This window comes from Melozone crissalis, unplaced genomic scaffold, assembly GCF_028551555.1.
Source record: "Melozone crissalis strain CALT ecotype California unplaced genomic scaffold, PUWL_Pcris_2 ptg000090l_1, whole genome shotgun sequence".
NCBI classification, from domain to species: domain Eukaryota; kingdom Metazoa; phylum Chordata; class Aves; order Passeriformes; family Passerellidae; genus Melozone; species Melozone crissalis.
In genome coordinates this window covers 654,343-725,635 of record NW_026535867.1, presented here as the reverse complement: position 1 = coordinate 725,635, position 71,293 = coordinate 654,343, and the positions used below count along the sequence as shown (strand labels likewise).

The 71,293-nt window shown below is 42.4% G+C and overlaps 2 protein-coding genes across 3 annotated transcripts; one reads left to right on the top strand and one right to left on the bottom strand.

The window, feature by feature from the left end:
• Nucleotides 1-12,052: 12,052 nt before the first annotated feature.
• Nucleotides 12,053-33,036, bottom strand: RRP1B (ribosomal RNA processing 1B). Its single transcript, XM_054291325.1, has 16 exons — nucleotides 32,883-33,036; nucleotides 28,587-28,669; nucleotides 27,649-27,706; nucleotides 26,851-26,936; nucleotides 25,737-25,798; nucleotides 24,299-24,428; nucleotides 22,865-22,929; nucleotides 22,203-22,366; nucleotides 21,877-21,971; nucleotides 20,957-21,054; nucleotides 20,513-20,532; nucleotides 19,978-20,106; nucleotides 18,561-19,300; nucleotides 15,626-15,772; nucleotides 14,839-14,905; nucleotides 12,053-12,949 (listed from the first exon to the last, which is right to left on the bottom strand). The coding sequence occupies exons 1-16, from the start codon at nucleotides 33,013-33,015 to the stop codon at nucleotides 12,759-12,761; spliced, it is 2,268 nt and encodes a 755-aa protein (XP_054147300.1). The 5' UTR covers nucleotides 33,016-33,036; the 3' UTR covers nucleotides 12,053-12,758.
• A 1,249-nt stretch (nucleotides 33,037-34,285) lies between these two features.
• HSF2BP (heat shock transcription factor 2 binding protein) lies at nucleotides 34,286-67,055 on the top strand. Of its 2 annotated transcripts, none has more exons than XM_054291323.1 (8): nucleotides 34,286-34,337; nucleotides 36,455-36,602; nucleotides 41,041-41,144; nucleotides 44,880-45,029; nucleotides 48,896-49,034; nucleotides 50,353-50,470; nucleotides 54,886-54,989; nucleotides 65,926-67,055. In XM_054291323.1, exons 1-8 carry the CDS (start codon nucleotides 34,302-34,304, stop codon nucleotides 66,132-66,134), a joined length of 1,008 nt encoding a protein of 335 aa, XP_054147298.1. In that variant the 5' UTR covers nucleotides 34,286-34,301; the 3' UTR covers nucleotides 66,135-67,055. The 2 variants fall into 2 exon arrangements, with proteins under 2 accessions (XP_054147298.1, XP_054147297.1); XM_054291322.1 differs by having other exon boundaries at nucleotides 36,452-36,602.
• The last annotated feature ends 4,238 nt before the right edge of the window (nucleotides 67,056-71,293 follow it).

Below are 71,293 nucleotides of genomic sequence, written 5' to 3'. Positions count from 1 at the left end.
GACGTGACAGAAAATAAAATAATCATGGTTATGTGAAAACAGTATCAATATCCACTTCTTTCCTCAATAACTCTTGAAGGTGGCAGAATTGAACCATCAGAGATTAATAATTAGAATCATATAATCTTTTAGATTGGAAAAGACCATTAAGATCATATAGGCCACCACTAAATCATGTCCCTAAGCACCACATCATATCTCTTAAATACCTCCAGGAATGGCAACTCAGCCACAAGCAGCCAGTTTCAGTGCTTAACAACCCTATTAGGGAAGAAATTTTCCCTAATATCAGTCTAAACCTCCCCTGTTGCAACTTGATGCCTTTTCTGGTTGTCCTGTTGCTTGTTATTTGGGAGAAGAGACCAATCTCCCCAACAATTTCCTTTTAGGCAGTTGTAGAGAGTGATAAGGTCACCCCTGAGCTTCATTTTCTTCAGGCTGACCACCCTCAGTTTCCCCAGCTGCTCCTCACAGGGCTTGTGTTCCAGACCCTTTCCCAGCTCCAGTGAACAGTGTACCAGTCCAAGCCAGGTTTTTTCCAGAAGAATTCTGTGGGAAGTGGTGTCAAAGGCTTTGCTCACGTCTAGACAACATCTAATTGTGCATTCCTGAGTCAGTTGGATTTAACATACTAATGTTTGCTTTTCAGTTGAATATTTACTAAGACAGATTGTAAAGTACCAATTTGTGATTGTGATAATTGCCATAAAATATTAGCAACATTTGATGTAGGAGGGCACTGTTATGCTTGTTTCATGCCAAATTTTCCCTTGGCCTCATTAAAGTGGTTAACTTTGTCAGGAATTGTCAGTATTAAGGAAAACACGATCAGAAGATCAAGTGGGCTGCGTATTCACTTACATTTTGACTCAAACCTGTTCTCTGTCCCTGACTTGCCAAAGGTCCATGTGTTCTGAGCATTCTTGCCTCCAAATGTCAGGCCCAGTCTTGCAATCCTCACATCCATTGTTTCACTGAGGTAAATGGAACTTGGTGGGATAACACCCAAGGGGTTGGGTGTCCAGGTGTCACTGTCATATTTTCTGAGAAATCCCTTCCCTAGGATTTCTTCTCCTGGGAAGCTGAGAAGCCTCAGAAAAGAATGTAAATAATAATTATCTGATTTGCTTCTCCTGTGTTTGCTGCTTTGGAATGTGGTCTGGACATTTTTTACCAACAGGTGCATGTTTGAGTGGTTTCATGTGAATTGTTTTTAGTTAATGACCAATCACCATCAGCCATGTCAGACTCTGAGGAGTCTGTCACGAGTTTTTGTTATCATTCTTGTTAAGCCTGTCTGTATCCTTCTCTTTCTTTAGTATGGTTTTGGTATAGCATTCTTTAATATAATATGATATGATAAAATAATATATCAGTCTTCTGAGAACATGGAGTCAAATTCTCAACTCTCACCTTGTCCTGACAAGTCGCCACAGCTGAAGAACACTGTCTAGCATGGCATTCTTGATCCTTATCTCCTTCAGAAACTGAAAATATAGCTTTTTTATTAAAACATGCAGCACCACTATGCTGGGCAATTCTAAGCTAAAGCACTCCTTACTCTGGTACAACTCCCCATAACTATACACAAAATATTTTGGCTGGTGCTGATGTCTGCACATATTGGTTCCAGTGGCCATGAAATAAAATAGTCAAAGTTAATGAAAACCAGGAAGCCTCCTTTGCTTGGCTAAGGGAGCTAAGGTTTTTTGTATTAGCTTGCAGTTTTGTCCTGGATGCTCATGCTTGCACCCTCAGGAGCCAGTTCTATTGCACTCAGTATCCACTACCTAATACTGGGGAAAGGAACTCACTGTCAGGAATTTTATTCCGGTTGTCTCTTTTTGTCCTTGAATTATAATAACTATAATTCATATCATTTAAGGGGTAGCCAGGTAAGTGGAAATACCTCTTTGTCAACAAGTGTATTTCCGGCAGCAGAGCAGAACCCTGCTCTGGGAAGCAAAGAAGTAGGAGATGCAAGCAGTTATGGGGTGACACAGTACAACATGTGTCAGGACACCTGCTTTAGAGAAATGCCTACAAATGTTTTTGTTCTGCTTCATTTCTAAGGCAGTTTCGGGGAAAACATGAGGAAATTTATGATATTTCATTGCCTTTAATTCTTTGATTTCACAGACACTTCTATAACTGGTTTTTCCTATTTAACCTTGAAAATTGTTTGACTTAGGGTCAGAAATTCTGCACACACTGCATATTTGTTTTATGAAACCTGATAACAGCTGGAAAAGACCAAGGCCTTCCCTGGCAATGGGAATAAACCTCTCAGTCATGAACTGCATCTCTCAGCAGTTTGTCCTGTGTGTGTCTTGCATCACATGCTGTCGTCTTGCAGTCATGAGTCACTTGCTTCAGCTCCCACTGCTCAGGATATCAGCTTGGCAAAGCTGCACAGATTATTCCCTGGGGAAATGTGCACACAAAGCAGTGGGGAGCCAGGCCACTGCAGTGCTGGAAACAGAACAGATTTGCATTTGAGTTTTCAAGCTGCAGGGTGTACATGCTAAGTTGACTAATACCACATCTATTTCTAGTCCTGTTACCTGGGTAATGGTGATTTCATTTTGTTCTTTTCCTTCAGTGGTTACAAAGAGATTTTCTACTTTAAATTAACCTTTAAAAATCTGAATGAAATACAGTAAGTTGAGACACGAGCTACATAATTTTTACAGCTGTTGTAATTTTTCACTAATTAGCAAAATAGTAGTAATAGAGGACAGATTTGAGGAGTCTGAGAGATGCTGGTTCTGTCCCAGGCTGGAAATTCCTTCTAATTTGCTCTTGTTTTTGTCTGTGTTATTAGGGAACAACCCTCCCTACTCTTGTCACTTTGACCATTGTAATTAGTAGCAAAGTCTAACCTATGTAGTTCTGAAAGTTTCCTGGGTTCTTCTCCTTAGAATAAAAATAAAATGGTAGAATTAAATCAGCAGACATTGTTAGGATTTAATACCAAACTTTGAAACTTGCATTCTCAATTATTTTTTTCTCCAGGACAACTATCAACCTCTACAATTAAATAAGCTAAACTGATAAAAAAGATACAAAAATTGCCGGAGATAAATGGGTAAAAATGAAGAGTTGTCATCTGGTTCTGGCAGATATTTGAGCTATCTAACATTATCAGCAGCAGTGGCAGGTTCCTTGGGCAGATAACATCATTGTCCACAGACAGTTAGAGATAATCAGCAAAAATGTGTGTGCAAGCCCTGAACATGCCAGTGGCCAACTGCAAATTCCTGTGCCTGGCATTACAATGCAATACAATACTTCCTACTCTTGGCAAGCAACTCTGTACAGCTCAGGCCCTCAGTGGCCAATTTTGCAGCTTAGGAACAGCAAACCAATTCTTACCCTCTTGCAAGAACAGGTTCCCAAGTAGCTTTCTAGGGGAGAAAGAGTTGGCTGGAAGGCAGTGCAGACCTTGTGAGTGATTCCTATCAAAGGGGCTAATTAAAGAGTTGAAGGCTTTATTTTCAGAAATAAAATTATTCCATGACAATATTCTGCAAAGGCAAGTACACATTATTGGATTAGACAAGTGTTTACAGTTCAAGCCTTAATTTTATAGTAGATGTCTCCCAGACGTTTATCATAGTGGCAAATCCTATAAAACATGGGGCAGCACTGGAAGGAGATCTGCTCCCTAAACTGAGACTGGAATTAATTTCCTAACTCTTGGCACTTCCAAGTTTTTTCACAGACTTGTCCCAATGAGGTAGGATTGAGTCAGGGACTCTCTCCCCATCCCCATTCCTTACTAAAGAGCAAAATCTCCTCGTAGAGAGCTATTTTAGTATTGTATCCTCCTTTGAGTATGATCACTGAGAGAGTCCAGGCTGGAACCTCCCCAAACGTTCACTGACTGAAAGCATTCAACAGCAGAAGGGAACTCTAACGAATTACACAATCACAAATCTTACTGGACTAAGAGAAGTCTGGCTTTCTTGTCATTAAGATCTTGAACAATTATTTCAACCTTTTCCTGTTCAGTTTAATTCTTTATTTCACTGACCTAGTATGCATGTTTTTGTGCTGCTCTGCCCACAGGAGAGCTGTGAGTTTGGAGGGTGAACTATTCTGGGGATGCGGAATTGGCTGGATGGACACAGGAGTCGTGGGCAGTGGCTCCATGTCCAGCTGCAGGCTGGGATGAGGGGTGTCCCTCAGGGCTCTTGCATGACTTCCCCAATGACACAGAGAGTGGATCCAGCTCACTCTCAGCACATTCACAGGGGATGGGGAGCTGAGAGGGGCAGGTGACACTATGGAAGCGTGGGACCATGCAGAGGGACCTGAGCAAGCTTGGGAACTGAAAGCACAAGAACCTCACAAGGTTCAACAAGGCCAAGGGCAAGGTGCTGCACCTGGGGCAGTCCCTGAGTCACAGAATTGTCAAGATTGGAAAAGACCAACAAGACCATCCAGTTCCATCATGATCCCAACAGCACCATCACCACCCCTAAAGCACATCCCCAAGTGCCACATCCATCCAGATGGCCAGGCACAGGGGTTGGTGCTGCAGGGATGTGTGTGTGGGATGGGTGTGCTGGGCACAAGTGTGAGAGTGCAGAGGGTGTGTGCAGAGCAGGAGTGTGAGCACAAGTGGGATGTGCAAGCAGGGCACCATGGTGGGTACAAACAGGCAAGGCCCCATTGCAGACAGCTGAAGAAGCACTGCAGTGGGAGCATGCAGGGCACCACTGGGAGCGTGCAGGGCACTGCCCTGAGCTTTGGAGGTACTGGAATGTCCAGAGCTGCAGTTGGCAAGGCCACCTGAAAGCCTCTGGAGAAGGACTGAGGGACAAACCAAGGGAGAGGGTGTTACCGTGGGAGGCTGCTCTTGGCCACCCAGCCAGGAGGTCAACACCAGCAAATGATTGTTTAAGGAACCAAGGGACACCTCCAAACCAGCTGCCCTTGTCCCTGTGGGGGAACTCAGCTTGCCAGGTGCTCACTGGAACACCACACAGCTGGGCCCAGCAGCCCCAGGAGGTTCCTCAAACACCTGGACCACAACTCCTCGGTGCAGGGGCTCGGGGGCAGCTGGCAGAGGTGCCCTCTGGGATCTGGTGCTCGTTCCCAGAGGGGCTCTCGTGGCTGCTGGGCGATTGTCTGGGCACAGCGACCGCGCAGCCGCCGAGTTTCAGATCTCTGCTGCTCTGCCTGCGCCCGGCTGGCTCCGAGATGGGCCGGGCACAGCTGAGCCTGCCTGGAAAAGCAGCAGCTTTTATCCATGTGGCCATGGCAAAGCTGCTGTGCCAAAAGGGATCCTTTCACCCCGTGTGCAAGAAGCCAATCCCCGCACAGAGTTCAGCTATTTCCTTTATTGACAGTTCTGCACAGGAGGAGCTGCTGGGTGGCAAATCCACAGAGCCAGCACAGCGACTATCAAAACTTTTCACTATTTATACATTTTAGTGAACAAAGGCATTCATGTTCATTGTCTACCAGTTATATGGTTCTCTCACTGATTTCACATATTATTTCCTTTTAAGATTATTTCACTATTTTTATAGTATCATATCTAAATACTTAGATATTAAATTCATATATATGCAATATATAATGTTCTATATTATATATACATGATATATATTATGATATTCAAAATATATTTCATTATAAAAAATCTATGTAGAGATACTGTAAATATTAAATAATATGGAATACTTATTATTATTAATATTTAATAAACAGCAAAAACTATTATGTTTTTGCTATTTATTAAATATTAATAATAGTTTCTGGTATTCTATTAGCTAATATTCTGTTAGCTAATATTATTAACTATATTTTATAATTAGTTAATATGAATATCTTAATATTTTCATATATTGAATATAAGATTCCTTTGCTTCTTAATTCTAACCAATCTTTTACTATGCTCAGTCTTTCTTTTCTTTTGAAGAGGGCCCCTTATGTGGTATTCACATTCTGTGAACAGAGAAAGACATAATTCTCTGTCCCAGGATTTTTCCTGGAGAAGGCAGTGAGAGTCTCAGAGAAGAAGAGAAAACAATTCTTATCTCTATTCATTGCTCCTGTTGTTTTGCACATGTGGAATGTGTTATGGAGATTGTTTACCCAAAGTAATTTGTTAACTGGATACCAGTGAAGGTTGTTTTGATTCCCTGGCCTATTGGGTCAAAGCTGTGTCGACTGTCTGAGACAGTCACGGGTTTTTCTTTAGTATCTCTTTAGGGTAATATTCTGTAGTATAGTATAGTATCTTTTTAGTATGTAATTTAGTATAGTATTAGTGTAATATAGTATAGCTTAATAAAGCAATTGTTCAGCCTTCTGAATCATGGAGTCAGAACACATAATTCCTTGGCTGGGGGATCGCCTGTTTCTACAATACTTTTTTCTCACTGGGTTTCTGGTGTCACTGGGCCAGGAGTTGATGGTTGCTGTCTCCCTGTGCCAGAAGTACCTTTTCCCCAGCTGGAGCTGATTTCAGCACAGTTGCTGAGTTGGCTTTATGAGTTTTGTCCTTATCTGAGAAGTTGTGCCAAATGTCCTTGCGGCTGTCACTGCATCCTTGGTGTCCCCTCTGAGCAGGAGCTCCTCCCGGGTTTTGTGCACCTGCCCTTGGCTCTGACATGGCTGGTGCCTCTCAAGCCCTAAGTCTCAGCTAGGCCATTCTCCCGACAAGGAGCTGATGTCCCTGAGCCCTGGACATCACAGGCAGCCCGTGTGGCACTGGGCAGGCTCTGGGCCTGCGGGGCCGGGCCTGGCGCTGGCAGCGGGCACTGATTGTCCGGCTGTGCCCTCAGGCAGGGCCCGCGGAGCAGTGCCCGCAGCGCCCGCCTGAGGCGGGACGGGCGTTTCTTGGGGGGAGCCGGCTGCTCCCTGAGGGCCTGGGCTCCCTCCTGGGGCTGGGGAGCTGAGGGGCCTGGGGGGCTGCTGGGGCTATGCAGGGCAGGGCCCCAGCTCTGTGCCCCTGCTGCCTTCACCTGCTCTGCCAAGGGAGCTGAGGGGTCTGTGGGGCTGCTGGGGCTGTGCAGGGCAGGGCCCTGGCTCTGTGCCTCTGCCGCCTTCACCTGCTCTGCCAAGGCAGGAGAAGCTGCTGCCTCTGCCCAGTCCTGGGGAGCAGTGTCAAGGTCCTGTAGGAGCTGTGGGTACTTGGGGTTGATCCAAATAGTGTGGATGGTGATGCATTCCAAGTCCTCCTGTGACTCCTTTTTGTCACTGTCATCTCTCTCTCGGGACAACTTTGGGTATCGTCTGACTTCTCCTTCGGACAGCTCTTGGTCAATGGAGTGTTCCCATTGGGGAAACATTTTGTTGCTGTTGTTTTCTTCTTGCAGCAGCTCTTGGATTCTCATGTCCAGCCATTTGGATAGCTCTTGGTGTCTCTCAAATTCCTGGTGGCACAGGTCTGGGTGTATCTCACCCTCTGACAGCTCCTGGTCTCTTTTGTCATCCTGCTTGTACAGCTCTTGGACATTCACATCTTGCTTTTGGGAGGGCTGCTGGCATGTCACAACTTCCCCATTGGACAACTCTTGGTCTCTCTCAAATTCCAGTTGAGACAGATCTTGATATTTATCTTCCCTTTGGGACAGCTCTGGGACACTCTTCTTTCCCCACTGGGCCAGTTCCCAGCCCACATAGGGTTCCCTCTCTCTCTCCTTCCTGTCCAAGTCCCACTCCACAGTCTGTGGCCCTGGCAGCTCTGAACCCCCTACTGCCCCCTGCCCCTGCTCACTGAGGGCTTCCAGCCACCCAGGGCGGGGGCTGAGGGGGCACCCGGGGTTGGAGGGGCAGCAGGGGCTGGGGGAGAACCTGGGGCTGTGTGGGGCAGGGCTTTGGCTCTGTACCATGGCTGTAGGGGAAGCAGGCGACCGCCTTGCCCCCTGCCCCTGCTCACTGAGGGCTTCCAACCACCCAGGGCGGGGGCTGAGGGGGCACCCGGGGCTGGGGGGGCACCCAGGGCTGGGGGAGCAGCAGGGGCTGGGGGAGAACCTGGGGCTGTGTGGAGCAGGGCTTTGGCTCTGTGCCGTGGCTGTGGGGGAAGGAAGCGACTGCCTTGGCACATCAGGGGCTACAGGGCCCTGTCCTTCAGGCAGCTGCTCTCCAGCCTCATGCCAGCTCCCTCCATCCCCTCTCCCTCCATGGCTGGCCATCACCTGGGGTTTCATGCGCCGGCCCAGCTGCTCCGTAGCAGGGGGGGAGTTGGGGTTCACCTCCTCTGTGAGCAGCGCTGTCGTGCTCTGCCACAGAGGCACTCAGGGGAGCTGCTGCCTCCTGGCAGAGCAGCTCTGCTGGGACTGGGCACCCCGGGGCTCTGCGCCCCTCAGACACCCTTCAGACACCCCTCAGACACCCTCAGACACCCCTCTGGCAGGGCAGGGCTCTGCCATGTTACAAGGGCCTCTGGGTGCCACCATGTCCTGCATCACCACAGGCCCTGGCACCACACACCTGTGTCACAAAGGGCCACACCCCACATCCCTTCAACTGCTGACCCCTCTGGAACTGGCATGGAGCAGTAGCCCCTGACATACCCAGGCCCCTGTGAGGCTTTGGACAGGTGCCACACAACAGCCCCAGCTTGACCCTGCAGAGCCCTGGCTCTGGAGGCTCCTCAGGGATGGAGGAGCTCCAGATGGACCCAGCCAGGGAGCTGTGGGCAGTGGCTCCATGTCCAGCTGCAGGCTGGGATGAGGGGCATCCCTCAGGTCTTGCCTTGGCTCCAGGGCCCTTGCATGGCTTCCCCAATGGCACAGACTTGGCCACAGACTGCAGCTGTTTATTTCAGAATTTCAGAGCTCTGCTGCTTTCCCTGGCCCCTCTGGTTCCCATGGTTAACCAGGCCCAGAAGAGCACCTTTGGAAAAGCAGCATCTTTTGATCATGTGTCCATATTGAAGCCACCCTGTGTCACTCCCTAGGGATGGTGCACAGGCTCTGGGCCAGCCTCTTTTACACAAGAAGGAACTCTGTTCCTGTTTTACCTGAGGACTCATGGTTTAACTTTACTAGTGACACTGGTAGGGATAGATCAGTTTTCTTTGTCTGAATAATTACTTCAGCATTCCTGAGAATTATGAGCCTGCAAAACACTGTGATTAATTTTAATTGATCCTGAGCAGGTGCAGGGCCTGCCACTACCTGAGGTGGGGTTGCAGCACCCTGTGCAGGATTTGACTGTACACAAATTCTTTCAGATGTGCTGCTGGTAACAAGCAGGCCAAAAGCTTTCCAAGTGTCCATCTCCCACCTATCCTGGCACTCTGCAGTGCACATATTGCCACATTACCACTCCAGTTTTCAATTTTCATCAAGCAGTGACAGGGTGTGATCTACTAATTTCTCTTGAGCAATCTTTTAGCTGCTGCTATCTCTTACCCAAAGTTCATACACCTTGAACTTCATACCTTTGGAATTCAAAGTTATGAAGTTCAAGGTGTATGAACAGCTGTGTCCTGTCTCCAGCCTACTCCAAAAGTGTCTGAGTTTTTTTCAGTTTGGGCTCTTTATACTATCAAATAAAAGGAAAAGACAGATAGCAGGTACACACCAGCAAGAACAACTTTGTGCTTTCTAGTGGCCCCCCAGATGTTATCCTCTCCAACTTCCCAAATTCACAGATTTACCCAAAATACAACATCCACAAAAAATATGGTTTATTGGACTAGATTAAATGATGTAATGCTTAGACATTGTATTTGTATTAACAATGCTCTTGCAGAGGAACATAAAATGATATTTTTTTTCCTGTCTCTAATGAAATCTCAGAGCAGGTAATTCATGACAAAGGGCACTGGATACTTTCCAAGTCACACAGCTTTGACAGACTGACTATAAGAGATCTTGCATATCCAATAATTGAAATAGAATTTCAACTTTTTGTCTTGCTGAATTAATTCTGTGCTTTTGAGTTCTCTTGAAGCTATGAAGAATTATAAACTATTAGAGCTTGACAAAGTTGATCAGATTTGCAACAAAAATACAGAGACAATCATTAAACAATCAGTCCTTTGAAAGTTAGGCCACATTATTTTTGACTCAGAGCATGGCTGGCAGCTGGAAGAACACTGGAAAAAATCCATGAAGTGATATCAAACAGGTCAGATGAGTTTTCCTTTTTCTTTTCTTACCACTACATCTCTCCTCAGAGAACCATTGTGTCTATGCAGTGGATATTGCAAATTATATTTCTTTTTTCTTTTTTTTTTTTGTCTTCAATGCTTATTGGCATTGTCACTATCCAAATAATTTGGGTAATATATTCAAATGTACCTCAACAATGCTGAATAAACTGCATTGACAGTGGTAGGGTTTTGTTTGTAAAGTTGTCCTGAATGAAATTCCAGATACCTCTGAAGATAATACCCATCTCACAGGCATATTTACAGAACACTGCACCAGTTTCATGGTACAGATGGATTATGGATGCATTGCAACAAGCAACCACATCACTAAAATTTTAGATAAAATCCTGACTGCCATTTCTGCCCTCTCCATTTAACACTGTGGGCAACAAAATCGTTGGACAAACAACAGGTTCAGTGGATCTACAATCAACAGAGATAGAGCCAGACAATCAATACATTTCCATAATAAGTTATATGTATTAAAACCAAACCAAACCCCCAATGTGTCTGGATCCTGGATTTTTCTGTGCACACCAGATCCACCAAGTGATTGCATCTCTATCCTTGGAGAAATGTGGCATCTCTAACCTGAGGCATTCACAACCATGCACATACAAATGGTTTTATGCATATTCCACAAGAGACTTTTTCACTCACAGGACAAAGTAACAGTACAACATATTGAACAGGCTGTTACACCCTACTTACCATCATCTTGTCAATAAAATCCATTATGCTAATTCACAATGAGTTTTTTAAAACATAAATGAACAATACTTGCATAAATGAATATCATTCATTTATCAATGTATTCTCCAGAGTTCTTTATTGATCACAGAAAGAGCTACAGCCTAGAACAATATCAAAACCAAATGAAATCCAGTCCTTCACTGTAAATGAGAAAATACAAGAGAAAAATTCATTTCTGGCAGTACCACAAACCATGGACTGTCACAAACTTAGTGAGAGAACTGGGACGGATCAGAATTGGGCAGCTGAGACCAAGCAGCCATCTGGGAGTACCCCAGTATTTGGAAGCAAGTGTAGCTGAGGTACAAAAGAACAGTTTCAATACCGTTGCTTATGAGGAGTAATCTGGCAGAGGACTGGTAAAACCCAGCACTGAAGGATGCAAATATGTCACAAAATGTACTTCTGCTGGCTGAAGTAGCTAAATAAACATTTATCAGTTTATTTAATTGATAATCCAGTTATCCTAAGACAAGGTAATGAAGCAGGTTCACCCTCTCTCTTACAGGATCACAGCAATAACTGGTGTGAAGCTTCATGAACTTCAGAGCTTTGCTCTGGCACCAGGCTGTGCTTCCAAGCTGAGCTCTAATGTAGAGATCTGCTGCAAAGCCTTTGCCTCATTCACATAAGGAAAATTTCCAAAGAAAGGTTTCAAATCTTCCAATTGTATCAAAAAAGGTTTTATTTTAATTTACTCTTCCCCTCCTCACTGTTCCCATTCAGATAACAAATGATCTCTTGCAGCAATGCACCTCAATCTTTAGCAAAGAAGCAAATTAAAAACAAAACACACAGAGTAGTAATAAAACATCCAAATAAAAACTGAACTCTGAGAAATGCCAAGTGGACATCTGATTCTACATCAAAACCAAAACCAAGCTGCATGGGCTGTAAAGTTTCACCCTGCACTGAGAGGCACAAAGCTTTCACAGAGATGTGTCCTACCCAAAGATGCACTGCACCCACCTAGCTCATGTCAGTCCAGCAGAGTTCATGCACTGAATGAGGGCTGAGTTCTGGCTCAGTGTGGTGGCACCAGCTGCTAAAGCAGAAACCCAGGAGTCCTGTCAGACCTTCAGGAAAGGCAGCAGAGGGGGCTGGGGGAAGACCTGGAAATATCAAAGATTTCTCCTGCATGAATTTCAGTTCAGTGAAGAGAAGGAGCCAGCTCAAGCCAGCTTTGGCACTTGCATGACTGAAAACAATGGGGTGACTTGTCCCCAACTCAGCAGGCAGCCAGCTGTGAAGGTTTATTTGCACCAGTGACCACTTGAGCAACAGCTAAGGGTTTCTTATCCCAGGGAAAGCTCTCTTGCCAGCTGCAAAGCTACCCAAGTCCAGCTGTTATTAAACAGACACACAAGGTAATCATTATTTCCAGAAGAATTAACAGGATGCTAGGGGTGACACATGATAAATGACAGAGTAGAATTTTAAAATATAGAAATACATGACCAAGTAGGCTTAAAATTTGCATTGCCTTTTTCCAATTTAAACTCTGTCTAATGAAAGACAGTTTAACAGCATGAAGTGCAAGTTGTCTTACACTGGCTCAAAAAAAAATCACTGAAACAATCAAACCCTGAACATTTCTTAATTAAATGGACAAGTCTCTTGGGAATGACATGGGCAGAGACCATACTTTTTGTAGACCAAACCTGAGCAGAGATTGTGTTTTGTTTCTTTTCTGTAAAAAGACAAAACAAGTATTTCAAGGTAGAGCTGAAGTGGTTTCAAAATAGCAATGATCCAGGTCATAATCAGAATTTTGTATATACAATTTGTATTAACTTAAAAAAATAAAGAAGTTCAAGATACCTCCAGAGAACATTCTAGGTTAGCAAAATGTCCTGTACAAAAGTAGGCCACATTTGTTGGTTTAAAAGAAGTCCACAGCAGTTGGTCTCTTCTTAGCTGACAGAGTAAATGGTCTCTTCATTTGGGGCTCTTTTGCTGGGGTCACTGTGGGTGACTTCAGCACCCCATGACGAGGTTTCTGTTCAGGATTGAAAGCCACACGGGAGGGTCCTTCTGGGCTCACCAATATACTTTTGTCAGTCTTTTTGAATTCTGTTGAAAAACAAGCCAACAAATTAAAATGAAATGCAACCCCTGGAATAACTGGGCCTCTCAATCAACTGTGGGATTTCCCAGCCCTAGAAAACTGAGTTAGATCCTCAAGCTCAGCAGGGCTCAGAAGCCTTGGCAGAGAAAAAGAGATGGTGGTGAAGCACATCTCTCAGCAGAGCCCCTCTGTGCTACTTTTGGGATCTCCAGGACAAAGCAGGAATTGATGAATCTGACTCTATGTTCTTAGAAGGCTAATTTATTATTTTATGGTATTTTATTATATTAAAGAATGCTATACTAAAACTATACTAAAGAACTGAGAAAGGCTACAGACAGGAGGCTACAAAGAATGATAATGAAAACTCCTGACTGCCTCCTCATAGTCCAACACAGCTGGAGGTGATTGGTCATTAACTCAAAACAATTCACATGAAACCAATCAAACAATGACCAGTTGGTAAACAATGTCCAAACCACATTCCAAAGCAGCAAAACACAGGAGAAGCAAATCAGGAAATTGTTTTCATTTTTCTCTGACGCTTCTCAGATTCCCAGGAGAAAAATCCTGAGCAAAGGGATTTTTCAGAAAATATGACAGTAACACCCCTTGGGGAACAGGGTCTGCTGCAATCCACTGTGAACCCTCCATGTAGTTCTACAGAGCACCAGAGACCCTGGGCCTTTTCCTCACACACAAGAGTTCCAGCTATCCTGGAAAACACCCCACTGGACTTTAAAAGATGCCAGTGGGTAAGCAGTGTCTCTATTCTGACTGCTGAACAGCTCTAGAGACTCTTGGCCATCCCTTCAGCCAGCACTTATTTTTCATTTTGTTCAGCTGTGTTATATTAACATGAAGACATTTACCTAAATACACTGTTCTCAATTTGAACTTGACCTTTTGCACACTTCAGGGAGTTAAAAAGTAGCTAAATGAATTCATGGAATATAATTGTTAGCTATGGAGCAAGACATTTATTTAACAGGGAACACACCACCTGCTTACAGAAGGGAAGTGACCTTTACCTACTCATGATCATTCATAAGCCACAAGCAGCCAAAATAAAAAGCAACCTGTGCTACTACAAAGTCTGACTTTATCAGCATGTCAGCATCTTTGCCTTGGGAAACAGAAGTGAGCAATGAAGACTGTGAAGTGCAGGTGTTTGCAGAGGAGCTCTGCACACAGGCAGCTCAGGAAGGGAAGTTCAGCACCCTGCTGCAGTTTGCCACCCATGAGGCTCCTTCTGCAGGTCACTATTGCAGCACCCTGGAATTGCTCAGGTCTAGCTGCAGGGCTCAATGGCCTACACTGTGACGGTGTTCACAGGGGTCTTATGTTGCAGGAAGAGATGGAGATCTGACTCCATGTTTCAGAAGGCTGATTTATTATTTTATGATATATATTACATTAAAACTATACTAAAAGAATAGAAGAAAAGGTTTCATCTCAGAGGGCTGGCTTAGCTAAGAATAGAAAGGAAAGAATGATAACAAAGGCAGCTGTCCTGGACTCTGTCTGAGCCAGCTGGGCTGTGACTGGTCATTAATTATAAACTTCCAAGATGGGCCAATCACAGATGCACCTGTTGCATTCCACAGCAGCAGATAATCAATGTTTACATTTTGTTCCTGAGGCCTCTCAGCTTCTCAGGAGGAAAAATCCTAAGGAAAGGATTTTCATGAAAAGATGTCTGTGACACTGAACTTTACCATCTCCTCTGGGAAGGAACTTGAGGAGGGTTTGTAAACTAAACACAAATATTGAGACAGGAACAGAACCATCCTGTTTTAGAGGTGTCCCACAGGTGTGTGAGTGTGTACAGCTTCCCCCTTCCTCAGTTACCAGAGAGACTGTGGACACACACACACACACGCATCAGACTCACCTGCAGTCATGTTTTTATTCAAGCCAAATGTGACTCTTTTGGAGCTGGGTGTCTGCAGTTTGTTCAGCTATAAAGCAAAATAAAGACATGAAATAAAATAAGATTTTTGAGGCAATGCTTAGAGTTCTTTCATTTGCACCCACTGATGTAAAACAGCCTATTTCTTCCTTCATTTTGCTTAGAATTGCCCCAATCCTCTGGCACTGACTGCTGCTAAGACAGCACTGTTTTCCTAGCCAAAAGTAAACATATTCCATTTGTGCAGAAACCACATACTCTCCTTAATGTCATTATGTAAGTCAACAACAAACAAGAAGATATTTGTATGTTAAACAGATTGGCCCCACTGCACTCAGGCCTCAAACTGCTAAAAGGACTTGAAAAGCTTTAAATGTTAAAAAGGTCTAGAGAAGACGTCAGACTATTGAAGCCCTGCACTGCTGCCAGTCTCCACAAATGAGAAGAAATGGAGGCTCAAAGTCCCTTTGCAAGACTGAAATCAGTTTGTTTTTGCTTTCTTGTGAAACGAGCCGATTCAAAATGGTCTGTGTTCAACAAGAAGGCTGAAAGCAGAGGGGAGGGAAGAAGAGATTTCAGAGACATCTCTCTCTCATTTTCTGAAACTCTGGAGCCATGTGTGACTCTGTTTACAGCAGCAGCATTTCCAGTTATATCAGCTCATGTTAGGAAACTAACAGGGAGTGGAAAAAACATCACAAGTGATGAGGAGCTTGCTTGGGAAGACATTTGTTCCCAGACTCAGCTGCCCTTTGTGAGATCACCTCACCTGCATGGGTGTCCTGGGGGAAGAGATGGTGCTTCTGGCTTTCCTGAAGAACACTGCCTTTGGTACAGTTGTTTTTTCAAATTTTACAAAATCATTTCCTGGTTTTGCTTTCTTTTTCTTTAATGGTGAGAGAGCAGCAGTGCTTTCCTGTCAAGGAGGGAAAGGGAAAATGAACTTTGTAAAAAGTTCTGTATTAACCAATACCTAGTGCTGTGACCAGTGCTGACTACACACTCACATTAGTTAAATCACCATGTTTAGCTCCCAGAAGGTAATTTTGCAATTGGCATGACTGAAAGCAGAAGTTGAAGGCAAACTCTGTGCAGAAATAAGAAAGTCATTGCAAAGCACAAAAGGAAGAATTTGTAATAGATCTGCCAAGCCCAGCAGAGTGCAAACAAACAAACATGTTTTCTCCATGTGCATGAGGATACTTTGCAATTGATCCTTCTCTCCTGCACACAAGTGATCATTTTTTTCCTTCACCATAAGCAAAAACTCCTCTGTGGTACCCCTGGATGAATAAGATAAATAACTAATGAACAAACACAGCTTTGGGCTAAGATGAAAACTTTGAAGAAAAAAAACGGAGTATGAAATCTGACTACACTTTCAGAAATTCAGCTATTGTGTAGTGCTACTGGTTTGCTGACTAAAATTCATACTTTTATGGTATTTAAAGCAATTCTTGTCTCCAGTAGAAGACAATTCTTAGGACTTGCACTGGCAGAGCTTTCTAACCTGCTGCCTGTGGACTGTAGTCAGGGGAAGTTCAGTTATGCTTCTCATCAACGTAAAGACATGGAATTCCAAAGGTATTCACTGACAAACTGTGGAAAATGTACAGCAGATATGGCCTCTTTTGATCTGAAAATCACTTCTGCTTCAAATAAAAGGAAAACCCACAAGACTTCTTTTTTTTCTTAATTGTGGAGACAACTCTGAAATAATGCTCTCTGCTTTTTTTCCCCTTCTCCTCCTCTTTCCTCTGAATATTTGAAGCTAATTCTCTGGAGGTGTGTGTTGTCCTTGAAATCAAGAATCAAAACATGCCCCTCATTTCTGGGCACAAGGCCAGGATTGCATAACTAATACAAGGAAAGAAAACAACATGTTATTTCTCAAGCAATGAAAACAAAATTAGCAAAGCTCAATTTCCTCTGCATTTGTACATTTTAAACTTTCCCCTGACCTCTTCTTCCTTCCATCAGTATTCTCCCTCTCCTCCTGACTCAATTTCCAAGTACCTTTCCTTGTCTCCATCCCTTTTAACACACACACTCACACAACTATGTGGACTGAGCAAGAAAAAGCAAATTTCATTAATTTCTTTGGAATTCCACATGAAGAGTGATCCAGTAGCCCAAGCCCTGCCAGCCAACAGGCCAGTGCTGGGTTGTGCTGCTGCCTTTTCCTCAGTGCTAATTTGTGCCAAAAACTCACTCCCATGAAGTTTGCAGGAACTTCTTATCTTGAATCTATCACAGGTTTTGGAATCTATTGGTCACCTGCAGCAAACTCTCACAGAAAGAGATGGGGGTGTCATAATCATATTTTCTTAGAAATTAAAACTTTTATAGGCAAAGTAAAACCAGGTGTGAAACATGGAATATTGAGGTAGGAAACAAAGCCAATGGCTCCTACTTTGGGAGCCCCACAGTGAGAGAAATGCAGTTTGAATAGTGGGGAGAGCGAAACCTTTTGGCTTCTCCCTCTCAGCACTTCATCATCAAAAACCAGAAAATGTCAGTTATTTTATTCCTATTTAAGCAAAGCTTCAATATGAATTTTTTCTCCTGTGAAGGACTGAGTAGTTCTATCTCCATATACAAGGCTGCACTACTTAACTAATCCTGCAGGTTTATACATAAGTCAAACAGAAGTGAGCTCATGGGCTCAAAACATGCAGCTTTAACTCTTTTTTGTACTCATAATCTCATCTGTGCTTTATGATTTTTTTTCCACCAAAGTGAGACTGTCAGCAACACTTCCAAGAATGTAACTAAACTCCTGAATGTGTTAGAGTGAATATGCACATGGGAAATGAGCAGTTAAAAAGAATTTCAGTAGCAGGAGAGGGAAGAACACCTGCACTCTCTTTCTTTAGCCATTCTATCAAAACCATACAGTGCAAAATGCTTTCTGACTTTCAAATCATTGAGAAAAATCAACACTATTCTACCTATTACAAAGAAGAAAATGGGGGTGAAGGTAGAGAGGTCAAAAAAATTGGTTATTTCCAAACTGCAAGGCATACATTTTTGAAGAAGACATCAGACCTTCCTAGTGAACAAGCACAGTGTTGTGTTTATAAAAAACTGGACCATGCATACATGTGATCACACAGCCATTAAAGATCACAGTGTCATATTCTCTATTCCAATGTTCCAGTGTCTATTCTCTTTCCTTTCCCCAGACAGTCCTATCAGTTTTTCTAAGATGGAGCAGTGAGCAAGCAGAAGAAGCCACTCCTGGAACTGCTGTGGGCAGTTTCACAAGGAGCTGATCCTAATCTCGTGTGCTGGATGGGATGTTCCATCTTCCCATTTCTCACTGTTTTGCCAAAACATGATGCCCTTGGTGAGCATGCTGTAAAGCTCAAAGAGAGACCCAATGCAAAAGAATCATTAACCCAGAGACCAAAGGGGAAAAAAACCACAAAAGACAACCCCATCTTGCCCCTAACATCCCATTTTTCAGCTAGATGGGTTCTTCCAGCTGAGTGGCTGGCACAGGATTGAGTGTCATTGTACAGGAGGGTGTGACACTGTAGCAGTGTGTGGATTTCTGGGGAACCAAGTTCTTTTCTGGTGACAATGAATGATGACATCAGCCAGCAGCCCATGCAGCCCCATGGTCAGAAAGCCAAAGCCAGATCAGAAAATCAGCCTGGCAGTTCCTGAAGCAGGCAGAGAAAAGAATGAGATGTACATACCACCTTCCTGTTTTTCTTGCATACAGTCTCCAGAACTCCATTGGCTTCGACAGAGTTTAGCACCTCTTTCACTTTTCTCTTCTTTTTCAGAGTTGCTGCATTCTGACTGGAGGCTTTCATCCCTTCCAAACCTACTAATTTTGTCTTTCTCTTCAGTGTGACCTTTCTGGAGGGTGCAGATTCAGCCTCTGCCTTTCTTGGCAGGGTCCCCAGCAAATCCTTGCTGGGTTTCAGGTCAGTTTGCTGCACAGGGGGATCCCCATTCACCAGGACAGCCCCTGCTTTCTGCTTCTTTTTCACAGCCTTGGGAGGTAACAGAGTGACAGAAGGGCTGACATCCTCTGCTGCACTGGCAGTGGTTGGTCCATTCTGACACGCTGGTTTTGCAGGAACATTCTGCACTTTTGGATTCATTTTCTTCAGCTGACTCTTTTTACTCTGTTCTGTGTCAGTCAGGCTGTTCTGCACACAAATACTGTGATTTTCTCTGGTGTCAGTTGCTACATCCGTGGTCTCACTGGCCTCATTTACTAGCAATTTCTTTCTCTTCCTCTCCTTTTTATTTTCTGGCACCTTTTCCTGGCTAGAAGGATTGGATCCAGATGTTTCAGCTTTTCCCTCCTCACAATTTCCATCAGCTGTTCCAGAATCAGCACTTATGCTGTCCCTCTTCTTCCTTTTTTTCCTCTTCCTTTGGGGAACTGATGGCACCTTCCCACTTGACAGGTCTTCTTTATCCTCTAAATCCATCCCAAAAAGAATGCCATAACACACATGTGAAACACAAAGGTACTCACAACAACTGAATTCTATTCTATTTTTGTTCTTCTATTTTAAAATAGGTGCACCATTTTCCTGTTATCAGCCTGCAGTTTTATTGTTACAGCTGCTGAGGACACTGCAGCCTGATAACGTCTGGCCTAATTAATATTTTGCTAATTTTGCCTTATCACAGCTAAGATCTAAACCATTCCCTGTGGCAAGCCTATTTTTCATAGCAACATCCCTAAAAAGAGTTATTATTACCCACCTGTTAAGGCCATCAGAAGGGCAACTCAGGGGTTAAGTATTTCAACATCCCCAAATTCTTATATTCTAACACTCAACCTGTTTTAAGATATGTTTGTGCTTTCCTACAGTAAATACAACTGCTCAAAAGAACAATACAAACAGCTGCTTTCAGTTCTACTTCTGACTGAAATTTTTGAGGTGATGCTTGCCTTAGAATTGGGAAGAGAAATCCTCCCACTTTCAACGAGAACTGAATTTCACATTTAACCTTCATCACAACAGGATACAAATCAGCACATCCTGAACAACAGTGTTGCCTTCCTCAGAACAGCTTTTATCTGACACTTTGCCAAACTGCACAAGTCACTGCAGATTGTCTCTCTCCCAAATATTGATCTTGCCTTACCTTTTACTTTTTCCAGCTCATTTTGCTGCCAAGGCTTGACAGCTTTTTTCTTTCGCTTTCGCCTACCGGGTTCATCATCATCATCTTCATCTGTAGAAACTTCTTCAGGAATATCCTGGGGGAAGATTCCTGTTGAGGAAGGATAAGGTTTCAGAAAACTGAGAGTCCTACTTCTATCATAAACAGCATAACTCCCACAGAAAGAAAAAACAACTCCTTTTTCCCCATCCAACCTTAAAGAAAAACATATGACCCACTCCTATTTGCTTAAGCAAAAATAATCATCTTTCATTTAAGGAAAAAGTACAGGGTTGCTCAAATTGTGAAAGGAATTTGGCCATCTCCAAAATATGTGTAATGTGTCTTAATGAGATTTTAAAAACCTACAAACCCCACAATATAATATTCTTGAAATGCACATTAAAAAAAAAGAGGAGAAAAATTAATCCAATACACGTTGTATGGGAACATTATATGTAATTTAATGGAAAATAAAGACAGAGACTACTGTCTCTGTCTGCTGCTCAGTCCTTACCTTCTGCTAAGTCCTGGAACCTGCAAGTGAGAGGGATAAAAGAAAAACCAAAACATAGTTACTCACTCAGTACCAATTATAACACTAGCAGAACAGCATCACTGCACTTACTATGGTTTTGTCAAAACAGAAACAACATATTTTTGCATAGGAAGTTACAAACTCCAGAAGAGATCTGCCTCAGTAACCCCCCTACTCAAGCCAAATCACTGAAAATATTGAGAAAACAACAATTTAACACTTTTGCTGCATCTGTTCCTTGCATCACACCCAAGCTGATGCCACATCCTGCAGTTCAAACCCACACTGTGCAGATAAAGCCCAGCTGGCTGCAGCTGGCTGGTACCAGTGACGATCAGCATGACAGTGGTGTCAGGACAAGACAGGTTGGACAGAAAGAAAATCAAAGTAGCCTAGGACAATGTATATTTCAGCAGAACTCACTTTTTGACCAGCTTGTACAGCCTCTTTCTGTTCAGGGAAGGTGTATTTTTCTTGCTGGCAAATTCGAAGATTTTGTCAGCAACAGCCTTGTAATCAAACTGTTGGAGGGAAGTACAACACAGCTTTTCTTAGTTTATCCATGCAAGATCACCCAGTGCAACTTGTGTTACAAATATATCAAGCATTAAGTTCAATAGGTAACTTGTAAAGATACACATCTTGAAAGAGACACCTCCTTTAAACCCAAATGTTTTCCTCTGTTGAAATTTACGCCCCCTTCACACACTGACTTGTACAGATGGCTGCTTCATTGACAGAACAGCTGAACTTGCTGTCACGTTCTCAAACATTCCTAACCTGATTTCTCACTCAAGAGAGAAGCCAACCCACTTCAAAACTCCCATAAATATTTAGCTAAATATCAGATTTAAAGTGTGCCATGTCCTAATTCTTGTTTAAAAGCCACAGATACATCAAGTGTATCCACCTGCATGTGTGTTCGATGGGAGGATGTGTCAGAATCACTACACTGCACTGGCCCTGGGTTTAGAAAACCCAAATGGTAACATATTATCCTCTCTCCTAGGTATCCCATCATCCATGTTCAATGAAAATTAGGCTCATTGCTTCCCCACCCTCACTGACTTGGCTTTTAGCATACACATTTTTTAACTCTTGAAATGGGAAGGAAGGAGCAGAAAACAGAAGGTATGGGAGAGAGGAAAGAGGAATTTAGACATGGATTTATTTTACTACCACTGACAGAATACACATTACATAAATACCACCTTACAATAAATCAAGAGATTAAAATTTTCTAACGTGTTTATCCATTAACACCCTTTACTTCTTCACCTCTTGAAAGGGATGGGGAAAAAAGAGAGCAGAAATATCAGTAACAGAGCAAAAGAGCCACAAACCTGAAGAACAGCCCCGATCCCATCATCAGCATTTTCATTAATATCCTCTGTGTTTTCAGCATTCTGTGCTGATTTTCTTGACAGAGATCTGTCTGCTATTATAGAAAAAAGATTGAACATTAATATTTTGTCTGAGATAAGCAACTCCAAAAGAACAAGCTTTACTAAGCACATCTGAAGGGAAGACAGGAAAACACAATTACCCTTACAACACCCTGAACATGTGTTTGATTGGTTCAGAGCAGAAATGTATTTTCAGGAAACAGGTTTTCTGAAATCTGTTTCCTAGCAACTCTTACCAGGGCAATTTAGAGTTTCCTCCTTACCTTTGGTTTTAAGCATCTCTTCATTTTCCTGTTTGCCTTCTTCAGAAACATTCTCCTCATCACTGTTGGTACCCAGCTCTTTCATCAGGTCCTCGATGGCGAAGGGGGACTGGTCCATGATCATCTCAAAGACACCGGTGGCCACAGCGTGGAGCACACGCCGACTGTCAGAGAGCAGGGTGAGCCCAAAGGTAACCACAAACACCCTCCCTCCCAGGTTAAAATAGTGGGGATTTGAGGGAAAATGGATGAGAAAGAATGTGGAAGAACACCACGCTCTTCAGGTGATGAAAGCCAACCTGTTACTCCCTAAACAGAAATCCTTTAATCCAAGCAGTGTCTGCTAATGTGCTCTTCTTAAATTTCACTCTTTATATGCTGACCTATATTACACTGCAAAGAAGCAGCTCAACTGCTCTAAGCATTAAAAAAAAATAAAATAACTGGATAAATTAACCACCAAAGGTTGATATAGTTCTTATAAATCCATGGAGACTATCTATGGCTTTGATAAACACAAGTTATCTTCATATGACTGTGCACATTGCTGGTAAAATACCCTTCTTTCTCTACATTCTGAAATTATGATTCTTTGATCTATTTATTACCATATTCAGAGTTTCTTAATTCTTAAAAAATATTTATCCTTTCATCAAACTTACTCCTTTGATTTGGCAGCAATTTTGCAGAAAGGTTCGATGAACTTGAGATTCTGGTCTGCTGTGAGCTGTTTGATTGGAAAGAAAATAAATGTGAGTACAGAAAATACTGTATGCGTACACTGAAATTCCTTGAATATTGATGTTTGTACAGGAATTGGTGTTGGGGGATCTTCTTTAACAGTCTTTCAGCATATTATCCAATTCCAACTGGCAGAGGTATCCAGGACCTTTTTGTTATCCCTAACTTCCAGAAGTGTTACCAAAACACTGACTGCCTTGCAGACTTTATTCTGCTGAGTACAGACATACAACAAAGCTTCTTACTTTAGATAAGGAACCATGAGGCAGAGAAAGCTTAAATAATTTTGTGTACTGCCACAAAGGTCTGTGGCAGACAAGAACAGGATTTGGGTTTCCCTTAACTGGGCTGCTTGCACCAAAACCCTCTCAGCTACAGTAGAGTTAAAGATAAAGACTCTTCCCTTCAAAATCCAATTTATGAGCATCATCTGTGATTTCATATAGTCTGGGGGGACTCACTCCCCTCTCCAGGCTTCCAGTGAGTGGCTTAGCTACAGCTGTGTGACTGTGGAACTGCAGAAATGATTTGGGCTCCAATTCTCAGATGCAGACTTCATCTCTCTCTTGATCCACAATGAAGAACCTCAAAACCTGCAGGCAGGATTGGTATGAATACTGACTGCAAGGAATGGGAATGGAAAAGTGCTGACAGCTTTGTCCATTGCAAGGAGAAGTATCAGAGACAAGGGGAGGGAACTGAGGAGGAGCCTGGGATGAACATGGGGCAGCAGGAAGGGTGCAGGGACAGGAGAGATGCTCCTTGGCTTTGTGGCTGCAAAACTCTGCCCCACTGGAGCAGCAGCCAAAATTAAGGGCCATCAGTTAACTGTCACAGCAACACACAGCAGAGCAAGACAGATGTCACCAGCAAAACAAACATCTGGATGTGGGGAGTGAACTGCACAATGCACAGACAGCAATAAGCAAATATAAAACAACTGTGAAAGCTCACTTTCCTCCTCTATTTAGGTGCTACACAACGAGCCAAGAGCAGGCTTTATGTCAGCCTTTGCAAAAGCAAAGGCTGGAAAACATGCTCACACAAGGGAAATTACACTGAGTCCCCTCTGAACAAAGAAATGAGAACAGTCTAACTATTTTATTACTATTTTTCCAACCTCAATTTGGAGCAGCATAGCAGTACTCAGGAACTTGGGAGAAACTACCATATTCCCACTGTCAAAGACATGAACAAAAGCATAACTTGTAGTAAGTCACTTTCTTCATGCTTACTCAGTGTTGTTATATTTAAAACCATTAAAAATTAAGTAACCCAAAAATTACATTTCCTCTAAGATGCTTCATGCCACAGTTAGCAACAATCAGGAATAAAGTTACAAAGTATTTTCTAACCTCCTTTGCACCAACTTTAGCCAATTCATCCAGATAGATATCAATGAAATGGAACTTTATCCCAGTGGGAGAATTGCTGTCTGGCTCCATAACTTCTTTCATTAATAGCTGCAGCAATGGTTCAACTAGTCTGAAAAAAAAATAAAGAGGAAAAACCTCAAGACATTAATATTCAATTGCTCATGTCTTATTTGCCTTGAAAACAAACTCCACTTCTTTACAGCTATGGACAGCTACCCAATTGGAATTTTTTCCCTTCTTTTTTTACCCTGAGGCCTATCATTGCTATCGTTCAGGAAAATGAAGTTTTGTATATTCCAAGCTTTGTCCCCTAGTGTTCTTTAGGACTTGCTGCAATTTTGCCCAGAACAAACATTTCCAGTCTCAAAGAGAATTCAAAACATTGAAAAACCATAATCATTCTTTCAGTTTTACTTTAAAACATGTTTCTTCAAAAGCATTTTAAAAGACAAGAGGGAAGAGAGTCATGCTAGGCAGCTTCTTGGCTCTACTCAGGAGGGAAAGGCAGTTCTTGAGCTCCCTCACTCTGCAAAGAAAGGAATCATGATCCTCTCTTCCCACACTGCCTCCTCCCAGTGAGAGACGGAGGCCAAAGCCATTAGAAACCCTGTCAGAAGTCAGTCTGGGTGACCATGTGTGTGGGAAGAAGGGCTTCAGCTCTATCAAACCTCCTCCCACACCTTCTGCTCCTGTCAAGGAACATTTTCATCTCTTCAACCTGAGGGCATTTACCCAGTGCAAAATGAAGGTGGAACAGCAGGGATGGGGTGTCCTTTAGCTGTGCATTTCAGATAGTGAAAGAGAGAAAGGATAACCTTAATACTGGGTTATTTTCAATTAAAATATTTAAATCTCTTCATCAATTTAAAGACAACAAGCTTATAAGTGGCACAAGAGCTCTAGACAGAGCAAATGACTGCAATTATTTGCCTTTTAATAGAATATAGAAGAAATACAACCAAAACCACTGATGTTTACAACAAACAGGAGACTAGTTTACAATTAAGGGGTTTGTCCTATCAGAAGAGAAGTCACCATGATTAACCACAATAAAATAAAGACTTTTTAAAAAAAGTCAGAGCCAAACAGAAAATCATTAACACACAAAAAATTCCTTTTCTGTATTTTCTGGGATTCAGGTTCCCTGTCTAGTCTCTCTGTAGCTGATAATTCATTGATAGCTCTTATGGCTACATCAGAAAATGAAATACATTAAATACTGTATTTAATTTCATGACATGTAACTCATTACTATGTTACTAAACAAAGTGATATGAAGAACAAATAAGCCTTAATGTTAAGACTTCATGACAGTGGCATCTATGGAAAAGAAGAATCTATTAAATGAAAATGTATTTGAATACAGGTATATTGGGTGATTTGTTTATGATGTTACAACATTCAGAAATCTGCTTACCCCTCATCCCATTCATTTCTTTTCAGCACTTCAAAGGATTGCCTCAAAATCAGACGCATCAGCTGCAAAGCACAAAATCTGTTAAACATGTTGTTTATAAAATCAGGTAAAAAGGAGCTACTGTGGCTGCAATATGAACAGATTTCTTGGTCAACCTCTCTAGCACAAAGTGGAAGCTGCCTCACATGAATGTTTTGACAGATTGTCTATCACGTAATGCAACAGAAGGGTGTTGTGAAGCAAAAAGGACAAGCTATTTTCATATGCTAGGCACAAACTTCATTATCACTTCTATACAGCTTCCTCTTGATTCACAGCCCTGATTTCTTCATTAAGTACTGCCTTAATCTAAGAAAAGGCACAGCTTAAACTGGACACAGTATGGGTCAGATTATAACAATAATAATTTAATTTACTTGAAAATGCACTAAGAGACAGTCACATGTAAAACAGCCACATTCAACTGGCTCAAAACCCTTCACTTACTGAAATAACTTCTATGTGCTAATATTGGGAAAGAAAAACCACCAGTGAATGTGCCTGCAATTAATTTCTTTCAAAGAAGATAATGGGATTTTGTTCTTTACAAAAGTATGCTTTTTAAGATTCTAGTTCCTGTTTAAACATTCTGTTTCCTATAGAAGTAATTCTGACTACTGAATGTGCTACAGTGGATACTTTACTGATGGAAAGTTTGGGTTCTAGTGCAGAACCCAAAAAAAAGCGCTCTCTCATAAAAGAGCTTTTAAAGAGTCTGATGTAAACAACTGATGTCGACACAGGGTCCTTCGAGACAATATTTATATTCCAGTATAGAAATAAATGAGAAAAATCACTGTGTTAGAAGGGAAAGCACTTGAGTACAACATAAACTGTGCTGGCTTTTAGGTTCATGCAGTGGTGAGTGCAAACCCTTAGAATAAACATCTCTTGCAATGAGTCAAGAAGATGATGCCTTGTGTTCTCTTACAATACACACCCAATGCATGTGCAGACAGAGCTGCCTTCCAGCACACCAGCACCACACATTTTCTAGGAGAAAACACCACCCAGAGAGGTATAATTACCTATTAATTGCTTCTTATTAATTACCCCAGCAGAGAGGTATAATTACCATGTAGTACTTGTCCAGCCGCAGATTGTCAATCCCGTTCCACTCCCGGTTCATCGTCTGCCAGAATGTCTGGATGAACAGGTGTCCTGCAAGGGAGCAAGGAGAAACACCTGCATGCCTGCCACAGAGGGCTGCTCTGCTGATCTGAAAGGGTCTCAAGAAAGGGATGCACTTCCCTAGGACTCCCCTAGTGACAGAGCTGTGGGAAGACAGGCTTGACACTGCTACAATAATCAATTAAACTTGAGAACAATACAAGAAAAGGCACACAGCCACTTTTTAAAGCAAGTTCAATTACAGGAACAGATTTGTACCTATTTTGTGTTATAAACACACAAAATTGAGCAAAATATCTGTTCTGCACCCATTTCTACCCAAAGTATCTGTTCTGCACCCATTTCTGCCCAAGCGTTTTTGGCACTGATTGAGTGCTCCACTTCATAAGCATTTTGAATACCAGGGGGTTAACAGCTCATGACACAAGGTTGGTTTTTAGCAGGAAATAAACAGAACAGTCCATGCAGAACAGAGAAGTAAGGGGACAAGTTTGTTTTGCTACCTGTTCTCAAAAATCTCACCTATATCCCATTGAAGACACAACTCTTCTGCACCAGACAGAAAAATCCTTCAGCTCCTGCCTCCCTTAACGGAGTCACACTGACCAGTTGGACAAAAAGGAAAGAAAAAGCCACCAAAACAGCTCCTCTTGTCCGTCTGTCTTTATTCTGGCACTGTGATAGTGGAATCACCAAAGAGGGAAGCACCCTATAAAGCATCTGGTAATTCAATAGTACTTACGAGTCTCTGTATTCTGAAACACGTGGATAAGCTGGGAGATATTGGCTGCAAGTTCCTCCTGAAAGTAAATAAATATGGTTAGTGTAGCATGTTTTAGAGTTTGGTCTCCTCATTAAACATATGACCAGCAAACAGCAAGAAGTATGAATTTCATGAAACAGCTCCCAAAATGAAAAACATTCTCTCAACAGCTGCTTTAGCACTGCAGTTATCCTTGCACTGGGACTAGCTCAGCTGGAAGAGAAGTTTCAAGGGTATCAAAACCTGTTCATTTCACCAGATAAAACCATCTTTCTGACAGCAGACAAAATTAAATTAGGAGGAGAAGAACTCCATGTATTTGAATAAATTAATGATGCAAAACTTACAGGGCACTGCTCTCATTGAGGTCTTTGTGGAGGGGTGTGAGCTATGTGTGAGATAAACCTTGTTCATGCAGACAAGTGATCTGAAAATTCAGGTTACTGAGAGCTGCTACTCCAAAACCAGTATTTTTTGAAAGCAGGGAGACAAACTAGTAGAAGTTGACAAAAATATGCAGTAGGGACAAATTTGGTAATAGAGGAAGTGCTACTGAACCAACAAAGGAAAAGGAAGTGTGGAACTCACACACTAAAATCTGCACAAATGTTGTAGCTGCAGTTAAGGGCAACCTGCTGTTACTGTTTTAGTTACACAAAGTCAACATTTCATAAGGCATTTATTTTAGCTCTCCTTTTGAAAGGTAAACAGCTACACCTGCCCCTCAGAAGGTGACTCCAAATATGATCTGTTCACCTTCAGATCACCGAGTTACGGTCACCTCTTCTGCACATGCCACAGATGGGCTGCAGGGGAATGGAAAAAAAAAGATAATTTTCTCCATTCTAAATTATTAAACGTCACCAGAGTGTATTTTGGAGGGCTCCCTCAAGCAAATACAAACCCAGTTACTGTACCTGAAGCAGAGGTTTATCCTGCATCCACATACAATAGAAAAGGCCCTTCCATATTTTCAGCAGTTCTTCCTGACTGAAGCCACCTACAGTACAGAACAAGTCTGAATTAAAGGAAAAAACCATACATTTCCACCAAAATATTTTCATGCAGCTCCCTCTGCTCTCTACTTTCTTCTCTGTTTTTGTTATTTTCTCTGGGTTGCTACTGTAAGCACATTAGTTGGAAGGCAATTTGGCATAGAACAGTGATAGAAACTGTGAGCTTCTACCTTGCACTAAAACAACAAAGATTTCAAAGCAATCACAGGTAAGACGAATACCAAGATAATTCTGATAAATGCCTCTGGCATATTTTTAACACTAAGTCTGAAGGAAATTTTTAATGAGAATAACGAAATAGTTTTACAAGAAACATGATTTTTTTGTTGTTGTTGTTTTTAACAAAAGTCTCACACTCTACCAGTAGTTTTACTCCTTACCAGGGGTTTGTTTTGATAAAATAAACTTATAGCAATCAACACATTTATTTCTACAATAAACTTTACAGTCAAAGAGCTTAAGCAACTATAATGACAGTTTTTTGATACACGTAGTCTTGGGATGTGCTAACACCTGAATTTTAACAGCAAAAAAATATTTTCACATTCTAAAAGTAAAGTACTACACAGAAAGCCATTAATACCTGCTCAAAAAACTGGATTTTCCATTACATCAGGTAAATTTATGTGAAGTAAAATTATAACAGTACATTGTTACAAGCCAGCTACAATGACCTACTACAGCTATTTTTGAACTATGGCCTATTAAACACGCTCAAACAATCTCATGAAAAATCACTTTGAAAAGGTCATCATCTTCAGCAAGCTCAAATTTGCTCCAAAAAGATCAGTGTCAGGGGTGTGCCAGTCAAAAAGCTTGAGACACAATTCAAGATCTAAATTGTGCACCTTCCCCTTGGACCAAGTCATTTGAAAGCAAAATTCACTCAGACAAAAACACCTGCAAACACATTAGCCCTGCTTGCTTGAAAAGAAAGGAAGTGAGGAAATATGCAAAATGCTATGTAAGAAGCAATGTGTCCAGTAATATTCAGCATTAATTATAAATTTCACTCAGATTTGACAGTACTGTTATGATAAAACATGAAACAAATTGATTAACTGATTTAATATTCATTGAAATAACAAAATTAATAACATTTCTTAAGAGAATTGTATGTGACATCCTGAGTGGTATGAAGGAGTTTTAACCTCACAGGCAGCATTAACCCTACAGAGGCACCAGACAGAGGCATCACCTGCTACCTGTAAATGTGGCTCAGGAGTTTACAGAATCGAATCACAGAATTATTCAGGTTGGAAAAGACCTCTCAGATAATCACTGCAAGGCCAGCAATAAATCATGTCCCCAAGTGCCATATCTACACATCTTCTAAATCCCTCCAGGGACATTAACTCCACCACTGCCCAGGACAGTCTGTTCCTGTACTCTGAGGAAGGAAAACACAGACTTCCATGGGGTTTTTTTGCTTTTCATCCACACAGGGCTTTTTAAAGTGTCCTAGGCAGTCCTGTGTCCATTTGACATAAGACTCAGACCAAAAATTAGAGCAATTTTCTTATCCTAGTGCCTCAAAAGACTAGTTTCAAGACTGTGTTTTCTGTTCTTCAACTTTATGTGCTGTCCCCAGCCACAGCTGGCAAATAAAAACCACTAAAGTAGGGTTATTTTAAAACCTGAATGCATTTTATTAGCAATCACAGTTCCCATAACTGAATGCTTTCTATACCTTGAACCTATCCTGAGAAAGATTTTGGCTTTAGGGCTTGAATTGTAACTGTCCCTGTGCACAGTAACTCTGTTCTGTGTATTGAGGGAGCTGGCATTAATGTTACAACCACTAAGAACTACTTTACTTGCCAGCCTTTCTGTGTGGGAGTTGGGCTGTTTTGACACTGCTATCATTGCATTTGTTACAATTTTTCCTATTCTAGATAACTGCAATGGACCAGATCCACACAGAGACATTTCAGTGGAAATTACGAAAATCCTTTACAGATTCAGGCCCAAGTAAGCACAGCCCTGTCAGACAGGAACCCCCTAAGCAATCTGCCCTCTTTTGCTAGAAGTTATTTCTGTTTACTATTCTTTCATCCATTCATTTGGTTGTTCAATGCCTTGCACAGAGTTTAACTTCTTGCTGAAAATTAAGAGGCTCCCTCAGCCTTAGCACAGACCACACAGAGCAGCCCTGTCTATATAATAAACACCTGACAGCCCTGAACATCAGGTGAACTCCAGCACTTCTGCCAAAATTCAGCACATTCCCAACTCCTCAGGTCAGGGCACCTTACCTGGCTTGCCTGATGTGTGAATCCCTCTCAGAACATTGGATGGGTATAATAATATATATTATAATATAATTGCTAATTAATAAATAACTGCTAATAATAAATAACTTTATATATATAATTGTAAGTGCTAATTAATAAATAACTTTAAAAAACCCCTCTCTCCTGAACATGCCTTTTCTCCAAGCCCAAAGAAGTTAATCTTTGTTTCAATACTACCAGCTTGGATAGTACCTAACAGCAAGTCGCTCTGAGAGCTCTGGAAATTAGTCACCCGTGTTTCCTCCTCATTTGCATTCTGTGGTGGGTTGTTTTTAACATGCAAAAGGTTCACAGCCCAACTGAGCCATTCCCCTGTGATGGTTTCATGATGTTTTAAAGCAATGCCTGAACCTGCAGCTTTTTCCCTCATTTATGGGCACCGCTGTCCTTCCTGTGGCTGCTTCCACAAACTGCAAGGAATGTGCACTTTGCAGTGAGATCACAGAGTGCCACTGAACACACAGCCCCCCTGGAAAGTCTCCAGAGCTAAAAAATAGAAAGTACCTGGGAGGTACATGGTGTACACCATCCTAGTCCCCAGGCAATCCCTAGATCTGTGTTAACTGCCAAGAATGGGATAATGCCTGTTTGGCTCCCTGGCCTGACCCTGTAACGCTGTTCTAGGTGTCCTTCCCTCTGTCAGAAGTGGCAAATGGGTCAAATACTACTTGGAAAGGCAAAAAACAATATTCATTTCACAGTCTTTTCAAGGAATTCACACAGGCCCAACCAGTACTCCAGCACTCCACCTGCAGTTCAGCTATTGGGGTCAGCTCTAGGCTGGTTCTCCAAAGCCATATATTTATATAATATATAAAATATAGATGTAATATGCAATAATTTAAATGTATGGTAATACAATAATGTAGAAAGCAGCTTATTAAAGATATGTTTTATATAAGAGAAACATAAAATGTAGATTATACATTGCATTATATGTAATATGAGGTATAGGAATAACACACATCCATGTGGAAACTGTGCACATGAGGCATTTTGATACAGGTAGTGTTAGGATGGGCTAGACTGACTGGCCTTGCCAGCTTCAAACTAACTCCAGGGACATCACTGAATTCTTATTTCTAAGGTGCCGATATACAGCTCCAAGTAGAATTTTTGGAAAAACGTAGGAAAAAAGCGTTTGATACTATGAACTGAAAGTAACAGGTAACCCAAATGGGTTACACAGAACCAGCTGCAATTACACACGTGCTGAAAAATAACTTAGCTTTCCTCGATTCCCTCTGATGCTCCTGATCATCAGTCATGGAAACAGACACAACAGAAGGTGAAACTTTATGCTGCATACACCGGGATGTTTTCAGCCTAGGTCAGTTCAGTGCATTTCCTTGGGAACGACAGCACAGGAGCCATCCCGCACCCATCCCGGATTTGTTAATAACTAATTATAGGCTATAATTTGTTAATGGCCTCTCGTTCGAGGCCAGAGAGACCCTCCCTCGGTCCAAGTTGATCCTTGCTGAGCCTCCCCGGTGCCCGCAGACTCTTCCCGAGCGAGGATCCCCGAGTGCCTCGGCTCCGGGCGCTGGGCTGCGCCTGAGGCAGCACCGAGGCAACACGGTGACTGTACATGGGGAAATACATGGGTCAAACAAATAAAAAAAAAGTTAAAACTAAAAGCAAAAAGTAAAGTAAAAGAAAAAAAAAAATAAAAAACAAAATTTAAAAACTCGAGAGGAAGCCCCGAGGAGGCGTGCCGGGCTCAGGGCGCACACGTGGTGCTTCCTTCCGTCCCCACGCCGTCCGGACGGGGCCGGGGCCGCCGCTGCCCCCGCCAAACACCGGCACCTGTCCTTGTCTCCGTCCCTGTCCCTGTCCCTGTCCCCGTCCTTAGCCCGGTCCCTGTCCGCCCCGCCGGCCTCCGGCTCGCCCCGGTCCGTACCGCCGGGCCGCTGGGTCCGCACGCCGATGTAGCCCCGCAGCTTCTTCAGGGCGCGATCTCGGATGCGCTTCTCGTTGGCGGCCAAGCGCTGAGCGAACTGCACCTCGGGCGGCTGCACGGCCGCGGGAGCCATGGCCCTGCCTGGCCCCGTGCCTGTCCCAACCCTGTCCCGCTCCTTCCCCGCTCCCGGCCCGGCCTGCCCTGCCCGCACCGCGCCGGGCTGCGCCTGATGCCGTCAGCGACGCCGGGCTCTGCCGTCACCGCGGGGAGGCGGAGCGCGGGGATGGGCGCGGGGGCATCGCCGGGTTCGGGGCTCATCGGTACCACCGGGACCGGCTCACCCACGGGAGGAACCGGCCGGGGTCCCCCGAGGGTCTCCACTGACCCGAGCACCCCACAGATCACAGAGTCATGAAGGCTGGAAAAGAATCTCTGAGATTACCGGGGCCAGCCGGTGTCCGGTCACCACGCTGCGGACCGGCCCTTGGCACTGGGTGTCGCGTCCGTCCTGGATGGAGGGGCCGGAGCGGGACACAGCACCTGAGGTGTGGCCTTACCTGTGCCCCGTACAGAGGCACAATCACTGTCCTGGTCCTGCTGGTATTGCTGACACAGCCAGGTGCCATTGGCCTTCTTGGCCACCTGGGCACACCTGGCTCACGTTCAGCTTCTGCTGAGCAGCACCCCAGGTTCTTTTCCTCCGGGCAGCTTTCCAAACTCTCTTTCCCCAGGCTGGAGCTGCTGTGCCCCAAGTGCAGGAGCCAGCAGCTGGCCTTGTTGAACCTGCCACCACTCCGTCCTCCCATCCAGCCTGTCCAGATCCCCCTGCAGAGCCTCCCTGCTCTCCAGCAGATCAATCCTCCCTCCCCGCTTGGTGTCAGCCCTGAAGCCTCCAGCCCCAGCGGCGGCACCACGGCAGGGCCGGGCTGCAGCTCCCCGCAACCCGGTATTGTCCCGGCATTGGCACGGTGTTCTCCTGGTGTTGTCGCGGTGTTGGCCCAGTGTTACCCCGGTGTTTTCCCGGTATTGTGCCGGTGTTGTCCCGGTATTGCCCCAGTGTTATCCCGGTGCTGTCTCGGTATTGTCCCGGTGTTATTCCAGTGTTATCCCGGCATTGTCCCAGTGTTATTCCAGTGTTATCCCGGTATTGTCTCATTGCTACCCCAGCGTTATCCCGGTACTGTCGCGGGGTTCTCCCGATGTTATCCCAGTGTTATCCCGGGGTCGCTCTGGGCGAGACTGGGGGCGGAGCCTAACCATCAGGCCACGCCTAAACCACACCCCTGTATGCACATAGCCAATCAGAGTGGGCGTTGTCACATTGGGGGCGTGGCCATAGCGGGTCCCTCCCCGCCCTCACGCCGTCCCGTCCCCCCAGCTCCGCACGACGCCGCTGTCGCCGCTGTCGCCGCTGTCGCGATGTGGCGCAGCGCCGGCCTCGCTGGCGACGCGCAGGTATCGCGAGCGGCCCGGGGGCGCTCGGGGCTGGCCCTGAGGCCTGGCCCGGCTCAGCCTGGCCTGGGGGTCCCTGCGGGCGTGGGTGCCCCGAGGAGCAGGAGGAGCGGGGGTTGTGCGGTGCTCCTGGGCCTTGCGGAGCCCTGAGGGGGCGATGGCGGGGCCCCAGGGGAGCGGAGCGTGGTGGGGGCTGTAGAGGCACCCTGGACTGGTGGGGGGTGAAAGGGGAAAGGGCTGGCAGTGGTTCCTCGCTGGGAACTCTGCCCTGTTCGGCAGGGAAAGGGGGTCCTGCTCACACCAGGCAGGACATGAGCTCAGGTGCATTGCTGGGCGACTTCACCCCTGTGAAAGATCTCGGTGAAGTCAAATTTCCCATTTCCTGTTACTGTAAGGACTGGACAGAAAACTTCTGTTCTCCCCTGTCTGTATTTGCCTTTAACATACTTCTGCAGTGCAGGCAGATGTGGAGAAGCTGCTTAAACAGAGAGAATAAAACTTGTCTGCTGTAATAGCAGTGCTGCAAAGACCTCTGCTTACTGTGGGAACTGCAAAGGAGAGTTTTCTCCTTGCTGCATATTTCATATCTCAGCACCGGTGATTCGCAGCTCTGGTTCAGCTTCTGCTAGTGAACAGAGCTATTTCTATGTACCAAATTTTGTTCTGATTCTGAGCCATGCTGAATTCTCTGTCATTCATGGTTGCTGACACACAGATGGCATTCCTCTAAAGATTCCTCTTCCACACTTTCCACACTTGTTCCACACTTTCTTGAGACCTAGATAAGTGGAATTTTTCTAGAGCCATGTCATGTGGTGGTATTTGGCCTTACGAACCTTGCCATAAGCATATCCTAGATGCAACTTAGAGCTTACAGTTCAAAATAAAGCAAAATCTTTCTTCCATACCATCATTACAGCTCTGAACCTGTAGAGGTAGGACTGATCTGTCCCAAAACTCCCTGGATTTGAAAGACAGATGGGAAAGAAATAGAGTAGGAAGCAAAACTGAAAGGAAATGTTTAATCTGAGGAAGTAGGGAAGCAGAAGGAATTGTAGGGAATGGTTAGAGAGGGTGACTTCCATTTGTCTTGTGAGTCTGCTCTTGAGGACTGTGGGGATGGCACATTTCCAACCTGTAGGAGATGAGATTTTGATTTGTTAACCTTTTTCCTCTGGAATAAGGTGTGATCCATAAAACAGCTCATTTTGTCCGCACTGTTCTCAGTGCAGTGCAAAGCAGTACTAAGATATAACTTTGCTTTCTGAAAGCATTTTGAGTGATTGATGTTTTAGTCAAAACATGTTAAAACTTCCTTTTGGTTGGTGTGTGTCTATCAGCCTTTTTAACATCCAGCAGAGTGCACATGTATGTACATCAGAAATTGGACTTTATGGGGGTTTTTTTGTACAGAATTGCTCTGTAATTTTAAAATTAACACACATTCTGTTGGAATGTTGAATGAAAATCATTTTATATATACATATATATATATATATATATATATATATATATTACAGTTTGGCAGGAGAGGAAGCTAATAAACATTTCTGTCTTACCTTGGGATTAAATTGGGTTTAAACCCTGAGATTGGGTTGCAGATGGCTGCAAATAATTTTTGCTCTTCACAAAAGATAAATTGGTTTCAAAACTCTACACTTTCCTCCGAAAGAGTTGTTGTAATTTAGGACTGAGGCTCTTGCATATGTTTGAATTAATTTTAATTAAGGAGCTGAGTGATCGTATCCTTTACGACAGTCATGAAACAACAGCTTGGTGTGTGCTGCTCACATTTTAAAATGTGTTAATTTTTGCAGCATTCCCAGATGCATTGCACACATTTTGGGTGAAGAAACACATGAAGAGATGTAATGCTGTTTACTTAAGGCCACAGTGGCAAGAATTAACATTACAGTCAAAGGGTCAACCTCAGAGACTTTTGGGTTTGATTGCTGGATAGATCTCATTGAAAAGTTACAAATTGCTGAAATGATGTCATAGAGAGGAATATTTCTGTCCAAGAAAAGAAATTGAGGCAGAAAAGCACTACAGGACTGTAACAGTGTCTTTGTTTGGTTGTTGGTTTGTTTTTGTTTTGCTTTGTTGTTTTATTTCAGAAGGCTGAGACCAAAGAGGAATTCGTAAAAGTTAGGAGGAGAGATTTGGAAAGGCTGACAACTGAAGTTATGCAACTGAGGGATTTCTTACCCAAAATAGTAAATGGAGATATCCTGGGGACATTCCAGAAGCTGGATGCTATTGAATCAAGTGAGTAGCACCATCTTACAAGCTCTTGCAGTTTCTGCCAGAACTGCTCAGAACTAACTGTTGTGCTCCAGAAATAGCTGCAGAGTTTGTGGAGCTATTCCAGATTCAACTGTGTTGTTCAGTGACTGCTTCAGTAAATTAATGTGTTTGTAGTGAAGAAAATTACAAGCTGCCTTAGGAATAATCAGACATGTCAAATTAATCTTTAGAAATATTTTACTGTGGATAAAAACATATGTAGTTCAGGCAGTAAGGGAAGCTGTATGAGGAACAAAAAGTGTTTTCCCTTTGAGAAAAGGCAAAAACATTTTGTTTTTCAAAAGGTGACTTTCACAGAAAAAAAAAACCCCAACAAAATAATGGTAAATTAAAGTGGGTAAAAATTTGAAGGAAGAGTGAGTTAATCTAGTATTTGGCCTGTCTTGTTTTTTAGCTTGTATGCTTTACTAATAAAAAAAAATATTCTGTAATAAAAGTCTTTTTATTGCTGTCCCCAAAGTCAATTTTTTCAATGCTGGGTTTCTCTGTGCGTTATTTTTTCCAAAAATAACCCCACTCCCAACATGCCATAATAGGAGTCAGCTCCATCCCTGGTCTGTGGTTTACCTGCAGCTCCACAATTTACCTGGATTTGGGTTTGCCTGAAAAGACATGGAACAATGAGAAAAATGAGATGGAACATGGAATAATGAGACACATTACAGAGAGTGTGTCTCTTCTAGAATACCAAGGGAGAAATGGAAAATTAATTTGCAACATGCAGCTAAGAAAAGCAAGGCAGAACCTCAAGGCCTGTGTCTGACCATGTCATATATTGGGGCAGAGCTTCCAGCTGCCTCAGTGATCCCCTTTTTGGGGAGATCCTTCCATGTCTCAAGCAGTGGATAGGATCTGGAGGTATTCTCTGTTGCAGACCATCAGGGACTCTTTCCAGTTGTGTTAAATGTTCAAGATCCTCAATTAGATTTTACATACTTGTGTTCAAGATCCTCAATTAGTTTTTACCTTTTTTTCTTGAGATTCCTCTCCCTGATCCTTCTTACATTCCTTGTGCCAGGCACTAAGGAGACACTGTCCATCCAGAGCAGGCTCATGGCATCAATATGGGGATTTTAAGACTCCTTGAAATGTTCTGCTGGCTGCCCAGAATTCTCTGAGTCTTCTAGGGCAGGACCTGAAGCTGAGACAGCTTTTGAATTCTCTGGAGTCTCTCTCCACAGTGGATGGAGATTTCTGTTGCAGGTGATGAGGTCATTTGTATATTTATGCAGGCTCTGGCTATTGTCTGCCCCTACAACTGGACAAGCTAAGTGGGGATTTTTGCTGCTCCAGTCTTCCCCTACCTCTGCAGCATGAAATCAGGCAGGCTGGGAGCATACAAATCTTTAAGGATTGGACATCATGGGGACACAAGCAGCCCTCACTCTCAGAATGGTGCTGTTTGTTACGTACATGTGGCATGTGAAGCTCACAGGAGTCCTGGCAGCTCCTAGAGATGTTTTTTCATATTGTTCTTACAGAAGCCTAATGTGTGATTTGTGCATCTCCAGACTTCCATCAGCTGTTGCAGTTTTCTGGGTACTTGAGCAGCAGAGTTTCCTTTCCCTCAAGAAGTGCAGATTACAGTCAGAGACTTTCAACACCTCTGACCCATTCAGTTGTGAGACTGATGGAGCCTTGAACAGCTTTGAGAAATCTTGAGATCTTTGCACATTTCCCTGGTGTGTGCAGGTCAATAGGACACCCATTTCCTGGGGTGATCTCTGAGATCTGAGCTGGCAATGCTCAGTGCAGCCAACACCTGCTTTCTAGGCTGCTGTCAGGGTCTTCATTAAGATTTTTGCCAGGGTAATTGTTAATTTCTAAAAGAGGATTCTGTTTTGTTCTTACTACCCTTCTCAGGAAGTGTGCTTGGCCCCAGAAATCTTAGAAATACAGCTCCAGCAATTTTTTTTGTATTATTATGAATATGTTTAATGGAACTCACTCCACTTGGGAAGTGTTAAAAAATAGCATTTAACATTGATCTGGCATTTGGATCAGTGGAGTTGGAGTTCCATCACTTGTTGGGATTCATTCCTATTGTACTCAGTTCTCCACCTCCCAGAGCTTTGAGATCAGATCTCTGGTCCAGAAAGTCTCGTGGTATGACCTGTAACTTTCTGTGGATGAGACCAAGTGTACCTCACATCTGAAATGGGGGCCTTCTCTTCTTTCCTGTGCCCAGTGGCTTGTTCTGCTTTGGAGCCTTTACCTTGGGAGCAAGTGCCACTTCTTCCCAGAGTCTGATTTAGCACTGCAGTGGTGCAGTTACATATTTCTACTTTGTGTGAAGGTGCCATTTCAATGTTTTTGTTGCTCACCCAAGTTGTCTGTAGTGAAAGCTGCTTCTTTCTCTTGAGAGCAAAGGCACAGCTGGGAGAGCTGACTGGGCATAGCAGGGGAGTTTCCACAAATGAGGAACAGCTAGAAGTAACTCTCTTTTCAGCAGCTTCCACTGTTGTCCTGTTTTGCCCCTTCTACATAAAACATTGTGACACCTTAGGGGGTGTTGACACGTCCTTCTTTGATCTGAAGCCCTTTAAAAAGTCCAGGTTGCATTGTGTTAACACTCAGTAGTCATTATTATTCCCCTTCTGGCTCAGGTTTGGTTCTGGGACCTTTGAAGTTTGCTGGTGAAGGATGTGGCATCTTGGTGTGTCTGCTGGCTGGATTCAGGATGGATCCATCCTCTCAAAGGCTGGAAGTGATTATTTTCTTTCTGGAGAGCTTGTTTCCTTGCAGGAACAGAGATTTTCACTGGATGAACTTATCTGGCAAGGCTAAACAGGCTCTTGGCCTGCTGTAGGTAAGCAGAGAATGTTCTACTCCTGCTCAGGACATTTTGCTGTCAGCTTCTTAGGACTCACACCCACATAGTCAGAAGTGCATGAGACTGAGTTTTCTTCACTTGACAGAAGGGAAGTTTCTTGCCACTGACCCGAGTTATCCTCAAAAACTCAATTAATCCGTTCCTCCCTTCATTCTTTTCCTTTGGACTGCAGATTGAAAAGAAGTGAGTTGCTCAGAGAGTGTGTCCTGGCACAGAGATGTTTGTCAGCACTGAACCCTTGCCTTGCCCCTTTGCTTTCTGCTAAAAAGTGTTGCTGCTTGGAATCACACAAGGGCTGAGTGGAAATATGTTCTGCCTCTTCAGATAAATCAGCCACAAACAGCTTTTCTCCTTTTATACAGGCTACTCAAAGCAATGTGTGTATACTTAAGATGATAAACTTGTCTATTAGGACCAAAACAGGAAAGTATTTATTTTCAAATCATGTAGAATTACTAAACAGAATGCCAGAAGCCAAGTTCTTTGTTTAATAAGAACATATTGGGATAATTCTTAATGGTGTCTTTTTATGATAGAATTTGATATGATTTTTAGTAATTACATTTTAAAATGCTGTCACGTGTTGGGGAAAGTATTCCAAGTATGTTAAGCTGTACACCAAACTGTCATGTTCGAGGGTATGGTGTTTGAAGTGGAGTGTAATTTATTTTTTTTAAACTAACCAAGGTTACAGTAGATGCTGTTTGGATTTTACTTTTTGGAACTACTTAAACATGTTTCCTTTTTTTCAGTATAAATACTAACCATCCAAGACTCTGATTTTTTAAAGTAAAATATAATACACAGCTATTGTTAAAACTGTCCTTCAAAGAGAACTTCTTAAATAGGCATCATGCTGGTGAAGTGGAATGCTTTAAACTTGATTTCTGTTCACTAAAATAAAGTGCTTAAATTAGAATGAATTTCTGATAACATCAGAAATTAATTTTATAAGGGAATCGTAAAATTTGCTTGTAACTGACATAATGTTTAAATAGTTTATAATCATTGAATCACAGAATGTGTTGGGTTGGAAGGGATCTTAAAGATCATTCAGTTCTAACCTCATTGCCATTGGCAGTTTTCACCAGCCCAGGTTGCTTATACTACTTTATAAATACTATTTAAAATATTTAGAATAGTTGCTTTTCATTCTTCCTCCCCATGTGAGTTGTAAATTGTAGATTGAAACCCTCAGTTTTGACTACTGTTTGTATTTTTCTTATGTTTTTAACATAGTCACTGACTTAGGTGAAATTTCATTCACAGAAGTTTTCAGAGAAACCAACATGAAAACAAAGTAGAAAACGGAGTAAATTTTTAAAAATCTTCCCAACCCTCCGTATTTAACAGCCAAATGTGATTATTTTCAATCAGACGTGTTGGTTTCCTTTCTCAGAGCTGTAGGGTGTGAGATTCCCGTTTGGCCACAGGGAGGTGATCTCGCACAAGCAAACGGCTGAGGCACCTCAGTGAAGTCGCCCTTGGTGGATTTCTTTGTTTCAATGCAGGCCCGATGACCACAATGTGTTCCTTCTTTCTTTTATCTGATTTATCCTGTCACAGGCCTGGAGAAGAAGGAGGAGGAGATAGAGCAGCTGAGGATGGATTGTGAGCACTTCAGAGCCCGTCTGGAAACAGCCCAGGCAGATTGCATGAGAGAGAAGAAGGTAGATGTGCTGCCAGGGTATTGATATCTGTGTGTTTGAGTTCTAATAACAAAAGCGGAAATTATACAATTTTCATGTCATAAAATGAATCCTCAGTCTCAAAAACAATTTGGGATTTCTGTTCAAATAGTCATCCATGTCCATATTAACATGTTGAAGTAAAACACTGGGTATTTGAGAAGATTGTGGCATAGCTGGAATCAAAAGGTCCTTCACAGAATCAGTTCTTGTGAATTTAACATTGCTATAACATATTTTCAGAGAGGACAATATGAGATAGTTCCAGCAGTGCAATGTGCAGAATGAAAGCAGCCTCTCTTGGTTTGCTGTGAGCTGTGTACCTTTGTGTAGTGTTAATAATCTTTCTCAAAGCACCTATTGATCCAATTGTCATGTACAGCTGAGAATCAAGGAGCAATTTCAGGGCTTCTCTTGCTCTGTCAATATTGTATTTAGTGATTGTGAGAGGAGGGATTCTTAACAATTAAGGAATAGCAAAGACACTGACTTCTCAGTCTGTGAAGCCATTTGGGTTCAAATGATTCTGTGGGAGAATCAGTGGTGATTATTTGCTGCAAAAGTTCATTTCCTTGGAGCCACCTTCAGTAGTCAGCAGTTGGGGTTGAACAGCTGGCATTTGCCAGCCTTGGGATTGCACAAGGACTGATGAACCACAAAACTTACTTCAGTTTTGAAAATGAATAATGAAGAGTTCAGAAATGCACTTTCAGTGCATATCTGTGTAGACTAAACACTCTGGAATGAAGTTTGGTATGATGGAATAGTTGTCAATCTGGATATTCCTTATTTCAAAATAAACATCTTCTGGGATAGATGTTGCAGTTCAGCAGTAGGTACAGAGTTCATTTCGCTGTGCACTGAGGTCTTCAGTTGCAGGATAAATTTGCTATATAATTGAATGTTGTTGCTTTAGATATTTATGAAGCAAGTCCCACCCACGATTCTTGTTAATTCTACAAAATAAAGGGGCAGGTGGTTTGAGTTTATGATTTCTTTAGAATGAGTTTTACCTAAAACATGGATGGTTTACTAGGAGCAGTTGTTTTGGTGTTTCTGCTCAAAGCTCTTCTCTTCATGTCTTTGTTGTTGTGCAGTGTGTGGCAGTTGTGTGACTGGGTTCTGTTAAATGCCAGTGGATTTATTTCAGTGGATTGTGCTCATGAAGTTGTGAAGTCCTTTAGCTTTCAGGATACAACAAGGTGGTGTGTGTATATGAGTGACTTTGGTTCCTGTTAATCACTTTTCTGGTGTTTCTCATTTGGTTGCTGTTCTGCTCAAGGCATCCTTGTGTAGAGTTTCTGGATTATTTTCTACATATTTATCTTCTGAAGGAGAAGAAAATTATTCACTGAAACAAACATGGAATAAATGCATTTCTGGTTGAGCAGTGTCCTTTTCTGAGGCCGTCATAAATCAACATTTTGCATTCCAAATTCTCTGTGCAGAGCTGGATCACTGGTTAGGGAATTGCTGTGCTTTCTGAACCTGAGCAGAACTTGAAGTGCAGATGTTATTCTTGGCTGATGTCTCCTTTGTCTGTCTTTTTGCAGTTCCATACTTGGGCAGTGCTGTGTTCTTGTGCCTTGACCTTTTCCTGAAGGTGGTGGTGTTGCATAGCACAGGGATTACTGGGTGGTGTGAGCCCTTAGGAGTGTTGCTTCCAGCCAGGTTATTTGCTTTTGCAGGCTCTGTTTATTTTCCTGGCTCTTGCATGTACTATTTTGTTTTCCTTGCCTCATTTCTTTGTTCTGATGTTGCTTTTGATCTGTTAAAAATTCTGGCATTTTTTTCTGCTGGCTTTGCATACTTGTTGGGGGATCTAGATTTGGTATTACTGGGGTTTATGTCTTACTTAGTATTAGCATCCAAATGCAAATAAAATGTATTAAAGATACATTTCCCTAAGACTAGGACAGTGTGGAAAAGACAGGGAGAATACAGGGATTAGGCAGGAAGATGCCTGAGGACATTTTGTGGATGCACATGGTGGCAGAAAAGCTGATAGGCCTGGCAGTGAGTCATGTAGAAGCTGGAATTTGGCTAATTTGCTTAAAAACGATCAAAGTATTAAGAAATAAGAGACTTTTCCTGGGAGTTTCTGCCTGTGGAAATCAGCAGCAAGTGTCAGTCTTTTGCTTGTATAGGTGAGAGAGATTCCAGAGAGTAAATACACACAAAAGTCTGCTTGAGAAATTAAACTTGAACTTTACAAATCCTCATCTGTGTGTTCCATCAACAGCAGTGCAAATCAGGCTGGTAGGTGTGACCAGGAGGTAGTTGGTGACAGAACACAGCTCTGTACTGTTTGACAACATATTATGTAAATTTTCAGATGAGTTTACATTTCTATTCTTTACAAACCCTCAACATGAAGCATTGAGGTGAACCCCAAAACCAACAAGACACTTAAAGTCTTGATGACAATACACGCTTGAACATCTTGTTCTGTTTAGCTACTTTCACAATTGACATAGAAAATATTTCTTCTTATTTCCCCATACTTCATCCTGACAGCCAAACACACTGGGAAGGCTGAGCTTAGGAAGGTGTTTTCTGCAGACAATTTGAAAATATCATGTCTGTGAAATGGGCGGAGTAAAATCCTTCTGGTTTTGAACATTGTGTTATTTGTGATTCTTTCTTTTAGTACTTGAATTAGCATCATTTTTCTGGACTGGCTTTGGTCTTTCTCTTTTCTTTAATACCATCCCACCAGGAGTTAGCTGGGAGCCCCCAGCCACACTGAGACATGGACTGCAGAATCCCTGCCTTGATCTCCCTGTCTGTGCTGGCTCTAAACCAAGAAGTGCAGCAGCTTTGCCACTCCTGTGGCAGCTGGTAGGAAGCCAGTGAGACCTACAATCTGCCCAATTCCATGATATCCTTCCAGCCAGCTTCCCATGTGATTGGAGAAAATTCTGCCAAATGGAGTTTGTGCTCTGGTTCTATAGGGTTGATTGTTTTCTGTTTATGCTTTGTAGCAGGAACCACTGAGCAGCTCACTTAAGTGGTCATAGAATCATTGTGCCATGGAATAGTTTGAGTTGGAAGGGATTTTGGAGTTGTGTTACCTCATTCCAGCCCCACAACTTTCACTAGATCAGGTTGTTCAGAATCTCATGGATGCACATGAGTGAGTGGTGCCTCAGCTTTCTTGCAATGGAAGGTCCTCCAAACTTCAAACCTTAGGTGTGTTTGTTGGGACTCTCTCTTGCTTTACCACTGCTGCTCAGGACTATGCCAACAGAAAAGAGCTGGAAGAGACAACAATATTTAGCCTAGATATCCCGCAACTGTTCCATGTTGGCTAGAACAGAAGCCTGTTTTGAGAAACAAAACAATCCTCCCCTCCTGTAAGATGTCTCCTGTATCTTTTGGAAGGTGTCAGGGAAGGCTGGCCCCTGATGCTGAAATCCCTCTCTCCTGAAGAGGCATGGAGTTGTTTGCTCAGGGGGAGATGTCTCCTGCCAGGCTCCTCTAGGTGCCACTCAGTCTCAGGGGGTCACTTGGTTTGACCTTGTGGACAGTTCCTGGTTCCTGTCAGCCTGCACTACTTAGAGACAGCTCAGGAGAGAAGGAATGTGTCTGCAACAGCTCTGGGTTACCCTCCCTTTTCAGAGATGGCCATGATTGTGTTTCTCGTTCTGTCCCTTAGCCTAGAAACTTGGTGTGGGAGACGTGAAGTGCAACCAAACTTTCCTTCCGCTGTTGCAGGAGAAGCTGGAGCTGCGGCAGCAGCTGAACGAGGCCAAGCAGCAGCTCCTGCAGCAGGCAGAGTATTGCACAGAGATGGGAGCAGCAGTGTGCACCTTGCTCTGGGGGGTCTCCAGCAATGAGGAGGCTGTGAAGTCCATTCTAGGAGGAGTAAGTATGGCAGGTGAATACTGACTCCTGGGAATGCCCTCAGGCCTTTAAAGCAAGGACCTTTAAAATAAGGTGGAACACACTTTAAGGATGTATTTCAGAAACTGTCTGGACAGCAAAAGTGTTTTCTGGTTTGCATGTTCTTTGGGAACCATCCATTCTTGTTTAAGAAGGGTTGGAGCTCAGAAGTGTTATGAATAAATGCAGTAATTATTTCTTTTGTTACCAAATGAGGATTATCTGTTTGCCACCACACACAGCTAAACCGAAGCAAGGCTACAGTTAGCACAATATCTTCACAAACTAACAGAAGGAGAGAATAGTTCCTGGGCACATGCAGGAGTTCCCATGCCTGTGGAGAGCTTGGAGGAACTATTTCCATGGAGAAAAGACAGATCCATTGATTCTCAACTTCTTTAAACCTTTCTGCTGTCTTAATACTGAATGACTCTTGGAAATTGAGACCCTCAGTGCTCATGGATCTTATTAAATCATCAATATTAAACATGGGCAAGTAGACTATTTTAAAAAACCCCAATAGTAACCCACAAAACCAGAACAACAACAGTTAATGACAATGGTAATATTGCAGCTATCATGATTTCACTGCCAAGTGCAGCTGATGGAATTAGGAGGGACTAAGGAAACAAGCCTGATAAAAATACAATTTTCATTCTTGACACAGCCAACATGAGAAGGAATTGCTGTATTTAATCTGAGTGAACTGATGCCACAGTTTCTTTTGGCTTGATTTTTCAGCAGCATGAGGAACAGCTGAGTGAATAGGATTAGTTCATTATAGTAAGGGGTAAACCAATGTGTTTGTGAGAGTTGTTCTAGCTGGGTGTTCCAAAACACAATTACAACTTTATATTGGATATTAGGAAGCTGTACAGTGAGGCCTTATTAATGATAACTTCTGATGATTCCCAATCCAAGCAGCAGCAGCTACTAGGAAAAACATCTGTAAAACACTGTATAAAGCAGCTAAAATTTAAAGAGCAAGGCTGCTTGTTGAAAGCAATCTTAAGTATTCATATTCAGTCGAACTAGTTAAAAACAAAACTGTTGCCTGAAGATTTGTTTGAAGGTAAAAAACCCAAGTGTGAAGATACAATACTTTGGGGCTTAGGTTGGTTTGAAATGCAAACTAGTAATTTCCAGCAGTCATTAAAGCCTGTTGAACTGCTGTACTTCTGGTGAAGATCAGAGCAACATTTGGGGGCATAAGTTTTTTGGGATGGTGCATTTAACACTGTGAGAAACGTGCCTGGGCTTGAACCAAGACTCCTAGGAAAAACATAAATTAGTTGTGTGGCATTGTGTCAACCACAGATTGCAACTGGCAGTGAGTCAGGCCATTAAAAGATGATGGAGATTTGTCACACAACATATTTGGTTTGGGTTATTTTGGGACAAGTTGTACAGCTTGTAGCTTCTTCCCTCCTCCCCTGAGAAGGTGCTGTGAACGACGCAAATGCATGAGAACATCAAGGGTGCTTTGAAACTGTTGCTGATATTTAAGCACATGGGGAAGGTGGCATCAATTCAGAATCATGTCATGCCTTACAGAACAATGCCCAAGCTTTTTTCAGCCTTTGAAGCAGTACAGAAGTAGATCTTTCTTCCAGTCCTGTAATGCAAATGGACTGAAATGATGTTAGTGACCAATATATGTTTTGTGTCCATAAGGATTGGGAAAATCAGAATTTAAGCAGCAGATTTGAAATGTGACACAGGTAGTTCTCAAGGCAGTGGGGGAGAGATGCCTGCTGGCTTTGCCCATGTTCCTAGAGAGAATTTGAAGAGACATCCAGAGAAGCACCATGAGAGAGTTTTCAAGGTTTCCTACCTGCATGTACCAAAAAAAGAAGTAAATTAATTTCCATGAGATTGTTTTGGATGTTTTTCAAAAAGCTTCAGCCAGATATGACAGGCTTCTCACATGGAAATATAACCTGGAGGTTTGATTTCAGAACAGCATCAAGGCTTGCTTTCACTTGAGAAATTTTGGATCCTACAAGGTGTTTTGCTACTTCAGTTGTCTCATATGGTGACAAATGACTTTATATTTAGTGGCAGCAATTTTTCATGTTACCTGGAGCTTTCACACAGGAGTTTCACAGACAGCAGAGGGTTCATTGCACCATGTGAGCTCAAGCACCTTAATGGCTGCTTTCAGAACTGTCCTTATCTCAACGTGTGTGGGTGAGACATTCTTCAGTCCCATGAAAATGCCATCAAGTTAATAAGGGACTGTGCAGAGTGTGCAGTGTTTGCTATTTATAAACCTGAAGGGTCAGGAGCTCAGCACTAGTTAAGTAGTGGCTGTGTGGAAAGGAGGATCAGCAGAGGAGACACTAGTGAAACCTCAAGAGGCTGGCAGATAGAAGATTTCTCTTGTTTTCTGTGCAACATAGCAACTACTCAGGGTGCTTAGTGCCCTCATGTTCCCATGTGAATGTGTATTTTCATAATGACTTGTGGGGCTCTTCATTTTCTCTCACACCTCTTGCTTCTTGAGGTGTAGTCAGTGCTTCTGTTAAAATTCCTCAAAGACAGGAGTGGTGTCCATATAAAAACTACATCCAGCACATGTAGAATTGCACTTATCTTCCTCCTCTTTCTCTATGATCCCTTCATTCCTGTTGTTCTGGGGCCGCAGCATCATTTGTGAAGATACTGACTGAGCCTGCTTTTCATCCCCTCCTGCTGAAGTCACCCTACAGGAACAGTCCATCTTTAATGTGGTGAATGTGCAGCAGTGGAGGAATAAATGGATATTACCACTAACTTTGCATATACTGTCAAAGCAGTCATTTTGCAAAAGTATGAAGATTTTCACTTTAAAAAATGAATAAAAGTTCAGGCATTTCTTGAACTCACCCCTGGGGTCACTGCTGGAATGACTAAACACTTCATCTGCTTCATGAAACAATTGGAAAAATTATTAAAGACACTGGGAAACCCAGCATTATGGGCTCTCTGCCACAAAATTTGTTTATGAAAGCCTTCATCCTCTGTGTGAAATAGAGTTCCAGCAGTGTTTTACTAGTCAGAATTACCAATAAACAGAAACAGGTCTCTCCATCCTTCTTTGTGGACTCTGCACCTCAGGCCAGGCTCTTTGACCTGCCCAGAGCTTTGTACCAGGTGGAGCTCCCTCAGCTGAGATACCTCCAAGTGGAGCAGGATTGCAGCTGAGGGGAAGAGATGTCCCAAATTACAGCTGTGCTCCTGCTCATGTGTTCTGCTGTGGTGATTACTTTTTCTCACATGACATGGTGGACTTAAGTTCAGCCTGTGACCCAGGACAGACCTCAGTTTCCTTTTCCAAGGAACTTCTGCATAGCCTGTTACTGTTATTGAGCAATAATTAATGAGTCCTATTAGGATCCATTTGAATTCTGGTTTTTTTTTCTGGGGACTTGATTGTTTTCTTAGGAATTTCATGTTAAGTCTCCAATCTTCAGCTCATTTTGATAAAACCTACTGCAGTAGGCCAGGTGAATGTGAAACACCTTGTGCAATTACTGCAAAACAAAGAGATAACATTCTTATTTCTGATAATAAGCTTTAATTCTGCTGGTTAATTATATGTAATTGTGTGCTTAGGAGGTAGATATGCAGTAGTTGAGTTTTATGAATAAATGTGGCCTTGAGTACTTTCCTGTTTTCTTCTAAGGTAATGGTTTCAAATATTAGGGGATCAAACATGTCACTCAGTGAATACATGGTATTTTCTGTTGTTTATTTGAAGTAACTGGATGTTCTAATAATTTGGAAGATCGACCAGTTTTACTGTAGCATCTAATAATTATAGTTGCTGTAGTGTGTGTAATCTTTCTTCTCCTCCCTACTTGCAGAGTAAAGCAGTAAAGTTTTTCACAATCACTGCCCAGACCATGGAGAGCTTTGTGAAGTCATTAAGTGAAGACATGAAACAGCAGGATTTGGATTCTGAGGAAAATCAGTTTGTATTAGCTTTGGCAGGGATTGTAACAAGTAAGTTAATGTTGTGTCTCAGAATAGCATTCCACACCTACTGGGACTGTGTATTGCCTCACAGGAGCTGCAGTAAATGCAGCTTTTCAAAGTTAAGTTGTCACTGTTGATATCTTGGGTGACTTTCTGGTTTTCTAAAGTTCTGGCAAATTTTGTTGCTGACACTTTTGTTACAGGCACTTCTGTGCTGGCTGTTAAGCGCTGGATGGGTAAGAGCTTTTCAGTTCTGAAATTCCCTGTTGCATCCCTCAGTCTGGAATGAAACAAGGACCATTGTACCAGTCCTGTATGCTCACATTAGTTTGTACACATTGAGCAATTTGCTTTGTGAATCACCAGTGGTGCCAACATCTACAAGATTGCAAATTGCAGATAGTGCAAGTAGATCAGCCCCAGCTTAAGGCACAGACTAAGGATTTCCAAAGTGCTTAAATTTTTTTTTACTGTCAGATACACTGCATTTTCACTGTATAAGAGAAGGTTATAAACCTGACTTCCATGCTAAATATATTTTTTTAGGTCAAGAAAATAAGTGAAAAGCCACAAATCTGTTGTAGAATGACTGTACTTGGTTTGGGAGGCTGTGAGGCTGATACATCATCTGAATTTCTGTGAAACTATCAAAATTACACTAAAGTCATGATGCAAGATTGACAAAACAGTGGATATTGGTATAAATAAGTGATTTTTGAATTAACAGCTTTTCTGAATGTGGGATTTTTAGATGTTGGGATGCCAATAAAAATAAAATAATAAAATTATGATTTGATGCATAATGCCACTACTGAGTAGGGGTAGGTATAAGGGAAAATAAGAAGGGAAAGACTGCTTTGGAGCAGTAGCCTTTGCAAAAAATTTTGTCTTTTGGTTTGTGCTTGAATAATGCCACACTTGCAGAGAGGTAGGAATAATACTTTTGTTGAGTAGATGTTCATAAGAGTTTTGGTTCTGTGACATGCCAGGTATATTGAATTGAGTGGTTGTAAAACTCTGCAATCCTGTTCCTTTCAAGTGGAACCTGTAATGATCAGCTTTGCTGCAGTCACCCATTACCTGTGGATGAATAGAGCCTTTTGTTTCACAATTTACTGTGTTGCCATTGGGACACTGGGCATTCTGAATAAAAGCTTTATTTACCAATGCAGAATTTTGAAGGAGCTTGTTTTCCAGTATTTGCTATATAGGTGAATGTAGTCTGAAATTCATATCAATGCCATAGTTCATTCTTCCCAGCTGACCAATCTTTTTACAGGTCCTGATAATTAGCAGAAACTCCTGTTTGAACATAATTGTTGGTGATGTTTTGGCTTTCCCCCAGATGTGGCTGCGCTGGCGTGTGGCCGCGAGTTCCTGGTCAGTTCCAGTCGGGAGTTGCTGGACACGATGATGCATCTCCTGGGAGACATGAAGCCAGGCCTCTGTAACAAATTCAAAGTGTATGTTGACTTTTCTTGCCCCTTTCAAATGAAATGCATTATCTTGCAGCGCAGCTCAAGTGATGACAGTAGTTTTCTCACTCTCCCATTATTCCTTTCCTGCAGAGGAAACATAATTTTTGGAAGCTCTTTTCCCAGTAGCATTCCTTGCAGATATACTGGGGTTGATCACAAAGCTCTGTCCAGGTTTTGTGTCTCTTGGGAGGTCTCTTTAGCACCATAATATTGTAAAGGTGAGCAGGAATGCCTCTTCTAGCTTGGGAAGGAGTCATGAGTTTGGTGTGAACTAAGGAAGATGTGAGGTCAAGTTTTACAGCAGAGAAGATGTGGGAAATGTGAACTCATTTTTATTCCCTCCCAATATGAAGTGTAAAATGTCACATGTCCTTAGTGAAGAAAGTGAGTTATGGAGCTGCTAAGAGCAAAAATTAAATCATTTTAGGCTCTTTAGCAGCTAGACTCACCACACACTTCAGTTTGTAAGAGCCTGTAAAGTGACCTTCCAATACAGCTCTAAAGGTAAGGCCCTGTTGCAGAGTTCAGCTACTGCAAAAGTGCTTTTCAGCTGATGAAGAGATTAAATAAACAATTGTCTTTGCCTTTTTCTCCAAGACCTTACAAGCTGAGGATATATGGCCTTGTCTGAGGAAATTGCTGTGGCTTAACAAGTTCCTCATCTGCTGGACTGTGGGCACTGGTCCTGTACACCTGGTTCATTTGTTCACGAGGGTGGTTTGAGCCACTGTGGTGGTTTTTCCATAACTACACAACCAATTCATGCCCCAGGCAGCTGTCACAGCTCAGCTGACAAACAGCAGCCCTGTCAGCTACAGTAACTTGCCCACATCCAGGCACACATTTAGGCAGGTTGGATGTGATAGCCATGAAATCAGGCCTGGTCTCACTTTGGAGAGGTTTTATCTTGCCTAACCTCAGTGTCAGAGAGGGGGATGTCAGGCATTTGCTGCCTGCCTGGGCTCCTTCCCACACTCACTGGGAGGAGATGGGGCTGTCAGGTGATGGCTCATGTGAGGGAGAGCAGGTTGCCCTCTGAAGGGGTTTGCCTTTCCCTGTTGGCTGGTGAGGGGAAAGCTGAGCAGCCTGTGCTGTAGATAGTGGCTTGATGATTTTTTATTTATTCTGTTTCCCAAGCACTGCACCTAAAAGTCAGTGGTAGGGGTTTTTTTGAGAACATCCCAACTGAAGGAATTGTATGAGAATCTCAGTTTATGAAAAAAAGGTAATTTGTGCCTTCATGAGCATAAAAAATCAAACCAACCAACCAAAACCAAAAAACCCTGAAAAGAGGATCCATGCTGTTTCAGATCTGTAAATGGGGTAAAAATAAAAGAGGACTTTAGGAGGAGGAGGGAAGATGTTCCTACACACACACACTAAATTTCAGGTGGATATGTGTCTATGGGTCCAGATAAACTCTTTTTGATAATTTCATATTGTATTAATGTAATTGGATTTGAAGGCCTTTCTTTTGAGTTTATATCTTGGGTTGCTTGTTATTATACTTCAAAATCTGCCTGCTTTGCAGAGGAATTACCCATGGTGCTGTAAACTTGGCTGCCAACACAGCACTGCTGGTAAAATATGCATAGAACAATCCCATGAGGTGGCAGGAATTCAACAGGGGCCAGTTTGGTAGGTTAACAAATGGAGGGAAGCTTGGAAAAGAGCTTGCTCAAGGTGGTTGAGAAGTGAGAAATACTAAGCTTGTGTTACAATAGCTTGAGTGCAGTGCAATGATGGTGATGATATTTTCTGATTCCCATTGAACCAACATTTTTTTTCCCCCTTACTCTGAACTTGCTATTGGATTAAAAAAATTGCTGTATTCTGACATTAGAGCAAATGCCAGAAAGGACATTTCTTCATGGCCTTGTCAGAGAATGAGGGAGCCTGATTTGCTCAAATGTTTTAGTGCAAAATGTTTCCCTGTGTTTGTCTTTCATGTCCATAATCAAAAAAAAAGCCCTTTTTTTTATCAGCTCTGTATGCGTCTTGTCACTGTTCAGTTTGAAAAAGCTGTTACTAACCAAGACTATTTTTTTCTTACCCTTCTGGGGAGTTTTACAATTTCCCAGCCCAGAAAAGAAGGGTTTTGGAGGGTTGGTTGATTTGTTTTTAAGTTTTTCTTTGCATGTAAGGTTTTTTAGCTGCTGGTTAACCTCAATCAGCATTTTCATAAGCAGATGTGTCAGATGAACTCCATTTTCTCCTCCCATAGGGAGCATAAGCCAGGACAGAATGAAAGACAGCTGTGAGACAAGGATATAAATTCTAGTGCTATTTCAAAGTTAGGTGAAAATGGACTCTGGAGTCATCATAAATAATGTTTGCACATACATTTATATATATATTCATACAGACAGATACATTTTTAAAACTACACCTCACAGATGGAAATGCAATGTATTTTTCTTAAAGTATCACCATGATGTTGCATGGAAGAACATCAACTCATAATCCAGTCAGTTGCAGAAAAAATTTGGCTTTTAATTTTAAATGCTGTGGTTGTCTTTTGCTTAGTTCTGAGGTTTTATGATTATTTTCTAGCTTTTATTTTCAAAAATATTTTTCATTGCTGTGTGACAAATCAGGGGAAACCATCAGCCCAGTTCTACACACAGCAGTATCAAAGTAAGCTGATAAAGAGAGGGGTTCTCTTTTCTTGTTCTAGCAATCCTGTGTTTTATTTGCATGAATATATAAACAAAAATATTACAGGGAGAACCTGTCACTTACTCCAAAACTGCTGTAGTTTTGGAGTAGTGCTGATATCCACTGTAGTCTGTGAGTTATGGAATAAATATATCCCAGGCATCAACCTGAGTGCTGACTGAAATCTCAGGGGTGTCCTTGCCTTTCTGAAATAGCAGATGTGAAACACTTCAGGTTTTCTTCTCTTTGGTGTAAGGTTTGTTCAGTGTTTGTAATTGTTACACAGTCAATAAACATTTACATAATTGTTTGTAGCTGTAATTAAATGGTTAAGAACATTTAACTTTGCTTTTGTGCCACTTGAAAGTAGCCAGTAAAAAGACATATTTAAACATCATAGTACATTTTATATACTAATCCCATGTATTAACAAGACAAGAAGGGGCTTTAGCTGTGCATTTAGTTCTAGATTTTAAAGAAAGTATTGACAGATACAGTAGTACAAGATGTTAATTAAATTTGGCTTGTCTAAGTAGAAAGAGTATGAAATGCATAATCAAGACTCACTTCACATTTTAGAAAAAAACACCAGAAAATATTGTTTATCCAGTAATCATTTGTGTCAGGTTTGCTTCAATAAGCACTTCTGCAATTATTATTGCAAAAAATATTTACTAAAATGTGCTGATACTGGAGGTGAAGGTGGTTATAAAGGGCCTGGAAATGCTTCTCTATTGTGCCTAGGTGAGTGTGTTTAATTAAATATGCTGTTATAAATTAATATGCCACTGCATTGGCTGCTGGGGTGTTCCAGCACTCCAAAAACCTCAGCACTTCCCTGCATCACCAGCACCACCAGTCCCTTTTGTCTGCACAAAGCAAACAAGTGAAATAAAAATACAAACACAGCAGCGCCTTTTTACGTCACTTTATTTCTAACTGCAAATGTCAAACAGATTAAGGGGAAAAGACGTTCTCAAGAAATGTTAACATTGCCATTATAAGATGATGGTTTATTGATCATTTCCATTCTGGGTGATTATAGGTAGTGCTGTGCTCTTTTGTCAGGGCTTGTTCTGGAAGGCCAGAGCTGCAGGGGCTGGATGAAAAGCAATGTGTGGCCTTTACCAGCTGCAGTTTCAGATCCAGAGCACCCCTCCCTGCTTGGCAGTGGCCACTGGTGCTGCAGATTTAATAAATCTGCTCCTCCTTCCTTCTCCTCCTTAATAATCAAACTCAGAGCACAGAAATTACACCTCTTAAAACTCAGTTTAGCCTGCAGTGGGTCACTGCCTTTTCTGAAGGTGTCCACAGAGTGTCCAAAAGTCTGCTGGTGGCATAGGAGCTTAAACCATGAGATCTTGTTTGAGAATTGGATGTGAGGTGTGAAGTCCATTTGGAATTATCATTTCCCTTTTGTTTGGACATGGTGGCAGTGACACACAGGTTTATCTCAGGCATAAGAGAGAGCAGTGGCCAAGCTGGCCCCAGAACAGAGAACATTCCAGCCCCTCCCTGAGACCTTCTTACTCTTTTCCACGTGTTTGGAATATGTGGTTTAACAGTAGAAACAAAGGTTTGCACAAGATTGCTTATATATAATTTGAGATTTATCTCTGTTACCAAAATATAAACTATTAGCACTGGTTTCTGCATTGGTACATGCTTGACACAAATGGCAAAAGGTGCTGAAGCATGCAAAGAAATCACAGGCCCTCAGATGTCCTTTTTTTCAATTCTAGGTTAATGCTAATGTCACTTTACAATGTGAGTATCAACTTGAAAGGCTTGAAGTACATCAGTGAAAGTCCAGGTTTTATTCCCCTGCTTTGGTGGCTGTTGAATGGTAAGTTACTCTAAGAACCTTGTAAACTGTGACTTTCAAGGTTTTGTAGAATTGCAATAGGTGTTGCAAATAACAAACCAGAAATTTATATCTGTACCCTGATTAGCTTTTGACAGAATAAAAGTAAATATAAAGGGCAGATTGCTGGAGGGAGATGTGCCTTTCCCACAAAATTTTTGACACTGTATGTAATACTCCTTTAATGTGAAGTTTAAAGCTGGTAGATTTAAGAAGAGGGAATGGAGAAATTTGATTAAGTAGTTGAAAAAACTTGTTTCTTGATACCAACTTTAAAATAAACCTTAAGGGGAAAGTACATATCAGCTCACTACCATTAACACAGGAAAACGTGCACGTGTGGGGGAAGAAGCCAAGTCTGTAACTTCACTGACCCATTGCAGAAGTGTCCCTTTCTGAGGAGAGGCTTTGTGCTCTAATAGGATTTGGGGCTCCAGGGCTGGAGAGCCATTCCCAGCTGTGCCTTTGGTCAGTGCAGGACTCCAAGGACGTCAAGGACTCGTGTTGTCACTGTCAGGTGCATGAGTGACATCAGGGCTCTGCTCTTTGGGAGGTTTCAAATCCCTGAGCAGGAGCCAGCAGGGATTGACGTGGGCCTGGGCTGGCAGCTGTGCACAGCTCGTGAGGGACAGCAGGGGGACAGAGCTGTGACACTGCCCTGCCTGTGCTTTCTCAGGATTTATGAGGAGATTTTGGTGTGCAGACAGGACTGGGGAGGTTAATTATCCCTCTGTGCTGCTAAAACCTTGCTGGAGTACGACTGGTAAATACTTAGAGCAGCTGAAATGAGGGAGATTGCATCTGCTTGTTCCAGACATTATTTTGTTGCTGAGTTTTTGAAAAAGCTTTGGTTAGGGTTGGTAAACTGAAAGCTGTTTGTATAGCTTATGGTTCCCTTAACTGTTTTACAGAAAATGTAGCTGCTCAAGCTTTTCATCAAATAATTTCCTGCTGTGAAATGCCACAGGCTCTCTCTTCCAAGGTCTCAGGAAATTAAGTAATCCTTGTAAGGGAAAGCACCATTTCTATAGGGGTTTTTAATATATTTTGGTAAAAATGGGATCCTCAGAGAACATCAAATACATGGTCCTTTGTTCAGCTGTGCTTTGAAATTTTACATGTCTTAGTCCAGGTTTTCCTTTTAATTTATGTTGGGTAATAGACACATAAGCTGTTCTAGCAAAAAATACCAACCCAAAACACTCTCAAAGAATCCTGTCTGGCAATGAGTTCCCAAATATGCCCTTCCAATTGTTGTGATAAAACAAAAAAGGTAATAATTTGATGCAGTTTGTTGTCTGAAAAAGGCTCCTAGGTCAAGTAAGAGGATGAAATGGGAAACATTTGTCGTTAATTTGCAGCTACTAATGGAAATAATAAATAGATTACTCTGCAGTTTGGAAGTGCTAATTGCTTATGGCTGGATTGTAGAAAGAAGGATGATCATGGCTAATTCTTTGACTTTTTGATAATAAACTTCTCCAGTTACAGCAAGGGAGGAAGATCTCAGGTGAAGCAGTTCTGCAGGTTCAGATTCCTGACTTTGGAGGAAATCTTTCTGTCAAGAGAGAGCTGCCAGGTTTGGGTATCAGATGAGGGGTCAGATCCAAGACCTGATCTTGTTCCCATCATTTTCTGTGAGATTCTCTGTAGTTTTCCAACATTTAATCTATTTCCAAATGTCTCTACTTGTAAAATTCAGCAGCTTCCTCCCAGTCTTGCTCCTCTCCTGTTTCCCTGACCAGCATTTTCAGGTTCTGCTAGCCAAGATTCAGCTCACAAACACCTGGAGCTGCCCCAGGATAAGGTCCTGTTTTTCCATGCAGGGGAGTAGAGCACTGCCCTGTGCTGGCAGAGTATCCTGGATGTGCTGCCTGCCTGCAGGAAGCTCCTTCAAAGCCTGTTTTGATTAAGGCTTATGACATGACAGCTTTCCAGATTTGTGTGCTTTTATCACCATTCCCACTAAGAGAGGCCCCAGAAATCATCTGATTTTTTTGCTTTATTTTCAGAGAATCATCCTGTTTGCTTTTCCATTGTCAATCTTCAAATGTCCATGACCTCAGCCTGTACATCAGGCCCATCCTTCTCCCACTGCCTTGTATGCAGCTGATAACTCCCTCAAATTCCTTCTCTGAGCTCTTAGTCTCTGCCTTTCCTTGTCCCCTGAAGAAAAATGTCCTTCCCATTAAATGAAGAGAGGAAAAGAATTGACTCAGTTTTCTTTATTTCCCTTTGCTGTATCTGAGGCAAAGAGGGATTTGATTCAAGTTGTCTCGCAGCATTTTTGAAGAGACAGAAATGTGCCTCGATGTTGAATGCACCACTTGGAAGAGAAAGAAGGGAAAAAATCTAATAAAGGTTCCTAAGAATGTTAACAGCAAACTGTCCTGCTGTCTTTGGGAAACTGGTATGAGCTGGTGTGACTTCATGTTCACTTACAAGAATTCTTAACAGCTCTTTCTGCTGGAGGCTGTTCTGATGACAGGAGAAAACCAAATGTTTGACACTATTTTTGAAGATAATGCAGGTCTCTGTAGTTTCATCACTTCATAAGGTGGGCTGTCTTTTTCTTCCCTTTTTTTCCTGCCTTTTTAAAACTTTCTAAAAGATGGACACCCTTTAATAACCAACAGTGATCACTGAATCCTCTGTGTAGGTATCAGCTGTGCCTGCCTACACCTTCCCAGCCTGGCACCAGCATAAAGCACATGAATGATGACTCAGATTTCTGTCCATGGAGCAGCTTGTGGGATGAGTAGAGTTCTCCTCTTGTGGAGCACCATTTGTTTGCAGAGCAGCTGTTCCCATCTTGGACAAAACAGGCAGCTTTAGTTTCCTCCATCAGCTGCTGTCCTTGTGTTGGTGTCCTGGCTGAGGGTTTCACATAACTCTCAGATTTAAAGAAGCCCTGTCCTCAGCCACAGAAAAAGAAGCTTGTATCATATGGGGTAGAAATCCACCTGAGATTTGTCAATATTTTTTTTCTGGTGTTTTCCATCTAAAGATGCAATAAGACCTCCATTCTGTAACTCCCAAAGAAGTGAACATTACTCTGCCAAGGATCTCTTGAAGAATAAGAAATAACAATCAGCTGAGGTATTAATAATAAAGACTAAATTTAATGTTTTTCAGTTTTGATCATGCAGAACATCTACCAACAAATGAGTGCTGGAGGAAAGGAGTCTAGGTTCTTCTCTGCTTTCTGTTTGGTTGAGGTTTTTTGGTTGGTTGGGTTTTTTCAACACTGTGTATCTTTATTTTGTTTTTTTCCCCACTTTTCTTTGAATGCAGGCAGTTTAAAAATTTCTCTCTCTGGATACTTGAGAAAGCATGGAATTCAGAGACACTTTGTCAGTGACATTTCTTGTCCATAGCTGGGAAATTGCTCCAGGTACTTGATTAAACAAAACACAAAGAGAGAAATAGGACTAATTTTAGATCTTGCCCTTCAGTTTCCTCCACCACAGTTCCATGTGGAAATCCAACCTTGTTTATCCAAATTCTTTGCAAATGATGGTCTCTATTAGAAATGCTTGTATGAAGCACATTCTCACTCTGCTGCCTCCAGCCTCAATATTTGCTTTTCATTACTAACTCTGAAGGTTTTCTGTCTGAATTTGTTATGGCTGTGAGAGCTTTTGAAATTTCAGGTTATTTGCATGGCAGCCTGTTATTTAGAAAACATCTGGACAAACAGAACCATCATATTTATAAACTGATGTCTGTATTAAAACAAATTTTGGTTCATAAATCAAAACCTTTCAAGTCTTTCAAGTGCTCAACAATTTCATCCTCTTGTCATAGAACCATAGAATATGCTGAGTTGGAAAGGACACATCAGGATCATTGAGTCCAACTCCTGACCCCACAAAACATCTCAAGAATCCCACCATGTGCCTGAGAATGTTGTCCAAATGCTCCTTGAACTCTGGCAGGCTTAGGGCTGTGACAACTTCCCTGTGGAGCTTATTCTAGTGCCCATCCTCCCTCTGGCTGAAAAACCTTCTGATATCCAGCCTAAACTGCCCCTGATTCATCTTCATGTCATTCTTCAGATGATGAAATCAATCTTGAGGAGAGGATTGCCCTTTAAGAGCACATCCATTTGGGTAAATGCAGGGATGTCAGCTCATTCCCTGAGCCTCAGCTATCTGGGAGGCTGGAAGAGTGGCCATGGCAAGTCTCATGGAATGCCTGCCCTTTTCCGTACTCAGCTGCTTGCCTAGATGGAGCTCTGGGCTGTCCTTGCCATCTGACAGGACCTTCTTGACAAGGTCCTTGCCTTGCCTAACAGCTCGTGCAAATTGATGTTCTGTGAGGAGTGGTGTTACCCACCAAACTCCTGTTCCCTCTCATCCCCTGAGCAGAGGCCAGGCAAATTGGGACTGAATTGCTGCTTCAGTTTGGATCCTGGGAGTCTCAAGGATTTCCCTGATAAAAGCATGACAAACATGTCTCTGTAGGAGAGTGGGGAATTCTCCTTAGCTGAGCTGCATGTGGGAGCAGCCACCCAGCCAGGGAGGAGACTGACAGAAACCCAGCTGTAACACAGGAGCTGGGGCAAACATTTTGCAGAGAGAAAGTGCATTTGTGTCTGTAAGAATTGCAGCAGCGAAGCTTGGCCTTTTTTTCTACTTTGATGTTCTCCCTGCTCCTTCCCCTCTGAGCATCACAACATTTCTTGTCTCCTCAGACCTATCAATAGTATAGAAATGTCTGGAAAACTGCTGCTGCAGATGCTGCCTCAGCCCTGCCAGCACTGAAATGCAAAGAGATTTTACTCAGGGGAAGCCTGAAATGCAAAGAGATCTTACTCAGGGGAAGCCATGGCTGTGGCTGTCTCTGTTGGATGTGCTGTGAACACAGGGAGTCTGACAGGCTCATCACAAGGAAAGGCTGAGAGCAGATTGCTCCTTCCTGCTGCAATCAGACAGGATTGAATTGAATCCAATCTACTGCAGTGGTGGGAAGCTTTTGAAATTGTAAAGTCATAGAATGGTTTAAATTGGAAGGGATCTTAAAGAGCATCTCCTTTCAACCGCCTTGCTGTGGGCAGGGACATCTTTCCACTAGACCAAGTTGCTCAGAAGTCCATCCAACCTGAATTGAACACTTCCAGCAGGGATGAGGTATCCACAGCTTCTCTGGCCAGCCTGTGCCTTATCACACACATAGTGAGGAATTTCTTCATAATATTTAATCTAACCCTCCCCTCTTGCAGTTTAAAGCCATTGCCCCTTGTCCTGTCACTACATTCCCTTGTACAAAGTCCATCTCCAGCTCTCTTGTAGCTCCTTTAGGCACTGGAAGAGGCTCTAAGGTGTCTCCAAAGCCTTCTCCAGTCTGAACAGCCCCAGCTTTCTCAGCTGTCTCCATAGCAGAGGTGCCCCAGCCCTGTGACCATCCTTATGTCCCTCCTCTGGACTCACTCCAACAGATCCACATCTTACATTGTGAGCTCTGGGGCTGGAGGCAGCTCTGCAGGTGTGTCTCACCTGAGTGGGGCAGAGGGGCAGAATTCCCCCTCCCCTGCTGCTTTGGATGCAGCCCAGGACAGTTTTGGCTTTCTGGGCTGTCAGTGCACGTGGCCAGTTCAAATCCAGCCTCTCATCCAGCAACACCCCTGAGCCCTTCTCCTCAGGGCTGCTCTCAATCCCCCAGCCTGTGCTTGTGCTCAGAATTGTCCCAGCCCATGTGCAGGACCTTGCACTCGGCCTTGAGAACTTCTGTGCTCTTGTACCCAGCTGTAAACAGGGTGCTGGCAATAAATCTTGCATTCAGGTGGCCAGGGGATGGTGTGGCCACGTGTAAATTGAGTTCACAACTCTGAGCCAATTGTGGATAAGCTGTTCAGCACTGATGTAATGCAATTACTTAAACACTGCTGTAGGGGACAGTTCATCTGAGAGGCCTGGTGCTAATGACAGATGTGACTAAAATCCATGCACGTTATCAGCTGCCTTTTGTCAGTGACTGAAAGGCAGTGACATCAACCCAAACTGAGCTGGCAGCTTGCAGGACGTCAGCCAGCTCCAGCAGTTTCAACACCTTGGTAAAATTACATCAGCACCTTACGGTTTGTGATCCTGGCTGAGGCAAGCAGCTTGATTTCTCCCCCTCTTCTCCAGAAATAATGGTGATAGTTTTGAAATTGTCGTTGGAGATGTGTGTGCTGGTGGTTGGGAGGATGTGATGCACTGATTTGATTACAGCTAAAGGATTTTTTTTGATCTTGTACAAACAAAATGTTATGCAGCTAGTGTAGAAATGACTAAATCTGGAAGCTGTTGACATAAATATAATGCTGAATAATGAAGATTCCTTGCATTTCTCTGAGTGCTTTGTAGACAGGGCTTTTAGAAAACGTCCCTAATGATATTGGAGACAAGAGAATGATTTCTCTGCTATTTTTTTAAAATCCTCTTAGGAGGCATGATTATCCTCAATAAGTAGTATTCTCAAAACCACATGTAATCCTCAGGGAGTGTATTTTAAGGCATATGTATTTATTTAACTCAGAACATCTCAGAATACATTCAAAACAATGGCAATCTGAGGTTAAATGTGTATTAAGTCATCTTCTGGTGCAGGATCATTTCCTTCCTTTGCTGGATGCCCGCGTGCCTAATCTGTTCTTCATTTGAGTGACTCAAGCTGTTGAGCTTCCCTGGCTGCTGCTGGGGATTCTTCCTAGAATCTCTCTGCTCTTACTGGAAAACATTCTTGTTTGTCAAGCTGGAAATCATTTCCTGATCTCCTACAGATCCTCATTTTCTTGGCTCCCCTGCTAAGGCATCTCCCCTGATCGATTCTTTAATTTCTACAGCCTTTAAACACTTGCAAATAATATTAATATTGATTCCTGTAACAGTATTAATAACAAAGCTCTTTTCATCTTACATATATGAAGCTTCCCAGCAGTACTGCAAGCCATTAAAAGTATTAGTGGCTTTATTTCAAGGAGGAATAATGTCACACAGAGGAAGATTATAAATGATTATAAATTATAAATACATAGATTTCACTCCCCAAAGCTTCTTTCTTACCTATTTGAGCTGTAGTTTGTGGCTGCTATTTCCAATGAATAAATGTAGAATAATACTAAGAACAGAAAAAGGGGGAGGTAATCTGTGCAGAGTTTGAACATTGTATCAGGCAAAAAAACAGGCATTAAAAAATACACTGTGTGGAAATCATGGAGGCAAAAATGGAAGGCAAGGGAAGACAAATTCAAGGTTTTAGTCATATTTGATTAGGTCAGAATAAGTCTGAAAAGCAAAACTTGTACCTAGGTTTTTTCAAAAGGATTCACTGAAGTGTTTCTGGCCAGGAAGTTGGACATAAAGTCTTGCTGCCTGTGAGGCTGAGCTGCAGCATTTCCCCAAGAGTTAGGAGTGCTCATCAGAAAGTTGCACCTGCAGGTACTGCTGGAGGTGATGATGGAAATAGATTCCTTAGAGCCTTCAGCCCGGGTGTCAGCAATAAGAGTGGCTGTGCCATGGGTCTGCAGCACTAATCACAGGTCCTTTATTGATCTGACATGTTTAAAATTGTCCAGCATGCCAAACAGCTAGGATTCTCATTGCACAGAAAGGAGAAAATGCATGTTGTATTTTGAGGTTGGACAATACCTGTGTCCTCAGATTATACCCCACTCTGCTGGTTTTCAGGAGAAAGTAGAACTTCTTTCTTAAGAGGTTAACACTTGATAATTTCCATTTATGATGGAAAATGGGGGAAGAGAGAGAGAGAGTGCCTAGCTTTTGGGTGTAGATCAGATGTCACAATCTTTAATATTATTCTTCAGCCTTGTGCTGTTGGGAATGACTTAAAAATCCCCATCTCAGCAGTGAGTTTCATGCTGAAATCCAGAGTCTTCTTCAGTGTCCATCACATCCTGTTCTCTGCCCCCCTGGGTGCTTTCAGCCCTTATGCTTTAATGAATAATTCTCAGTCCTTTTTCAGGTCACCAGTGTTACATGTGAAATAAGCCAGGGAAGGAAAGAACTTGTCTCAGCCCCACCAAATACCTCCTCCAAACTCAGTGCACTCTAGTTCATCACTGCACTGGTTTTATGCTCCTTCAGTGAGATTTTAGTCTCTCTGGTGATTTTGTGCTCAAAGTGATCTGAATTAATATTGTCAACCTTTCTGCACAATCCTTTATCAAAAGCTTGCTGAGGACTAGGTATGCTAATGAAAAACACATTAAAAATGCATGGCACGTGGGACAAATAACTGCTTCGGCTGTAAAAATATATTAAATGTTTTCATTTGGAATATGCAGAATAGGGAAGTCTTTCTACCACATGCTTTTGATAAAGCTGTAAACCATTAAATGCAAATGGGCCGTTGCAAATGATTAAAATGTAATGCTCCTAATGTTTCAGTAATTAAAAATGCATCCTGTGTTCTTAGCAGAGGAGTTATTACATGTCTTCCTGGCTTAAGTCAGTCAAAGGTCTTTGCTGCATTTCCCTGGCACATTCCTGAGCAGCATTGCTTCAATACCCATTTCCATTTTGTGCAGACTGAATTAAACACTTGAAAGGTTGATATGTGGTTGCTAGAAAGTTTTATTAAGATTAATATTTTATTGAGCTTTGAGGAAATCCAAAGGCTCATATAAAAAGAAATTAAAGAAAAGCCTGATGATTTACTGCAGATTGTTAGTCTGTTTGTTTTTTTAAGTCTGAATAATCATGGGATACATTTTGTTCTGCTCTTAAATTGGATTGCATCCAACAGTACATCCTGGGTACTGACTGGGTAAATTCAGGTTGATAAATTCCCTGCTTTACAGCAGTTTCAACATCTGAAAAACAAGAGAAAGCTTCCTGATTATCCCTCCCTCACAAACACTGCTGGGCAGAAGCTGCTGGGGAAGGACAAAAATGTGGTTTGCAGGTACCTCCTAGAGCCAGCCAGCAGCAAACAGCACCTGGGAATTACAATACTTCCATTACTCCCTGTGTGCCTGGTGGATCCTTTCAGACCCACTTCTAACTCTTGGGTTTTTGTGGTTGAGATGACTTTTGAGGTATTAGAAAGTCTTTTTTTTCTTAGCCCCACGACTGAAGAAGAAGTTGAGATTTGCCAGCTTTGCTGGCTTTGTTTATTTTTTAAAATTCATTAAATTTTTCTTTTTACCTGCTGAAGTTTGTCCAGCAGATCAGGTTGTGGTACAGTGACTCTTCTTAGGGTGGTGTTAACTTTTTTATACTATAAATTAAGTGTTCTTTATTTGCAAAAATTTTCTAATTCTTATCACTTAGGTTAGATAGTTTGCCTCTACTCTAAACTAATCAAAAAGTGTCACCATCCCAGCAGAAGATGGATGACAAGAAGAAGGAGAAGAAGGACAGGACATGCCCAGATTCCTCCATCTTGTCTCTTGAACCCCCATTCTAATACCCCAAAATTCTACTTTTTCACTCTGTGATAAATTCACTATCATTCTACTCAAACTCTTGTGGCTTGTAACTCTTCACACAAAGTTGGTAATTTTTTCATGGGCTAAAATCAAAGGCACAGGTGTCTTTGACTCCATGCCAAGGTCTCTCGGCCCCTTGCCAGGGTCTCGAATCCTCCAGGGCAGCCAGAGGAATGTCGGAACCCAGGAAATTCCTGTGGCTGCCCTGGAGGGCTCCAGCCCCCCTGCCCAGGGGGCTCAGAGACCTTGGCACAGAGCCCAGGACCCCTGTGCCTTTGATTTAGCCCTTAGGAAAAACAATTACCAACCTTTATATGAAGAATTACAAGTCAAGAGAGTTTAAGTAGAGTAATAGTTAAGTAGTCAGAGGGTGAAAAATAGATTTTTGAGGTCTTTAGAATAGAAGTTCAGGAGGCAAGATGGAAGAATCTCGACATGTCCAGTCTTTCTCCATCTTCTTCTTGACCTCCATCTTCTGCTGTGATGTTGGCACTTTTAGATTGGTTTAGAGTAGAAGCTCAGTGTCTAGCATAAGTGATAGGTATTGGGAAGTTATGGTAAATAACTTACCTAAGTTATAGTAAATAACTTACGGTAAATAATAGTTTATATTAGTTTAAATAATAATTTATATTTATTATTTAAATTTATTTAAAGAATAAATACTATTAAATTATTAAATATTATTTGAATTAATTTATATTTATTATTTAAAAATAGTTTATAATAGTTTAATAATAGGTGATAGGTATTGGGAAGTTATGGTAAATAACTTATATAAGTTATGGTCAATAACTTATGGTAAATAATGGTTTTTAGAATAGAAGTTCAGGAGGCAAGATGGAAGAATCCAGATATGCCCAGTCTTTCTTCTTCTCCTTCTTCTCCTCCTTCTCCTCCTTCTCCTCCTCCTCCTTCTTCTTCTTCTTCTTCTTCTTCTTCTTCTTTCTTCTTCTTCTTCTTCTTCTTCGCCTCCATCTTCTTCGCCTCCATCTTCTTCGCCTCCATCTTGGCCTCCATCTTCTGCTGTGATGTTGGCACTTTTAGATTAGTTTAGAGTAGAAACTGACTGTCTAATATAGGTGGATAGGTATTGGAAAGTTATGGTAAATAATGTGCACATATTTTTTAGTATAAAAAGATAACACTGCCCCGGGGGCAGGCAGCGTGCCTCAACCCAACCTGCGGCAGGTCAAAAAAAGAATATAGATAAAATATAGATATTGTATTTTATATAATAGATTTAAAATGTTATAGATAAAAATATTAGCTATAGATGTTATAGATAAAAAATGTTATAGATAAAAAATAATAAACAACCTTGAGAACGAGAATGAAAGAATCCCGACTCCTTCTTCGAAGGCCGGGCTGAACAAAAGAAGCTTGTACATATCTCAGAGTCACTCTGCCCAGCAGAGATTCTGAGAGAGGAATTCCCTGGCTCACTAACAAGGCCTGGATGTTTTTCTGCCCTGCTCCCAGACCCGGACAGCGAGGTGTGCCTGCACGCCCTGCGGCTGCTGCAGTCGGTGCTGCTGGAGCCGGAGGTGCTGGCGCGGGCGGGCGCCGAGGTGCGCGAGACGCTGCCCTTCCAGCGCATCGTGGCCCTGGCCCAGAGCCGCCACGCCGAGCTGCAGGCGCTCGCCAAGGAGCTCCTCGAGGACCTGAAGGTCATTGAGTACGAGGCGTAGAAGAGCTCTGCGACACTAAATTGTCTTCCCGAGATTTTTATGCTGCAGGAGTTGTTGGAGATGGGCTTGACTGAAAAAGAACCAAACCTCTGCCTGGGTTCCTCTGACAAAATCCTTTTTGGGAATCTGAATTAACCCAACTAAAATCCAACTTGGGAAAACCTTTTAGATACCCAAATAAAACCTTGGGTGGTCTGGTAGAGATGGGACTGGCTTAATTTCTTGAGGCAGAATTTTATTGATAATGGGTTTCCAAAATGGTCTGTGGTTGTGTTTTGTATTTACTGTCTAGATGGGGTAAAATATTCTCATTCCTTGATCACAGTTCACTGCAGAGGTAAATAATCCTTTTGGTCCATCCTTAAGAACTACTATACTGTGAGAAAAAATCTGTTGCCTTTCATAACTCTTCTGTGTCAGAATGCACCCCAAGTTCCTCTGACAAAATCCTTTTCGGGAATTTGAATTAACCCAACTAAAATGCAGCTTGAGAAAGCCTGTTGGGTTTTAGATACCCAAATAAAACCATGGGTTGTCTGGTAGAGATGGGACTGGCTTAATTTCTTGGAGCAGAATTTTATTGATAATGAAAATCTGTGGTTATGTTGTGTACTTGCTGTCTAGATGGGGTAAAATATTCTCATTCCTTGATAATAGTTCACTGCAGAGGTAAATAATCCTTTTGGTCCATCCTTAAAAATTACTGTACTGTGAGAAAAACTCTGTTGCCTTTCATAACTCTCCTGTGTCAGAATGCACCCCAAGTTCCAGTTTTATTGTTATTTCTCACCTCTCTCTTCCTATTGTAATAAAAGAAAACTGAAATTCTGTAGCATGTAACGGATTCTGCTTTCAAAATTTGTATTCAGCTTCATTCCTAACTGCAAGTCAAGCTGATCTGTTGCTGCCTGGCATGCTAGAAACTGGGCTATTGTTTTTAGAAAAGCCCTGAGAAGGGAAATAAATTGCTGTTGTCTGTGGTACCCAGTTGTGTGCTGAAGAGGCTAAAATGAGCTGCTGCTCTGTTGTGAGCAGCATCACCTCCCCTCACAACCCTGGGGTTTGTTGGAGCTTCTGAGTACAGCTTGCTTATCTCAGGGGTAAATACAAACACTTGGTGCTGGATATTGGGAGAATTTATAATGTTTTTAGAAAATAATGGCATTCATTTCTGTGATGTCAGAAACAGAGCCAGTTAAGTGAGGCTATTTAAGGGAACAGCAAATGAGACGTGCAGTGCTGTGGTAGCACCTTTTTGCATACCAAAGTCATTGCAGCTCATCTGGGAACCCAGTGTGTTAACAAAATGCAGTGTGGACTTCAAATTACAGAAAACATGAAGTAAACTTCATAGGATTTCAATATTATGATTGGCAGACAGCTTTAGAGGGAGACCACTGTAAAAAGTGTAAGTTAAGGTATAGGGCATCTCCCTTTAGGCCGTTTGCAGAATGATGGATGTTCAGAGATAGAAATGTAATAAATCAGCTTGAAATTACTTGGCTCAGATGCTGCAGATGGCAGCAATCTGGTTTGGGGCTGTAAAATGAAGATTAAGATCTCACATACACGGGTGGGTTGCACTGAGTTCTGCCATGTCTGATTCAGAACTACATTGAACTTACCAAGTGCAGATTTGTGGAAGGCTTTAAATCTTCTGTAAAGTGTGCTTTCTTTGGATTTGTTTTCTTATCTTGCTATCCTAGTTAATCCTCCTAGAGTTTAATCCTAAAGGGATCAAAATGATAATTGGTAGTTTCCTGGAATATCAGCTCATGAAAGTGTTTGATTTTAAGAAACACTGAAGGGCATCATCCACTTTGCATTGAATTATCTGCTCACAAATGTCTTTCATCAAACTTTGGAAGCCAGTAAATAACAGAAAAAGGAAAAAGTAGTTTTGCAAGCGGAAAAGCTGATGGAACCTCAGTCCTGTGGATTTGAGATATTTCTTGAAAATTTCCCTGCCCTTCCCAACCTGGAAACCAAGACCTTGCAAGGGTCAGTGTGGTGTCCACAAGCTGGGGGTGACACAGGTGCTCATGACCGGGTCAGCAAACTGTGGTGATGTGCCAAATTCAACCTTATGAGAGGGACTGACAGTGAGTGCATCTGCACCTCATTTCCATGTGAAATCAGGGAACAAAGCAGTCAGGACTGTTCATCTCAATTGTGTGTCCACTGGCATGGTCAGCCATGCTCAAAGTGGTGATTTGAGATACAGTTTTCCCCAGCAAGATGCTCAAATCTGATTATTATCTTCTTTCAGTGTCTCCCAGATGACTTTATTTTCAGGTGTAGCTTGCCAGGACTGTTTATTCAGACCCAAATCATCAATGACCCACCAACCTCAATAATTTTTTTTTAATGTACAAAGTGTTTCATTATGCAAGATTGAAAAATAAGAAAAAGTCACCTCATCTGTGAAATACAGTGTATATTTAAAAATACTAGAGGGGAAAAGTATCAGAAACATCAGAGAAGAACCTGTATCAAGCAGTTTTCTAGGAAAGTCTCTGTGTTTTTCCTAAGCCTACTTTTTCTAGGTGTTCACAATTAATTGAGTTTATGGAAAAGAAAAAGACAGAATTTAAGGGAAACTTATCACAGGGAAGCAAATTCATAATACTTTTTTGGTTGGAAAAAGAAGTGTGACTGGAGTCAAATGATGCTGAAACAAGGTGAGTGGATAAAAGCCAGGGATAAGCTGGACCCTTAAACATTCCAGAGTATTTGAAATGTTCAAGGTGTCTCATATTTAAATGTTTTAGTGAAATGAAATGGACATTAGTAGTTGCAGATTGCATGATGAGCTGTTAGATCATTCTGCTGTTTTTCAGGTTCCTTCCTTCCCTAATCCCCCATTTGATGGAGCCAGGGACCAGCCCCTCCTGCTCCCCCACAGGTCGAGGGCTGTGTACCATGAGTTGAACCTAATCTCTGTGGAGTGAGGCCCTGCACTTTCCCCACAGGAGTCTGTTACACCCCATGCATCCTCTTGGACATGTTATGGTGGGATTCTCCCAGACCTTGGCATCTGTCACAAACTATTGATCTGTTCTCCCCCACCAGCAGCATCAGTGCCTTCCTTGCTGTTCTTTTTTCCATCCTAAAATAGGAGGGAATCTCATGCCATTGGCTATGGAGGAAGCTGCAGTGACTTGTTATGGTGAGATGCCAACTATTTCGATGGCTAAAATTAGGTGAGGTGAATCCTACCCTTTGGTGTCTATTTTGCAATAACAGATAAGAGCAAGTTTTCAGGTTGCCCTACTGTTTGCAGACAGCATTTTATAATCTTGTGTGCTGATAAACTCCAGAGATCCCTGTTGGAAGAGAATAATTTCTGAAGGCCTAATTTATCTTCATGTGGTTACTGCTAGAAATTAGGCTACTAAGTGACTGGATATCCTTTGAGTCTCTCTTTCTCCTAATAGACATCATTTTTTGACAGGTTATGAATAAAAGAAAGTCTCTGAATAACAGAGACTCTACAAACTCAGAGTGTGCCAAAGCTTTATGGATGAAGTTGAACAATGGGTGGCACACAGGACCCGGTGTGACACAAGGGGCTGCTGCAATTAAAGACTGGTCAACAGATGCATTGTAAATCTCAGCTTTTATTTTGCTTCAGATTTGCTCAATTCTGAAACTCAGGACTATTATGAAGTTTTATTGGTTTGAAATCAAGAGTTCAGCCTGGACTGTAAAAAACACTGGCTTGGGGGTCCTTTTGAAAAGTTGAGATTCTTCTGTGTAGTAATTGATTAACTGCATTACTTGATTAACTGGATTGCTAGTTTACAGGAGTAAAGGGGGTTCCCACAGTCAAAGCACGTGTTTCAGTAGCTGTGGTCAAAGTCCAGAATCACTCCAGCTTTGCCATTTCCTCTGTTGCACAATCTCAGAGTTTCAGTGGAGGAGAAAACGTGACTTTGGTGCTGCTTTGAGATTATCAGTTACTCCAGACTTAAACCCATGTAACTGAAGGTAAAATTTGACTCAGGCTAAGCTGTCTCAAAAGATGAAAAATCTGTTTTAACAACTTGTAGAAGAAAGTTCACAGCATCAGCTGCACAATTAAAAGTGAACTTGGCTCCTTTCAGTCTGTATACACTGTGCAGAGCCCTGGAATGATGCCTGTTTGCTGATGCTCCAGGGAGACTCTGGGACATACAGGGAGATACTCTTCATAGTTGATGCTGGTGGTAAATTAGATGTAAAGGAAAAATAAATGAGGAGATAACTCAAACTTAATTCCTGCAGCTGCAGAAGTTTAGCTGTGTAATGTACTGCCCCACCAGTTCTTTGTGTGGTATCTCAGTCTGGTGTTCAGGCTGGACCATGATCTGGCAAACCTCAGTAGAAGAAAGCAAGCTGGTGGCTCTGTCCCTGTGCTGAGGGACAGGCATGGCAGCAAGAGGGGCCTGTGAGAGCTTGGGTGGGAACAGCGAGCAGCTGTCCTGAGGGGAGGTGGTGTTTGGTTCCATGAGGACACTGGCCCAGTCCCAGCACTCATGAGAAAGGCAGTGAACTGGAGTTCAGGGCACATCATCCTGTTGTGGTTGCTCTAAGAGAGGGAAGTAAGTCCCTTTTAAGGAAGAAATGGAGGAAGAATGGGATATGTGACAGTTTGGTCTCGTGGCCACAAGTGAACTTCCAGATGATTCAATTTCAGCTGGTTGCACCAGTCATTTCACTGCTCCTTTGAGTTATCATTTGCACTTGCAATATGTGCTGATTAGCACAAATTGGCTTTCAGAATTGATAAGATTTTACAAGTCTTGCAAATATTGTATGATTCATCTCCTCTACCGCCTCCAGTCCTGTGAGGACACTGGAGGTGAGGAGAGAGGAGTTTTCCTGGGGAATAAGGAACCTCTTCTTTGCTCTGTTATCCCTGCCCAGTGCTCATACTAAAAGTTATGACCTATGCAAAGCATGGCTGCCCCTTCATTTCTCTTCACAGTATTTCATTTGCAGCTGCATCTGGCCATGTCTGTGTTGTTTGTAATTTTCTGTTTTCTATGCAAGAACTTTTGCAACTGCTGGTTGCTGCTTGAATATGTGAGTTCCAAGTTACAGCTGATAAAAAGTCATTAGAGAGCTCTGGAGGTCACAGAGATTTAAACTTCTCTGCTGCTTTACAATGACCTTTA

Bases quoted from the DNA above. Each gene is read 5' to 3' on its own strand.
- RRP1B (XM_054291325.1), bottom strand. From the start codon at position 33,015: ATGGCTCCCGCGGCCGTGCAGCCGCCCGAGGTGCAGTTCGCTCAGCGC. The intron at 24,429-25,736 runs GTAAGCAGATTT...TTTTTTTTTCAG, and splicing joins AGAAATGAATGGGATGAGGG to ACTAGTTGAACCATTGCTGC. The intron at 19,301-19,977 runs GTAAGGCAAGAT...GGATGGATTTAG, and splicing joins TGAGCTGGAAAAAGTAAAAG to AGGATAAAGAAGACCTGTCA.
- HSF2BP (XM_054291322.1), top strand. From the start codon at position 34,302: ATGTGGCGCAGCGCCGGCCTCGCTGGCGACGCGCAG. The intron at 45,030-48,895 runs GTAAGTATGGCA...CCCTACTTGCAG, and splicing joins TGAAGTCCATTCTAGGAGGA to AGTAAAGCAGTAAAGTTTTT. The intron at 50,471-54,885 runs GTATGTTGACTT...TTTCAATTCTAG, and splicing joins CTCTGTAACAAATTCAAAGT to GTTAATGCTAATGTCACTTT.